Source organism: Pristiophorus japonicus, unplaced genomic scaffold (genome assembly GCF_044704955.1).
Source record: "Pristiophorus japonicus isolate sPriJap1 unplaced genomic scaffold, sPriJap1.hap1 HAP1_SCAFFOLD_195, whole genome shotgun sequence".
NCBI lineage: Eukaryota > Metazoa > Chordata > Chondrichthyes > Pristiophoridae > Pristiophorus > Pristiophorus japonicus.
In genome coordinates this window covers 907,088-979,176 of record NW_027251643.1, presented here as the reverse complement: position 1 = coordinate 979,176, position 72,089 = coordinate 907,088, and positions in this window count along the sequence as shown.

The following is a 72,089-nucleotide window of genomic DNA, read 5'->3' as shown; positions in this document are numbered from 1 at the left end:
CTGACCACAGTCTGATCTAGAAACCAGAAACTGACCAACTAACCACAATCTGACCGAGACAACCAGAAACTGAGCAACTGACTTGAGTCTGACCTCGCAACCAGAAACTGTCCAATTGACCACAGTCTGACCGAGAAACCAGAAACTGACCAACTGACAACAGTCTGACAGAGGCAAGCCGAAACTGACCAATTGACCACAGTATGACCGAGACAACCCGAAATTGACCAACTGACCACAGTCTGACCTAGAAACCAGAAACTGAGCAACTGACCACAGTCTGACCTATAACCCAGAAAATGACCAACTGACCACAGTCTGACCGAGACAACCAGAAACTGACCAACTGACCACAGTCCGACCGAGACAAGCAGAAACTGACCAACTGACCACAGTCTGATCTAGAAACCAGAAACTGACCAACTGACAATTGTCTGACCTAGAAACCAGAAACTGACCAACTGACCACAGTCCGACCAAAAAAAACAGAAACTGACAAACTGACCCCAGTCTGACCTAAAAACCAGAAACTGTCCAACTGACCACAGTCTTACCCAGAAACCAGAAACTGACCAACTGACCACAGTCTGACCGAGACAACTAGAAACTGACCAAGTGACCACACTCTGACTGAGAAACCAGAAGTTGACCAACTGACCACAGTCCGACCGAGAAAACCAGAAATTGACCAACTGACCACAGTCTGACCTAGAAACAAGAAACTGATCAACTGACCACAATCCGAGCGAGGCAACCAGAAACTGACCAACTGACCACAGTCTGACCTGGAAACCATAAACTGACCAACTGACCACAGTCCGAGTGACACAACCAGAAACTGACCAACTGACCACAGTCAGACCGAGTCAACGCAAAACCGAGTGACTGACCACAGCCTGAGTGAGCAACCGGAAACTGAGCAACTGACCACAGTCTGACCTAGGAACCAGAAACTGACCACAGTCTGACTAATACAACCCGAAACTGAGCAACTGACCACAGTCTGACCTAGAAACCCATAACTGAGCAACTGACCACAGTCTGACCGAGGAAGCAGCAACTGACCAACTGACCACAGCCTGACCTAGAAACTAGTAACTAAGCAACTGACCACAGTCTCAGCATGCAACCAGCAACTCACCAAATAACCACAGCCTGACTTAGGATCCAGCAACTGAACAAATCATCCGAGTCTACATGCCAACCCGAAACTGACCAACTGACCACAGTTTGACCAAGCAACCAGCAACTGGCCAACTGACCACAGTCTGGCCGAGGAAGCAGCAACTGACCAACTGACCGCAGTCTGACCTAGAAACCAGAAACTGACCAACTGACAACAATCCGAGCGAGGCAACCAGAAACTGACCAACTGACCACAGTCTGACCTGGAAACCAGAAACTGACCAACTGACCACAGTCCGTACGAGACAACCAGAAACTGACCAACTGACCAAATTCTGCCCGAGTCAACGCAAAACTGAGCAACTGACCACAGCCTGCCTGAGCAACCGGAAACTGTCCAACTGACCGCAGTGTGACCTAGGAACCAGAAACTGACCACAGTCTGACCGAGAAAACAGAAGCTGACCAACTGACCACAGTCTGACCTGGAAACCAGAAACTGACCAACTGACAACAGTCCGAGCGAGACAACCAGAAACTGACCAACTGACCACAGTCAGACCGAGTCAACCCAAAACTGAGCAACTGACCACAGCCTGACACAGCAACCGGAAACTGACCAACTGACCACAGGCTGATCTATAAACCAGAAACTGACCAACTGACAATAGTCTGACCTAGAAACCAGAAACTGGCAAACTGAGCACAGTCCGACCAAGAAAATCAGAAATTGACAAGCTGACCCCAGTCTGACCTAGAAACTAGAAACTGTCCAACTGACCACAGTCTTACCTAGAAACCAGAAACGGAGCTACTGACCACAGTCCGAGCGAGGCAAGCAGAAACTGATCAACTGACCACAGTCCTATCTAGAAACGAGAAACTGACCAACTGACCACAGTCTGACCGAGACAACCAGAAACTGACCAACTCACCGAAGTCTAACCAATAAATCAGAAATTGAGCAAATGACCACAGTCTCACCGAGACAACCCGAAACTGACCAACTGACCACAGTCTGTCCTAGAAACCAGAAACTGAGCTACTGACCACAGTCTGATCTAGAAACCAGAAACTGACCAACTAACCACAATCTGACCGAGACAACCAGAAACTGACCAATTGACCACAGTCTGACCGAGAAACCAGAAACTGACAACTGACAACAGTCTGACAGAGGCAAGCCGAAACTGACCAATTGAACACAGTATGACCGAGACAACCCGAAATTGACCAACTGACCACAGTCTGACCTAGAAACCAGAAACTGAGCAACTAACCTCAATCTGCCCGAGACAACCATAAACTGAGCATCTGACCACAGTCTCACCGAGACAACCCGAAACTGACCAACTGACCACAGTCTGTCCTAGAAACCAGAAACTGAGCAACTGACCACAGTCTGATCTAGAAACCAGAAACTGACCAACTAACCACAATCTGACCGAGATTACCAGAAACTGAGCAACTGACCACAGTCTGACCTCGCAACCAGAAACTGACCAATTGACCACAGTCTGACCGAGAAACCAGAAACTGACAACTGACAACAGTCTGACAGAGGCAAGCCGAAACTGACCAATTGACCACAGTATGACCGAGACAACCCGAAATTGACCAACTGACCACAGTCTGACCTAGAAACCAGAAACTGAGCAACTGACCACAGTCTGACCTATAAACCAGAAAATGACCAACTGACCACAGTCTGACCGAGACAACCAGAAACTGACCAACTGACCACAGTCCGACCGAGACAAGCAGAAACTGACCAACTGACCACAGTCTGATCTCGAAACCAGAAACTGACCAACTGACAATTGTCTGACCTAGAAACCAGAAACTGACCAACTGACCACAGTCCGAACAAGAAAACTAGAAACTGACCAAGTGACCACACTCTGACTGAGAAACCAGAAACTGACCAACTGACCACTGTCCGACCGAGAAAACCAGAAACTGACCAACTGACCACAGTCCGAGCGAGGCAATCAGAAACTGACCAACTTACCACAGTCTGACAAAGAAAACCAGAAACTGACAAACTGACCACAGTCTGATCTCGAAACCAGAAACTGACCAACTGACAATTGTCTGACCCAGAAACCAGAAACTGACCAATTGATCACATTCTGACCAAGACAACTAGAAACTTACCAAGTGACCACACTCTGACTGAGAAACCAGAAACTGACCAACTGACCACTGTCCGACCGAGAAAACCAGAAACTGACCAACTGACCACAGTCCGACCGAGGCAATCAGAAACTGACCAACTTACCACAGTCTGACAAAGAAACCAGAAACTGACCAACTCACCACAGTCTGACCTGGAAACGAGAAACTGACCAACTGACTACTGTCCGAGCGACACAACCATAAACTGACCAACTGACCACAGTCAGACCGAGTCAACACAAAACTGAGCAACTGACCACAGCCTGACTGAGCAACCGGAAACTGAGCAACTGACCACAGTCTGACCTAGGAACCAGAAACTGACCACAGTCTGACTGATACAACACGAAACTGAGCAACTGACCACAGTCTGACCTAGGAACCAGAAACTGACCACAGTCTGACTGATACAAAACGAAACTGAGCAACTGACCACAGTCTGACCTAGAAACCCATAACTGAGCAATTGACCACAATCTGACCGAGGAACCAGCAACTGACCAACTGACCACAGCCTGACGTAGAAACTAGTAACTGAGCAACTGACCACAGTCTCACCATGCAACCAGCAACTCACCAAATAACCACAGCCTGACTTAGGATCCAGCAACTGAACAAATCATCCGAGTCTTCATGCCAACCCGAAACTGACCAACTGACCACAGTCTGACCAAGCAACCAGCAACTGGCCATCTGACCACAGTCTGGCCGAGGAAGCAGCAACTGACCAACTGAACACAGTCTGACCTGGAAAACAGAAACTGACCAACAGACCACAGTCCGTACGAGACAACCAGAAACTGACCAAATGACCAAAGTCAGATAGAGTCAACGCAAAACTGAGCAACTGACCACAGCCTGCCTGAGCAACCGGAGCTGTCCAACTGACCACAGTCTGACCTCGCAACCAGAAACTGACCAATTGACCACAGTCTGACCGAGAAACCAGAAACTGACAACTGACAACAGTCTGACAGAGGCAAGCCGAAACTGACCAATTGACCACAGTATGACCGAGACAACCCGAAATTGACCAACTGACCACAGTCTGACCTAGAAACCAGAAACTGAGCAACTGACCACAGTCTGACCTATAAACCAGAAAATGACCAACTGACCACAGTCTGATAGAGACAACCAGAAACTGACCAACTGACCACAGTCCGACCGAGACAAGCAGAAACTGACCAACTGACCACAGTCTGATCTCGAAACCAGAAACTGACCAACTGACAATTGTCTGACCTAGAAACCAGAAACTGACCAACTGACCACAGTCCGACCAAGAAAACTAGAAACTGACCAAGTGACCACACTCTGACTGAGAAACCAGAAACTGACCAACTGACCACTGTCCGACCGAGAAAACCAGAAACTGACCAACTGACCACAGTCCGAGCGAGGCAATCAGAAACTGACCAACTTACCACAGTCTGACAAAGAAAACCAGAAACTGACAAACTGACCACAGTCTGATCTCGAAACCAGAAACTGACCAACTGACAATTGTCTGACCCAGAAACCAGAAACTGACCAATTGACCACAGTCTGACCAAGACAACTAGAAACTGACCAAGTGACCACACTCTGAATGAGAAACCAGAAACTGACCAACTGACCACTGTCCGACCGAGAAAACCAGAAACTGACCAACTGACCACAGTCCGAGCGAGGCAATCAGAAACTGACCAACTTACCACAGTCTGACAAAGAAACCAGAAACTGACCAACTCACCACAGTCTGACCTTGAAACCAGAAACTGACCAACTGACTACAGTCCGAGCGACACGACCACAGTCAGACCGAGTCAACACAAAACTGAGCAACTGACCACAGCCTGACTGAGCAACCGGAAACTGAGCAACTGACCACAGTCTGACCTAGGAACCAGAAACTGACCACAGTCTGACTGATACAACACGAAACTGAGCAACTGACCACAGTCTGACCTAGAAACCCATAACTGAGCAATTGACCACAGTCTGACCGAGGAACCAGCAACTGACCAACTGACCACAGCCTGACGTAGAAACTAGTAACTGAGCAACTGACCACAGTCTCACCATGCAACCAGCAACTCACCAAATAACCACAGCCTGACTTAGGATCCAGCAACTGAACAAATCAGCCGAGTCTTCATGCCAACCCGAAACTGACCAACTGACCACAGTCTGACCAAGCAACCAGCAACTAGCCATCTGACCACAGTCTGACCAAGCAACCAGCAACTAGCCATCTGACCACAGTCTGGCCGAGAAAGCAGCAACTGACCAACTGAACACAGTCTGACCTGGAAACCAGAAACTGACCAACTGACCACAGTCTGACTGATACAAAACGAAACTGAGCAACTGACCACAGTCTGACCTAGAAACCCATAACTGAGCAATTGACCACAATCTGACCGAGGAACCAGCAACTGACCAACTGACCACAGCCTGACGTAGAAACTAGTAACTGAGCAACTGACCACAGTCTCACCATGCAACCAGCAACTCACCAAATAACCACAGCCTGACTTAGGATCCAGCAACTGAACAAATCATCCGAGTCTTCATGCCAACCCGAAACTGACCAACTGACCACAGTCTGACCAAGCAACCAGCAACTGGCCATCTGACCACAGTCTGGCCGAGGAAGCAGCAACTGACCAACTGAACACAGTCTGACCTGGAAAACAGAAACTGACCAACTGACCACAGTCCGTACGAGACAACGAGAAACTGACCAAATGACCAAAGTCAGATAGAGTCAACGCAAAACTGAGCAACTGACCACAGCCTGCCTGAGCAACCGGAGCTGTCCAACTGACCACAGTCTGACCTCGCAACCAGAAACTGGCCAATTGACCACAGTCTGACCGAGAAACCAGAAACTGACAACTGACAACAGTCTGACAGAGGAAAGCCGAAACTGACCAATTGACCACAGTATGACCGAGACAACCCGAAATTGACCAACTGACCACAGTCTGACCTAGAAACCAGAAACTGAGCAACTGACCACAGTCTGACCTATAAACCAGAAAATGACCAACTGACCACAGTCTGATAGAGACAACCAGAAACTGACCAACTGACCACAGTCCGACCGAGACAAGCAGAAACTGACCAACTGACCACAGTCTGATCTCGAAACCAGAAACTGACCAACTGACAATTGTCTGACCTAGAAACCAGAAACTGACCAACTGACCACAGTCCGACCAAGAAAACTAGAAACTGACCAAGTGACCACACTCTGACTGAGAAACCAGAAACTGACCAACTGACCACTGTCCGACCGAGAAAACCAGAAACTGACCAACTGACCACAGTCCGAGCGAGGCAATCAGAAACTGACCAACTTACCACAGTCTGACAAAGAAAACCAGAAACTGACAAACTGACCACAGTCTGATCTCGAAACCAGAAACTGACCAACTGACAATTGTCTGACCCAGAAACCAGAAACTGACCAATTGACCACAGTCTGACCAAGACAACTAGAAACTGACCAAGTGACCACACTCTGAATGAGAAACCAGAAACTGACCAACTGACCACTGTCCGACCGAGAAAACCAGAAACTGACCAACTGACCACAGTCCGAGCGAGGCAATCAGAAACTGACCAACTTACCACAGTCTGACAAAGAAACCAGAAACTGACCAACTCACCACAGTCTGACCTTGAAACCAGAAACTGACCAACTGACTACAGTCCGAGCGACACAACCATAAACTGACCAACTGACCACAGTCAGACCGAGTCAACACAAAACTGAGCAACTGACCACAGCCTGACTGAGCAACCGGAAACTGAGCAACTGACCACAGTCTGACCTAGGAACCAGAAACTGACCACAGTCTGACTGATACAACACGAAACTGAGCAACTGACCACAGTCTGACCTAGAAACCCATAACTGAGCAATTGACCACAGTCTGACCGAGGAACCAGCAACTGACCAACTGACCACAGCCTGACGTAGAAACTAGTAACTGAGCAACTGACCACAGTCTCACCATGCAACCAGCAACTCACCAAATAACCACAGCCTGACTTAGGATCCAGCAACTGAACAAATCAGCCGAGTCTTCATGCCAACCCGAAACTGACCAATTGACCACAGTCTGACCAAGCAACCAGCAACTAGCCATCTGACCACAGTCTGACCAAGCAACCAGCAACTAGCCATCTGACCACAGTCTGGCCGAGAAAGCAGCAACTGACCAACTGAACACAGTCTGACCTGGAAACCAGAAACTGACCAACTGACCACAGTCCGTACGAGACAACCAGAAACTGACCAACTGACCAAAGTCAGATAGAGTCAACGCAAAACTGAGCAACTGACCACAGCCTGCCTGAGCAACCGGAAGCTGTCCAACTGACCGCAGTCTGAACTAGGAACCAGAAACTGACCACAGTCTGACCGAGACAACCCGAAACTGAGCAACTGACCACAGTCTGACCTAGAAATCAGTAATTGAGCAACTAACCTCAGTCTGACCGAGACAATGCAAAACAGACCAAATGACCACAATCTTACCGAGAAAACAGAAGCTGAGCAACTGAGCACAGTCTGACCTGGAAACCAGAAACTGACCAACTGACCACAGTCCGAGCGAGACAACCAGAAACTGACCAACTGACCACAGTCAGACCGAGTCAACCCAAAACTGAGCAACTGACCACAGCCTGACACAGCAACCGGAAACTGACCAACTGACCACAGGCTGATCTATAAACCAGAAACTGACCAACTGACAATAGTCTGACCTAGAAACCAGAAACTGGCAAACTGAGCACAGTCCGACCAAGAAAACCAGAAACTGACAAGCTGACCCCAGTCTGACCTAGAAACTAGAAACTGTCCAACTGATCACAGTCTTACCTAGAAACCAGAAACTGAGCTACTGACCACAGTCCGAGCGAGGCAAGCAGAAACTGATCAACTGACCACAGTCCTATCTAGAAACCAGAAACTGACCAACTGACCAAAGTCAGATAGAGTCAACGCAAAACTGAGCAACTGACCACAGCCTGCCTGAGCAACCGGAAGCTGTCCAACTGACCACAGTCTGACCTCGCAACCAGAAACTGACCAATTGACCACAGTCTGACCGAGAAACCAGAAACTGACAACTGACAACAGTCTGACAGAGGCAAGCCGAAACTGACCAATTGACCACAGTATGACCGAGACAACCCGAAATTGACCAACTGACCACAGTCTGACCTAAAAACCAGAAACTGAGCAACTGACCACAGTCTGACCTATAAACCAGAAAATGACCAACTGACCACAGTCTGACCGAGACAACCAGAAACTGACCAACTGACCACAGTCCGACCGAGACAAGCAGAAACTGACCAACTGACCACAGTCTGATCTCGAAACCAGAAACTGACCAACTGACAATTGTCTGACCTAGAAACCAGAAACTGACCAACTGACCACAGACCGACCAAGAAAACTAGAAACTGACCAAGTGACCACACTCTGACTGAGAAACCAGAAACTGACCAACTGACCACTGTCCGACCGAGAAAACCAGAAACTGACCAACTGACCACAGTCCGAGCGAGGCAATCAGAAACTGACCAACTTACCACAGTCTGACAAAGAAAGCCAGAAACTGACAAACTGACCACAGTCTGATCTCGAAACCAGAAACTGACCAACTGACAATTGTCTGACCCAGAAACCAGAAACTGACCAATTGACCACAGTCTGACCAAGGCAACTAGAAACTGACCAAGTGACCACACTCTGAATGAGAAACCAGAAACTGACCAACTGACCACTGTCCGACCGAGAAAACCAGAAACTGACCAACTGACCACAGTCCGAGCGAGGCAATCAGAAACTGACCAACTTACCACAGTCTGACAAAGAAACCAGAAACTGACCAACTCACCACAGTCTGACCTGGAAACCAGAAACTGACCAACTAGCTACAGTCCGAGCGACACAACCATAAACTGACCAACTGACCACAGTCAGACCGAGTCAACACAAAACTGAGCAACTGACCACAGCCTGACTGAGCAACCGGAAACTGAGCAACTGACCACAGTCTGACCTAGGAACCAGAAACTGACCACAGTCTGACTGATACAACACGAAACTGAGCAACTGACCACAGTCTGACCTAGAAATCCATAACTGAGCAATTGACCACAGTCTGACCGAGGAACCAGCAACTGACCAACTGACCACAGCCTGACGTAGAAACTAGTAACTGAGCAACTGACCACAGTCTCACCATGCAACCAGCAACTCACCAAATAACCACAGCCTGACTTAGGATCCAGCAACTGAACAAATCATCCGAGTCTTCATGCCAACCCGAAACTGACCAACTGACCACAGTCTGACCAAGCAACCAGCAACTGGCCATCTGACCACAGTCTGGCCGAGAAAGCAGCAACTGACCAACTGAACACAGTCTGACCTGGAAACCAGAAACTGACCAACTGACCACAGTCCGTACGGGACAACCAGAAACTGACCAACTGACAAAAGTCAGATAGAGTCAACGCAAAACTGAGCAACTGACCACAGCCTGCCTGAGCAACCGGAAGCTGTCCAACTGACCGCAGTCTGAACTAGGAACCAGAAACTGACCAAGTCTGACCGAGACAACCCGAAACTGAGCAACTGTCCACAGTCTGACCTAGAAATCAGTAACTGAGCAACTAACCTCAGTCTGACCGAGACAATGCAAAACAGACCAAATGACCACAATCTTACCGAGAAAACAGAAGCTGAGCAACTGAGCACTGTCTGACCTGGAAACCAGAAACTGACCAACTGACCATAGTCCGAGCGAGACAACCAGAAACTGACCAACTGACCACAGTCAGACCGAGTCAACCCAAAACTGAGCAACTGACCACAGCCTGACACAGCAACCGGAAACTGACCAACTGACCACAAGCTGATCTATAAACCAGAAACTGACCAACTGACAATAGTCTGACAGACGCAACCCGAAACTGACCAATTGACCACAGTATGACCTAGACAACCCGAAATTGACCAACTGACCACAGTCTGACCTAGAAATCAGAAACTGAGCAACTGACCACAGTCTGACCTATAAACCAGAAAATGACCAACTGACCACAGTCTGACCGAGACAACCAGAAACTGACCAACTGACCACAGTCCGACCGAGACAAGCAGAAACTGACCAACTGACCACAGTCTGATCTCGAAACCAGAAACTGACCAACTGACAATTGTCTGACCTAGAAACCAGAAACTGACCAACTGACCACAGTCCGACCAAGAAAACCAGAAACTGACAAACTGACCCCAGTCTGACCTAGAAACCAGAAACTGTCCAACTGACCATAGTCTGACCCAGAAACCAGAAACTGACAAACTGACCCCAGTCTGACCTAGAAACCAGAAACTGACCAACTGACCACTGTCCGACCGAGAAAACCAGAAACTGACCAACTGACCACAGTCCGAGCGAGGCAATCAGAAACTGACCAACTTACCACAGTCTGATCTCGAAACCAGAAACTGACCAACTGACAATTGTCTGACCTAGAAACCAGAAACTGACCAACTGACCACAGTCCGACCAAGAAAACCAGAAACTGACAAACTGACCCCAGTCTGACCTAGAAACCAGAAACTGTCCAACTGACCATAGTCTGACCCAGAAACCAGAAACTGACCAATTGACCACAGTCTGACCAAGACAACTTGAAACTGACCAAGTGACCACACTCTGACTGAGAAACCAGAAACTGACCAACTGACCAGTGTCCGACCGAGAAAACCAGAAACTGACCAACTGACCACAGTCCGAGCGAGGCAATCAGAAACTGACCAACTTACCATAGTCTGACAAAGAAACCAGAAACTGACCAACTCACCACAGTCTGACCTGGAAACCAGAAACTGACCAACTGACTACAGTCCGAGCGACACAACCATAAACTGACCAACTGACCACAGTCAGACCGAGTCAACACAAAACTGAGCAACTGACCACAGCCTGACTGAGCAACCGGAAACTGAGCAACTGACCACAGTCTGACCGAGGAACTAGAAACTGACCACAGTCTGACTGATACAACACGAAACTGAGCAACTAGCCACAGTCTGACCTAGAAACCCATAACTGAGCAATTGACCACAGTCTGACCGAGGAACCAGCAACTGACCAACTGACCACAGCCTGACTTAGAAACTAGTAACTGAGCAACTGACCACAGTCTCACCATGCAACCAGCAACTCACCAAATAACCACAGCCTGACTTAGGATCCAGCAACTGAACAAATCATCCGAGTCTACATGCCAACCCGAAACTGACCAACTGACCACAGTCTGACCAAGCAACCAGCAACTGGCCATCTGACCACAGTCCGGCCGAGGAAGCAGCAACTGACCAACTGAACACAGTCTGATCTGGAAACCAGAAACTGACCAACTGACCACAGTCCGTACGAGACAACCAGAAACTGACCAACTGACCAAAGTCAGATAGAGTCAACGCAAAACTGAGCAACTGACCACAGCCTGCCTGAGCAACCGGAAGCTGTCCAACTGACCGCAGTCTGACCTAGGAACCAGAAACTGACCACAGTCTGACCGAGACTATCCGAAACTGAGCAACTGACCACAGTCTGAACTAGAAATCAGTAACTGAGCAACTGACCACAGTCTGACCGAGACAATGCAAAACAGACCAAATGACCACAATCTTACCGAGAAAACAGAAGCTGACCAACTGACCACAGTCTGACCTGGAAACCAGAAACTGACCAACTGACCACAGTCCGAGCGAGACAACCAGAAACTGACCAACTGACCACAGTCAGACCGAGTCAACCCAAAACTGAGCAACTGACCACAGCCTGACACAGCAACCGGAAACTGACCAACTGACCACAGGCTGATCTATAAACCAGAAACTGACCAACTGACAATAGTCTGACCTAGAAACCAGAAACTGGCAAACTGAGCACAGTCCGACCTAGAAAACCAGAAACTGACAAGCTGACCGCAGTCTGACCTAGAAACTAGAAACTGTCCAACTGACCACAGTCTTACCTAGAAACCAGAAACTGAGCTACTGACCACAGTCCGAGCGAGGCAAGCAGAAACTGATCAACTGACGACAGTCCTATCTAGAAACCAGAAACTGACCAACTGACCACAGTCTGACCGAGACAACCAGAAACTGACCAACTCACCGAAGTCTGACCAATAAATCAGAAATTGAGCAAATGACCACAGTCTGATCTATAAACCAGAAACTGACCAACTGACCACAGTCTGATCTAGAATCCAGAAACTGACCAACTAACCACAATCTGCCCGAGACAACCAGAAACTGAGCAACTGACCACAGTCTCACCGACACAACCCGAAACTGACCAATTGACCTCAGTCTGTCCTAGAAACCAGAAACTGAGCAACTGACCACAGTCCGACCGGGACAAGCAGAAACTGACCAACTGACCACAATTTGACCGAGACAACCAGAAACTGAGCAACTGACCACAGTCTGACCTCGCAACCAGAAACTGACCAATTGACCACAGTCTGACCGAGAAACCAGAAACTGACAACTGACAACAGTCTGACAGAGGCAAGCCGAAACTGACCAATTGACCACAGTATGACCGAGACAACCCGAAATTGACCAACTGACCACAGTCTGACCTAGAAACCAGAAACTGAGCAACGGACCACAGTCTGACCTATAAACCAGAAAATGACCAACTGACCACAGTCTGACCGAGACAACCAGAAACTGACCAACTGACCACAGTCCGACCGAGACAAGCAGAAACTGACCAACTGACCACAGTCTGATCTCGAAACCAGAAACTGACCAACTGACAATTGTCTGACCTAGAAACCAGAAACTGACCAACTGACCACAGTCCGACCAAGAAAACCAGAAACTGACAAACTGACCCCAGTCTGACCTTGAAACCAGAAACTGTCCAACTGACCATAGTCTGACACAGAAACCAGAAACTGACCAATTGACCACAGTCTGACCAAGACAACTAGAAACTGACCAAGTGACCACTCTCTGACTGAGAAACCAGAAACTGACCAACTGACCACTGTCCGACCGAGAAAACCAGAAACTGACCAACTGACCATAGTCCGAGCGAGGCAATCAGAAACTGACCAACTTACCACAGTCTGACAAAGAAACCTAAAAACTGACCAACTCACCACAGTCTGACCTGGAAACCAGAAACTGACCAACTGACTACAGTCCGAGCGACACAACCATAAACTGACCAACTGACCACAGTCAGACCGAGTCAACACAAAACTGAGCAACTGACCACAGCCTGACTGAGCAACCGGAAACTGAGCAACTGACCACAGTCTGACCTAGGAACCAGAAACTGACCACAGTCTGACTGATACAACACGAAAATGAGCAACTGACCACAGTCTGACCTAGAAACCCATAACTGAGCAATTGACCACAGTCTGACCGAGGAACCAGCAACTGACCAACTGACCACAGCCTGACGTAGAAACTAGTAACTGAGCAACTGACCACAGTCTCACCATGCAACCAGCAACTCACCAAATAACCACAGCCTGACTTAGGATCCAGCAACTGAACAAATCATCCGAGTCTACATGCCAACCCGAAACTGACCAACTGACCACAGTCTGACCAAGCAACCAGCAACTGGCCATCTGACCACAGTCTGGCCGAGGAAGCAGCAACTGACCAACTGACCACAGTCTGACCTTGAAACTAGTAACTGACCAACTGACCACAATCCGAGCGAGGCAACCAGAAACTGACCAACTCACCACAGTCTCACCTGGAAACCAGAAACTGACCAACTGACCACAGTCCGTGCGAGACAACCAGAAACTGACCAACTGACCAAAGGCAGACCAAGTCAACGCAAAACTGAGCAACTGACCACAGCCTGACTGAGCAACCGGAAACTGTCGAACTGACCGCAGTCTGACCTAGGAACCAGAAACTGATCACAGTCTGACCGAGACAACCCGAAACTGAGCAACTGACCACAGTCTGACCTAGAAATCAGTAACTGAGCAACTGACCACAGTCTGACCGAGACAATGCGAAACAGACCAAATTACCACAATCTTACCGAGAAAACAGAAGCTGACCAACTGACCACAGTCTGACCTAGAAAACAGAAACTGACCAACTGAACACAGACTGACCTGTCACTCAGCAACTGAGCAACTGACCACAGTCTGACCGAGACAATGCGAAACAGACCAAATGACCACAATCTTACCGAGAAAACAGAAGCTGACCAACTGACCACAGTCTGACCTAGAAAACAGATACTGACCAACTGACCATAGTCTGACCTAGCAATCAGCAACTGAGCAACTGACCACAATCTGACCTGGAAACCAGAAATTGACCAACTGACCACAGTCTGACCTAGCAATCAGCAACTGAGCAACTGGCCACAGTCTGACCGAGGCAATGCGAAACAGACCAACTGACCACAATCTGACCGAGAAAACAGAAGCTGAGCAACTGACCACAGTCTGACCGAGAAAACAGAAACTGACCAATTGACCACAGTCTGGCCTAGAAATCAGAAACTGAGCAACTGACCTCAGTCTGACCTCGAAACCAGAAACTGACCAACTGACCACAGTCTGACCGAGCAATGAGCAACTGACCACATTCTGAGCTAGAAACCAGAAATTGACCAACTGACAACAGTCTGACATGGCCACCAGAAACTGAGCAACTGACCACAGTCTGACCTAGCAATCAGAAACTGAGCAATTGACCTCAGTCTGAGCTAGAAACCAGCAACTGACCAACTGACCACAGTCTGTCACAGTGAACCCAAAACTGACCAACTGAACACAAGCTGACCGAGCAACTAGAAAATGACCAACTGACAACAGTCTGACCAAGGCAAACAGAATATGATCAACTTACCACAGACTGACCGAGCAATCAGCAACTGACCACAGTCCGACCTAGCAACCAAAAAGTAACCAACTGAACACAGACTGATCTAGCAACCAGCAACTGACCAACTGACCACAGGTAACCTAGCAACTAAAAAGTAACCAACGGTCCACAGGTGAGCCAGCAACTAAAAACTAACCAACTGACCACAGCCTGATCTAGCAATCAGTCATTGACCAGCTGAACATATCATGACGTTTAACCAGAAACTGAACAATTGACCATTGCCTGACCGAGGATCCCCAACACTGAACCACTGGTCACAGCCCGACCGAGCAACAAGCACATAACCAACATTCCAAATCCTGATCGAGACAACCAGCAACTGACCAACAAATCACAGACTGACCGAGACAACCAGCAACTGCCCAACAAACCACAGACTGACCGAGCAACTAGTATCTGAGCAAATGCCCACAGTCTGACCTAGCAACCAGCAACTGAACAATTTGCCACAGTCTGACCGAGAAAACAAAAACTGACCAACTGACCACAGTGTGACCGAGACAACCCGAAACTGACCACAGTGTGACCGAGCAATCAGCAACTGACCAACTGACCACAGACTGACCGAGCAACCAGCAACTGACCAACTCACCACAGACTAACCGAGCAACCAGCAACTGAGCAACTGACCACAGTGTGACCTCGCAACCAGCAACTGACCAACTGATCACAGACTGACCGAGCAACCAGCAACTGATCAACTGACCACAGTCTGACCTCGCAACCAGCAACGACCAACTGACCACAGACTGACCGAGCAACTAGCAGCTGACCAACTGACCACAGACTGACCGAGCAACCAGCAACTGATCAACTGACCACAGTCTGACCAAGCAACCAGCAACTGATCAACTGACCACAGTCTGACCTCGCAACCAGCAACTGACCAACTGACCACAGACTGACCGAGCAACTAGCAGCTGACCAACTGACCACAGACTGACCGAGCAACCAGCAACTGAGCAACTGACCACAGTGTGACCTCGCAACCAGCAACTGACCAACTGACCACAGTGTGACATCGCAACCAGCAACTGACCAACTGACCACAGACTGACCGAGCAACCAGCATCTGACCAACTGACCACTGACTGACCGAGCAACCAGCAACTGATCAACTGACCACAGTCTGACCTCGCAACCAGCAACTGACCAACTGACCACAGACTGACCGAGCAACTAGCAGCTGACCAACTGACCACAGACTGACCGAGCAACCAGCAACTGATCAACTGACCACAGTCTGACCAAGCAACCAGCAACTGATCAACTGACCACAGTCTGACCGAGCAACCAGCAACTGACCAACTGACCACTGTCTGACCTCGCAACCAGCAACTGACCAACTGACCACAGACTGACCGAGCAACCAGCAACTGACCAACTGACCACAGTCTGACCTCGCAACCAGCAACTGACCAACTGACCACAGTCTGACCGAGCAAGCAGCAACTGACCAACTGACCACAGTCTGACCAAGCAACCAGCAACTGACAACAGTCTGACCTCGCAACCAGCAACTGATCAACTGACCACAGACTGACCGAGCAACCAGCAACTGACCAACTGACCACAGACTGATCGAGCAAACAGCAACTGACCAACTGACCACAGTCTGACCTCGCAACCAGCAACTGACCAACTGACCACAGTCTGACCGAGCAACCAGCAACTGACCAACTGACCACAGTCTGAACAAGCAACCAGCAACTGACCACAGTCTGACCTCGCAACCAGCAACTGATCAACTGACCACAGACTGACCGAGCAACCAGCAACTGACCAACTGACCACAGACTGATCGAGCAAACAGCAACTGACCAACTGACCACAGACTGACCGAGCAACCAGCAACTGACCACAGACTGACCGAGCAACCAGCAACTGACCAACTGACCACAGACTGATCGAGCAAACAGCAACTGATCAACTGACCACAGACTGACCGAGCAACCAGCAACTGACCACAGACTGACCGAGCAACCAGCAACTGACCAACTGACCACAGTCTGACCAAGCAACCAGCAACTGACCACAGTCTGACCTCGCAACCAGCAACTGATCAACTGACCACAGTCTGACCTCGCAACCAGCAACTGATCAACTGACCACAGTCTGACCTCGCAACCAGCAACTGACCAACTGACCACAGTCTGACCAAGCAACCAGCAACTGATCAACTGACCACAGTCTGACCTCGCAACCAGCAACTGACCAACTGACCACAGTCTGACCAAGCAACCAGCAACTGATCAACTGACCACAGTCTGACCTCGCAACCAGCAACTGACCAACTGACCACAGTCTGACCAAGCAACCAGCAACTGATCAACTGACCACAGTCTGACCTCGCAACCAGCAACTGACCAACTGACCATAGTCTGACCAAGCAACCAGCAACTGACCAACTGACCACTGTCTGACCTCGCAACCAGCAACTGACCAATTAACCACAGTCTGACCTAGCAACCCGAATCTGACCATCTGACTACAGTCTGACCGAGCAACCAGAATCTGAGCAACTGACCACAGCCTGAACAAACATCCAGAAACTGACCAACTGCCCAGGACCTGATCGAGCGGCCAGAAACTGACCTAAAACCTAAGGGAACATGCAGCAATTGATTAATGACCGCTGCGTAACCGTGCACTAAGAAACTGACAGATGACCAGAAACAGGAAAACTAAAAACACCCTGACCATGCAAAAGAAAGTGATAAGTTTGCACAATATGACGTGACATCCAGAAACTTACCAACTGACCTGAAATGGAAAGACCCTCAGAAACTGACTCACTGAGCACTGGCGAAACGAGCACCCAGACACTGACCAATTCATCACTACCTGATGGAACATCGAGAAAATAAAATACTGACCAAAACCTGAATGACCATCATGAACCTGACCTACTGACCACTGTAGGATCGAACACCAACAAACGGTCAAATTGACTACAATATGAAGGAACATCTGAAAACTGACGAACTGATAACATCTTGATGGAGAACACAGAATCGACCAATTGAGCACATCGAGACCGAGCAGCCAAAGCATTTACCAATTGTCCACAACTTGAATGAATACCCAGAAACGGACCAAACAAACACAACCACAGCTTCTCTCCACCCCACCATATATCCTCAATTTCTCCCCAAGAAACCCAATAACCTCAGCTCCAACCCACCCCACGTAATATCCTCAGCTCCTCCCCAGCATAATATCCTAATCTCCATCCCCTCCCCAATCTGTGATCCTCAGCTCCTCCAGAAATTAACTCATATTATCAGCTGCAGCCCGTGTCCACCGAACATTCTCAACATCTCTTCACTTAATTGTGCAGTCTGCTGCTGTCAATCACATAATCTCCTTTGGAGAACTGTCAAGGAATTTACCGCACGAGTTAGTACATAAAGTCTTCAGCTCTCAATCTAGCGTGTGGGATGTCCAATCATATTTTATCAACCAGATATAACAACAGCATCCTCCTGACAATACTTTGGTGAAAGAGCAGGAATGTACTAACTGTTCTGATGAGGAGCGTGTGCGAGTGCCTGCTGCATACCGTGTGGAGAGAGATAAGTGCATGACGCTCCCGACCAAAAGTCCTGCGGACAGTTTTGGTCTCCTTCTTTAAGGAAGGATATACTTGCATTGGAGGCAGTTCAGAGGAGGTTCACTGTGCAGCTTCTAGAGATGAGGGGCTTGACTTATGAAGAAAGGTTGATCAGGTTGGGCCGATACTCAGTGGTTTTAGAAGAATTATAGTTGATTTTATGGAAATCTATAAGATACTACCGGGGCTAGACGATGTCGGTGCGGAGAGGATGCTTCGTTTCTTAGTGGAAGCAAGAAATAGGGGTATAGTTTCAGAATAAGTGTCGCCCATTTAGACCTGAGATAAGGAGGAAGTTCTTCTCTCAAAGAGTCGGAAATCTGTGGAATTCGCTGCCCTAGAGAGCGGTGAAGGAGCGGTCATTAAATATATTTAACGCGGAGATAGACATATTTTTGAGTGATAATACAATAAATGGCAATGCGGAGCGGGCAGGGAAGTGGAACTGAGCCCAGGATCAGATCAGCCATGAACATACTGAATGACAGCATGCTCGAGTGGATCAATCACCAATTTCTTTTCTTCTTATGATCTGTCTGACAGTTTCTGGGGCAGAGTTTCAGATTCACAGCTGTAGACTATTGGCATAAATAAGGGGAGGAAGGTCATTCTTCAACGTGAACTGACAGGGATTTTCCTACATACACTGATTCCTGCACCCAGTCTGCCGCTGTCAGTCACACACTCTCCTCCTGATAATGGTCAGGGAACTTCTTGCACTGATACCTGCAGCCGGTCTGCAACTGTCAGTCACACACACTCCTCCTGATAATGGTCAGGGAACTTCCTGCACTGACAATTGCACCCAGTGCACAGCTGCCAGTAGCACAGTCTACTCCTGATAATAGTCCTGGAATTTCCTGCAATAATACCAGCACCCAGTGTACAGCTGTCAGTCACATACTCTCCTCCTGATAATGGTCAGTGAACTTCCTGTTCTGACAAATGCACCCAGTGTACAGCTGCCAGTAGCACAGTCTACTCCTGATAATAATCATGAAACTTCCTGCAATGATACCGGCACACGGTGTACAGCTGCCAGTCACACACTCACCTCCTGATAATGGACACGGAACTTCCTTCACAAATACTTGCACCCAGTGAAGAGCTGTCAGACACACTCTCCTCCTGATAATGGACAGGGAACTTCCTGCACTGATACCAGCACCCAGTGTATAGCTGTCAATCACACACTCTCCTTCTGATAATGGTCAGGGAACTTCCTGCACTGATACCAGCACCCAGTGTACAGCTGTCAATCACACACTCTCCTCCTGATAATGGTCAGGGAACTTCCTGCACTGATACCTGCACGCAGTGTATAGCTGTCAGTTACACACTCTCCTCCTGATAATGGTCAGGGAACTTCCTGCACTGATACCTGCACGCAGTGTACAGCTGTCAGTTACACACTCTCCTCCTGATAATGCGCAGGGAACTTCCTGCACTGATACCTGCACGCAGTGGACGGCGGTCAGTCAAACACTCTCCACCTGATAATGGTCCGGGGATTTCCTGCACTGATACCTGCACCCAGTGCACAGCTCTCAGTCGCACAGACCTCCTGATAATGGACAGGGAACTTCCTGCACGGATAACTGCACCCAGTGTACAGATTGCAGATCCAATCTCGCCTCCTGATAATGGTCGCAAAACTTCCATCGTTGACACCCAGCAGCCGGACTGCAGCTGTCGGTCACAGACTCTCCTCCTGATAATGGTCAGGGAACTTCCTGCACTGATACCAGCACCCAGTGTACAGCTGTCAGTCACACAATCTCCTGCTGATCATGTTCAGGGAAATTCCTGCACTGATACCTGCACCCAGTGTACAGCTGTCAGTCACACACACCCCTCCTGATAATGGTCAGGGACCTTCCTGCACTGATACCTGCACCCAGTGTACAGCTGTCATTCACACAATCTCCTGCTGATCATGTTCAGGGAAATTCCTGCACTGATACCTGCACCCAGTGTACAGCTGTCAGTCACACACACCCCTCCTGATAATGGTCAGGGAACTTCCTGCACAGATACCAGCACACAGTGTACAGCTGTCAGTCACACACACTCCACCTGATAATGGTCAGGGAACTTCCTGCACTGATACCAGCACCCAGTGTACAGCTGTCAGTCAAACAATCTCCTCCAGATCATGTTCAGGGAACTTCCTGCACAGATACCTGCACCCAATGTACAGCTATCAGTCACACACTGTCCTCCTGATAATGGTCAGGGAACTTCCTGCACTGATTCCTGCACTCGGTGTACAGCTGTCAATCACACAAACCTCCTGATAATAATCAGGGAACTTCCTGCACTGATTTCTGCAACCTGTATGCAGCTCTGTGTCACACACTCTCATCCTGATAATGGTTCGGGAATGTTCTGCACTGATACCTGCACCCACTGTGTATCTGTCAGTCACTCACACCCCATCTGATAATGGTCAGGGAACTTCCTTCACAGATGCCTGCACCCAGTGTATAGCTGTCAGACACACACTCTCCTCCTGAGAATGGTCAGGGAACTTCGTGCACAAATAACCGCACCCAGTGTACAGCTGTCAGTTACACACTCTCCTCCTGATAATGGTCAGGGAACTTCCTGCATTGATACCTGCACCCCGTGTACAGCTTTAAGTCATACACTCTCCTTCTGACAATGGTCTGGAAACTTTGCACTGATACCTGCAACCAGTGTACAGCTGTCAGTCACACACTCTCCTCCTGATAATGGACAGGGAACATCCTGCACTGATACCTGCACCCTCTGTACATCTGTCAGTCACTCACACGCCTCCTGATAATGGTCAGGGAACTTCCTTCACAGATACCTGAACACGTTTTACAGCTGTCAGACACACACTCTCCTCCTGAGAATGGTCAGGGAACTTCCTGCATTGATACCTGCACCCCGTGTACAGCTTTAATTCACACACTCTCCTTCTGATAATGGTCAGGGAATGTTCTGCACTGACAACTGCACCCACTGTACAGCTGTCAGTCACAAGCTCTCCTCCTGATAATGATCATGGAATTCCCTGCACTGATACCTGCACCCACCGTACAGCTGTCGTCACACACACTCCTCCTGATAATGGTCAGGGAACCTCCTGCACTGATACCTGCACCCACTCTACAGCTGTCAGTCGGACAATCTAATCCTGATAAAGTTCAGGGAACTTCCTGCAATGATACCTGCAACCTGTATTCAGCTGTGGGTCACACACACTCATCCTGATAATGGTTAGGGTATTCTCTGCACTGATACCTGCACCCACTATATATCTGTCAGTCACTCACACCCCCCCTGATAATGGGCAGAAAATTTCCTTCACTGAAACCTGCACCCAGTGTATAGCTTTCAGACACACACTCTCCTCCTAAGAATGGTCAGGGAACTTCCTGCACAAATACCAACACCCAGCGTACAGCTGTCATTTCCAAACTCTCCTCCTGATAATGGTCAGGGAACTTCCAACATTGATACCTGAACCCCGTGTACAGCTGTCAGTCACACACTCTCCTTCTGTCAATGGTCAGGAAACTTCCTGCACAGATACCTGCACCCACTGTACTTCTGTCAGACACACACACTCCTCCTGATAATGGTCAGGGAACCTCCTGCACTGATACCTGCTCCCAATGTACAGGTGCCAGTCAGACACTCTCCTCCTGATAATGGTCAGGGAACTTCCTGCACTGATACCTGCACCCACCGTACAGCTGTCGTCACACACACTCCTCCTGATAATGGTCAGGGAACTTACTTCACTGATACCTTCACCCACTGTACAGCTGAGATTCACACACACTCCTCCTGATAATCGTCAGGGAACTTCCTACACTGATACCTGCAGCCGGCCTGTAGTTGTCAGTCACACAATCAACTCCTGATCAAGTTCAGGGAACTAGCTGCACTGATACCAGCACCCAGTGTACAGCTTTGTGTCACACACTCTCCTCCTGATAATGGTCGGGGAAATTTCTGCAATGATACCTGCAACCTGTATGCAGCTGTGGGTCACACACACTCATCATGATAATGGTTAGGGTATTGTCTGCACTGGTACCTGCACCCACTATATATCTGTCAGTCACTCACACCCCCCCTGATAATGGGCAGATAATTTCCTTCACTGAAACCTGCACCCAGTGTTTAGCTGTCAGACACACACTCTCCTCCTAAGAATGGTCAGGGAACTTCCTGCACAAATACCCGCACCCAGCTTCCAGCTGTCAGTTCCACACTCTCCTCCTGATAATGTTCAGGGAACTTCCTGCATTGATACCTGCACCCCGTGTACAGCTTTCAGACACACACTCTCCTTCTGTCAATGGTCAGGAAACTTCATGCACAGATACCTGCTCCCATTATACTTCTGTCAGACACACACACTCCTCCTGATAATGGTCAGGGAACTTCCTGTACTGACACATGCACCCAGTGTACAGCTACCAGTCGCACAGTCTACTCCTGATAATGATCATGGAACTTCCTGCAATGATACCAGCACCCAGTGTCCAGCTGGCAATCACACACTCTCCTCCTGATAATGGTCAGTGCACTTCCTGCAATGATACCAGCACCCAGTTTACAGCTGTCAGTCACATACTCTCCTCGTGATAATGGTCAGTGACTTCCTGTTCTGACAAATGCACCCAGTGTACAGCGGCCAGTAGCACAGTCTACTCCTGATAATAATCATGAAACTTCCTGCAATGACACCGGCACCCGGTGTACAGCTGCCAGTCACACACTCTCCTCCTGATAATGGTAAGGGACCTTCCTGCACAGATACCTTCACCCAGTATACAGCTGGCAGACACACACCCTCCTCCTGATAATGGTCACAACTTCCTGCACTGATACAAGCAACTAGTGTACAATTGTCAGTCACACATTCTCCTCCGGATAATGGTCAGGGAATTTCCTGCACTGATACCTGCAAACAGCCTGCAGCTGTGGGTCACACACACACCTCCTGATAATGGTCAGGGAACTACCTGCACAGATACCTGCACCCAGTGCACAGCTGTCAGTCTCACAGACCTCCTGATAATGGACAGGGAACTTCCTTCACAAATACCTGCACCCAGTGTATAGCTGTCAGACACACACTCTCCTCCTGATAATGGTCAGGGAAGTTCCTGCACTGATACCAGCACCCAGTGTACAGCTGTCAATCACACAGTCTCCTCCTGATAATGGTCAGGGAACTTCCTGCACTGATACCAGCACCCAGTGTACAGCTGTCAATCACACACTCTCCTCCTGATAATGGTCAGGTCACTTCCTGCACTGATACCTGCACGCAGTGTACAGCTGTCAGTTACACACTCTCCTCCTGATAATCGTCAGGTAACTTCCTGCACTGATACCTGCACCCAGTGTTCAGCTGTCAGTCACACACTCTCTTCATGATTATGGTCAGGGAATGATCTGCACTGATACCTGCACCAAGTGTACTGCTGTCAGTCACACACACGCCTCATGATAATGATCAGCGAACTTCCTGCACTGATACCTGCACCCAGTGTTCAGCTGTCATTCATAGACACTTCCTGATAATAGTCAGGGAACTTCCTGCACTGATAGCTGCACCCAGTGCACTGTTGTCAATCACATACTCTCCTCCTGATAATGGTCAGGGAACTTCCTGCACTGATACCTGCACCGAGTCTTCAGCTGTCAGTCATACACAACCCCTGATAATAGCCAGGGAATTTCCTGCACTGATACCTGCAGCCGGTTTGCAACTGTCAGTCACACAATCTCCTCCTGATAATGGTCAGGGAAATTCCTGCACTGATACCAGCACCCAGTGTACAGCTGTCAGTCAAACAATCTCCTCCTGATCATGTTCAGGGAACTTCCTGCACTGATACCTGCACCCAGTGTACAGCTGTCAGTCATACACTGTCCTCCTGATAATCGTCAGGGAACTTCCTGCACAGATACCTGTACCCAATGTACAGCTATCAGTCACACACTGTCCTCCTGATAATGGTCAGGGAACTTCCTGCACTGATTCGTGCACTCGGTGTACAGCTGTCAATCACACACACCTCCTGATAATAATCAGGGAACTTCCTGCACTGATTTCTGCAACCTGTATGCAGCTTTGTGTCACACACTCTCATCCTGATAATGGATCGGGAATGTTCTGCACTGATACCTGCACCCACTGTGTATCTGTCAGTCACTCACACCCCATCTGATAATGGTCAGGGAACTTCCTTCACAGATGCCTGCAGCCAGTGTATAGCTGTCAGACACACACTCTCCTCCTGAGAATGGTCAGGGAACTTCGTGCACAAATAACCGCACCCAGTGTACAACTGTCAGTTACACACTCTCCTCCTGATAATGGTCAGGGAACTTCCTGCATTGATACCTGCACCCCGTGTACAGCTTTAAGTCACACACTCTCCTATTGACAATGGTCTGGAAACTTCCTGCACTGAAACCTGCAACCAGTGTACAGCTGTCAGTCACACACTCTCCTCCTGATAAATGGACAGGGAACATCCTGCACTGATACCTGCACCCTCTGTACATCTGTCAGTCACTCACACGCCTCCTGATAATGGTCAGGGAACTTCCTTCACAGATACCTGAACACATTTTACAGCTGTCAGACACACACTCTCCTCCTGAGAATGGTCAGGGAACTTCCTGCATTGATACCTGCACCCCGTGTACAGCTTTAATTCACACACTCTCCTTCTGATAATGGTCAGGGAATGTTCTGCACTGACACCTGCACCCACTGTACAGCTGTCAGTCACACGCTCTCCTCCTGATAATGGTCATGGAATTCCCTGCACTGATACCTGCACCCACTGTACAGCTGTCGTCACACACACTCCTCCTGATAATGGTCAGGGAACCTCCTGCACTGTTACCTGCACCCAGTGTATAGCTGTCAGTCGCACAATCTCCTCCTGATAAAGTTCAGGGAACTTCCTGCAATGATACCTGCAACCTGTATTCAGCTGTGGGTCACACATACTCATTCTGATAATGGTTAGGGTATATTCTGCACTGATACCTGCACCCACTATATATCTGTCAGTCACTCACACCCCCCCCTGATAATGGGCAGAAAATTTCCTTCACTGAAACCTGCACCCAGTGTATAGCTGTCAGACAAACACTCTCCTCCTAAGAATGGTCAGGGAACTTCCTGCACAAATACCCACACCCAGCGTACAGCTGTCAGTTCCACACTCTCCTCCTGATAATGGTCAGGGAACTTCCAACATTGATACCTGAACCCCGTGTACAGCTTTCAGTCACACACTCTCCTTCTGTCAATGGTCAGGAAACTTCCTGCACAGATACCTGCACCCACTGTACTTCTCTCAGACACACACACTCCTCCTGATAATGGTCAGGGAACCTCCTGCACTGATACCTGCACCCAGTGTACAGCTGTCAGTCTCATACTCTCCTCCTGATAATGGTCACAGAACTTCCTGCACTGATAGCTGCACCCAGTGTACTGTTGTCAATCACATACTTTCCTCCTGATAATGGTCAGGGAACTTCCTGCACTGATACCTGCACCGAGTCTTCAGCTGTCAGTCATACACAACCTCTGATAATAGCCAGGGAATTTCCTGCACTGATACCTGCAGCCGGTTTGCAAATGTCAGTCACACAATCTCCTCCTGATAATGGTCAGGGAAATTCCTGCACTGATACCAGCACCCAGTGTACAGCTGTCAGTCAAACAATCTCCTCCTGATCATGTTCAGGGAACTTCCTGCACTGATACCTGCACCCAGTGTACAGCTGTCAGTCATACACTGTCCTCCTGATAATCGTCAGGGAACTTCCTGCACAGATACCTGCACCCAATGTACAGCTATCAGTCACACACTGTCCTCCTGATAATGGTCAGGGAACTTCCTGCACTGATTCCTGCACTCGGTGTACAGCTGTCAATCACACACACCTCCTGATAATAATCAGGGAACTTCCTGCACTGATACCTGCACCCAGTGCACAGCTCTGAGTCGCACAGACCTCCTGATAATGGTCAGTGAACTTCCTGCACTGACAAATGCACCCAGTGCACAGCTGCCAATAGCAAAGTCTACTCCTGATAATAGTCATGGAACTTCCTGCAATGATACCAGCACCCAGTGTACAGCTGTCAGTCACATACTCTCCTCCTGATAATGGTCTGTGACCTCCTGTTCTGACAAATGCACCCAGTGTACAGCTGCCAGTAGCACAGTCTACTTCTGATAATAATCATGAAACTTCCTGCAATGATACCGGCACCCGGTATACAGCTGCCAGTCACACACTCTCCTCCTGATAATGGTAAGGGACCTTCCAGCACAGATACCTTCACCCAGTATACAGCTGGCAGACACACACCCTCCTCCTGATAATGGTCACAACTTCCTGCACTGATACAAGCATCTAGTGTACAATTGTCAGTCACACATTCTCCTCCGGATAATGGTCAGGGAATTTCCTGCACTGATACCTGCAAACAGCGTGCAGCTGTGGGTCACACACACACCTCCTGATAATGGTCAGGGAACTACCTGCACAGATACCAGCACCCAGTGTACAGCTGTCAATCACACAGTCTCCTCCTGATAATGGACATGGAACTTCCTTCACAAATACCTGCACCCAGTGTATAGCGGTCAGACACACACTCTCCTCCTGATAATGGTCAGGGAAGTTCCTGCACTGATACCAGCACCCAGTGTACAGCTGTCAATCACACACTCTCCTCCTGATAATGGTCAGGTAACTTCCTGCACTGATACCTGCACGCAGTGTACAGCTGTCAGTTACACACTCTCCTCCTGATAATCGTCAGGTAACTTCCTGCACTGATACCTGCACGCAGTGAACGGCGGTCAGTCAATCACTCTCCTCCTGAATATGGACAGGGAACTTCCTGCACTGATAACTGCACCCAGTGTACAGATTGCAGATCCAATCTCGCCTTCTGATAATGGTCGCAAAACTTCCATCGTTGACACCCTGCAGCCGGACTGCAGCTGTCGGTCACAGACTCTCCTCCTGATAATGGTCAGGGAACTTCCTGCACTGATACCAGCACCCAGTGTACAGCTGTCAGTCACACAATCTCCTGCTGATCATGTTCTGGGAAATTCCTGCACTGATACCAACACCCAGTGTTCAGCTGTCAGTCACACACTCTCTTCATGATTATGGTCAGGGAATGTTCTGCACTGATACCTGCACCAAGTGTACTGCTGTCAATCACATACACGCCTCATGATAATGATCAGCGAACTTCCTGCACTGATACCTGCACCCAGTGTTCAGCTGTCATTCATAGACACTTCCTGATAATAGTCAGGGAACTTCCTGCACTGATAGCTGCACCCAGTGCACTGTTGTCAATCACATACTCTCCTCCTGATAATGGTCAGGGAACTTCCTGCACTGATACCTGCACCGAGTCTTCAGCTGTCAGTCATACAGAATCCCTGATAATAGCCAGGGAATGTCCTGCACTGATACCTGCAGCCGGTTTGCAACTGTCAGTCACACAATCTCCTCCTGATAATGGTCAGGGAAATTCCTGCACTGATACCTGCACCCAGTGTACAGCTGTCAGTCATACACTGTCCTCCTGATAATCGTCAGGGAACTTCCTGCACAGATACCTGTACCCAATGTACAGCTATCAGTCACACACTGTCCTCCTGATAATGGTCAGGGAACTTCCTGCACTGATTCCTGCACTCGGTGTACAGCTGTCAATCACACAAACCTCCTGATAATAATCAGGGAACTTCCTGCACTGATTTCTGCAACCTGTATGCAGCTCTGTGTCACACACTCCATTCCTGATAATGGTTCAGGAATGTTCTGCACTGATACCTGCACCCACTGTGTATCTGTCAGTCACTCACACCCCATCTGATAATGGTCAGGGAACTTCCTTCACAGATGCCTGCACCCAGTGTATAGCTGTCAGACACACACTCTCCTCCTGAGAATGGTCAGGGAACTTCGTGCACAAATAACCGCACCCAGTGTACAGCTGTCAGTTACACACTCTCCTCCTGATAATGGTCAGGGAACTTCCTGCATTGATACCTGCACCCCGTGTACAGCTTTAAGTCACACACTCTCCTACTGACAATGGTCTGGAAACTTCCTGCACTGATACCTGCAACCAGTGTACAGCTGTCAGTCACACACTCTCTTCCTGATAATGGACAGGGAACATCCTGCACTGATACCTGCACCCTCTGTACATCTGTCCGTCACTCACACGCCTCCTGATAATGGTCAGGGAACTTCCTTCACAGATACCTGAACACATTTTACAGCTGTCAGACACACACTCTCCTCCTGAGAATGGTCAGGGAACTTCCTGCATTGATACCTGCACCCCGTGTACAGCTTTAATTCACACACTCTCCTCCAGATAATGGTCAGGGAACTTCCTGCACTGATACCTGCACCCACTGTACTTCTGTCAGACACACACACTCCTCCTGAAAATGGTCAGGGAACTTCCTGTACTGACACATGCACCCAGTGTACAGCTACCAGTCGCACAGTCTACTCCTGATAATGATCATGGAAAATCCTGCAATGATACCAGCACCCAGTGTCCAGCTGGCAATCACACACTCTCCTCCTGATAATGGTCAGTGAACTTCCTGCACTGACAAATGCACCCAGTGCACAGCTGCCAATAGCAAAGTCTACTCCTGATAATAGTCATGGAACTTCCTGCAATGATACCAGCACCCAGTGTACAGCTGTCAGTCACATACTCTCCTCCTGATAATGGTCAGTGACTTCCTGTTCTGACAAATGCACCCAGTGTACAGCTGCCAGTAGCACAGTCTACTTCTGATAATAATCATGAAACTTCCTGCAATGATACCGGCACCCGGTGTACAGCTGCCAGTCACACACTCTCCTCCTGATAATGGTAAGGGACCTTCCTGCACAGATACCTTCACCCAGTATACAGCTGGCAGACACACACCCTCCTCCTGATAATGGTCACAACTTCCTGCACTGATACAAGCATCTAGTGTACAATTGTCAGTCACACATTCTCCTCGGATAATGGTCAGGGAACTTCCTGCACTGATACCTGCAAACAGCGTGCAGCTGTGGGTCACACACACACCTCCTGATAATGGTCAGGGAACTACCTGCACAGATACCTGCACCCAGTGTTCAGCTGTCAGTCACTCAGTCTCTTCATGATTATGGTCAGGGAATGTTCTGCACTGATACCTGCACCAAGTGTACTGCTGTCAGTCACACACACGCCTCATGATAATGATCAGCGAACTTCCTGCACTGATACCTGCACCCAGTGTTCAGCTGTCATTCATAGACACTTCCTGATAATAGTCAGGGAACTTCCTGCACTGATACCTGCACCGAGTCTTCAGCTGTCAGTCATACACAACCCCTGATAATAGCCAGGGAATTTCCTGCACTGATACCTGCAGCCGGTTTGCAACTGTCAGTCACACAATCTCCTCCTGATAATGGTCAGGGAAATTCCTGCACTGAAACCAGCACCCAGTGTACAGCTGTCAGTCAAACAATCTCCTCCTGATCATGTTCAGGGAACTTCCTGCACTGATACCTGCACCCAGTGTACAGGTGCCAGTCAGACACTCTCCTCCTGATAATGGTCAGGGAACTTCTTGCACTCATATCTGCACCCAGTGTAGAGCTGTCAGTCACACACTCTCCTCCAGATAATGGTCAGGGAAGTTCCTGCACTGATACCTGCACCCACTGTACTTCTGTCAGACACACACACTCCTCCTGATTATGGTCAGGGAACTTCCTGTACTGACACATGCACCCAGTGTACAGCTACCAGTCGCACAGTCTACTCCTGATAATGATCATGGAACTTCCTGCAATGAAACCAGCACCCAGTGTCCAGCTGGCAATCACACACTCTCCTCCTGATAATGGTCAGTGAACTTCCTGCACTGACAAATGCACCCAGTGCACAGCTGCCAATAGCACAGTCTACTCCTGATAATACTCATGGAACTTCCTGCAATGATACCAGCACCCAGTGTACAGCTGTCAGTCACATACTCTCCTCCTGATAATGGTCAGTGACTTCCTGTTCTGACAAATGCACCCAGTGTACAGCTGCCAGTAGCGCTGTCTACTCCTGATAATAATCATGAAACTTCCTGCAATGATAACGGCACCCGGTGTACAGCTGCCAGTCACACACTCTCCTCCTGATAATGGTAAGGGAACTTCCTGCACAGATACCTTCACCCAGTATACAGCTGGCAGACACACACCCTCCTCCTGATAATGGTCACAACTTCCTGCACTGATACAAGCATCTAGTATACAATTGTCAGTCACACACTCTCCTCCGGATAATGGTCAGGGAATTTGCTGCACTGATACCTGCAAACAGCGTGCAGCTGTGGGTCACACACACATATCCTGATAATGGTCAGGTAACTTCCTGCACTGATACCTGCACGCAGTTTACAGCTGTCAGTTACACACTCTCCTCCTGATAATCGTCAGGTAACTTCCTGCACTGAAACGTGCACCCGGTGCACAGCTGTCAGTCTCACAGACCTCCTGATAATGGACAGGGAACTTCCTTCACAAATACCTGCACCCAGTGTATAGCTGTCAGACACACACTCTCCTCCTGATAATCGTCAGGGAAGTTCCTGCACTGATACCAGCACCCAGTGTACAGCTGTCAATCACACAGTCTCCTCCTGATAATGGTCAGGGAACTTCCTGCACTGATACCAGCACCCAGTGTACAGCTGTCAATCACACACTCTCCTCCTGATAATGGTCAGGTAACTTCCTGCACTGATACCTGCAAGCAGTGTACAGCTGTCAATTACACACTCTCCTCCTGATAATTGTCAGGTAAATTCCTGCACTGAAACCTGCACGCAGTGAACGGCGGTCAGTCAATCACTCTCCTCCTGATAATGGACAGGGAACATCCTGCACTGATAACTGCACCCAGTGTACTGATTGCAGATCCAATCTCGCCTTCTGATAATGGTCGCAAAACTTCCATCGTTGACACCCTGCAGCCGGACTGCAGCTGTCGGTCACAGACTCTCCTCCTGATAATGGTCAGAGAACTTCCTGCACTGATACCAGCACCCAGTGTACAGCTGTCAGTCACACAATCTCCTGCTGATCATGTTCAGGGAAATTCCTGCACTGATACCTGCACCCAGTGTACCGCTGTCAGTCACACACACCCCTCCTGATAATGGTCAGGGAACTTTCTGCACTGATACCTGCACCCAGTGTTCAGCTGTCAGTCACACACTCTCCTCATGATTATAGTCAGGGAATGTTCTGCACTGATACCTGCACCCAGTGTACAGCTGTCAGTCATACACTGTCCTCCTGATAATCAACAGGGAACTTCCTGCACAGATACCTGCACCCGGTGTACAGCTGTCAATCACACACACCTCCTGATAATAATCAGGGAACTTCCTGCACTAATTTCTGCAACCTGTATGCAGCTCTCTGTCACACACTCTCATCCTGATAATGGTTAGGGAATGTTCTGCACTGATACCTGCACCCACTGTGTATCTGTCAGTCACACACACCCCATCTGATAATGGTCAGGGAACTTCCTTCACAGATGCCTGCACCCAGTGTATAGCTGTCAGACACACACTCTCCTCCTGAGAATGGTCAGGGAACTTCGTGCACAAATAACCGCACCCAGCGTACAGCTGTCAGTTACACACTCTCCTCCTGATAATGGTCAGGGAACTTCCTGCATTGATACCTGCACCCCGTGTACAGCTTTAAGTAACACACTCTCTTTCTGACAATGGTCTGGAAACTTCCTGCACTGATACCTGCAACCAGTGTACAGCTGTCAGTCACACACTCTCCTCCTGATAATGGACAGGGAACATCCTGCACTGATACCTGCACCCTCTGTACATCTGTCAGTCACTCACACGCCTCCTGATAATGGTCAGGGAACTTCCTTCACAGATACCTGAACACATGTTACAGCTGTCAGACACACACTCTCCTCCTGAGAATGGTCAGGGAACTTCCTGCATTGATAACTGCACCCCGTGCACAGCTTTAATTCACACACACTCCTTCTGATAATCGTCAGGGAATGTTCTGCACTGACACCTGCACCCACTGTACAGCTGTCGTCACACACACTCCTCCTGATACTGATCAGGCAACCTCCTGCACTGATACCTGCACCCAGTGTATAGCTGTCAGTCGCACAATCTCCTCCTGATAAAGTTCAGGGAACTTCCTGCAATGATACCTGCAACCTGTATTCAGCTGTGGGTCACACACACTCATCCTGATAATGGTTAGGGTATTCTCTGCACTGATACCTGCACCCACTATATATCTGTCAGTCACTCACACCCCCCCTGATAATGGGCAGAAAATTTCCTTCACTGAAACCTGCACCCAGTGTATAGCTGTCAGACACACACTCTCCTCCTAAGAATGGTCAGGGAACTTCCTGCACAAAAACCCACACCCAGCGTACAGCTGTCAGTTCCACACTCTCCTCCTGATAATGGTCAGGGAACTTCAAACATTGATACCTGCACCCCGTGTATAGCTTTCAGTCACACACTCTCCTTCTGTCAGTGGTCAGGAAACTTCCTGCACAGACACCTGCACCCACTGTACTTCTGTCAGACACATACACTCCTCCTGATAATGGTCAGGGAACCTCCTGCACTGATACCTGCACCCAGTGTACAGCTGTCAGTCACATACTCTCCTCCTGATAATGGTCACGGAACTTCCTGCACTGATACCTGCTCCCAGTGTACAGGTGCCAGTCAAACACTCTCCTCCTGATAATGGTCAGGGAACTTCTTGCACTCATACCTGCACCCAGTGTAGAGCTGTCAGTCACACACTCTCCTCCTGATAATGGTCAGGGAACTTCCTTCAGTGATACCTTCACCCACTGTACAGCTGAGAGTCACACACACTTCTCCTGATAATCGTCAGGGAACTTCCTACACTGATACCTGCAGCCGGCCTGCAGTTGTCAGTCACACAATCAACTCCTGACCAAGTTCAGGGAACTAGCTGCACTGATGCCAGCACCCAGTGTACAGCTTTGTGTCACACACTCTCCTCCTGATAATGGTCGGGGAACTTCCTGCAATGATACCTGCAACCTGTATGCAGCTGTGGGTCACACACACTCATCCTGATAACTGTTCCCAGTGTACTGCTGTCAGTCATACACAACCCCTGATAATAGCCAGGGAATTTCCTGCACTGATACCTGCAGCCGGTCTGCAACTGTCAGTCACACAATCTCCTCCTGATTATGGTCAGGGAAATTCCTGCACTGATACCAGCACCCAGTGTCCAGCTGTCAGTCAAACAATCTCCTCCTGATCATGTTCAGGGAACTTCCTGCACTGATACCTGCACCCAGTGTACAGCTGTCAGTCGCACACTGTCCTCCTGATAATGGTCACGGAAATTCCTGCACAGATACCTGCACCCAGTGTACAGCTGTCAGTCACACACTGTCCTCCTGATAATGGTCACGGAAATTCCTGCACAGATACCTGCACCCAGTGTACAGCTATCAGTCACACACTGTCCTCCTGATAATGGTCAGGGAACTTCCTGCACTGATTCCTGCACCCGGTGCACAGCTATCAATCACACACACCTCCTGATAATAATCAGGGAACTTCCTGCACTGATTTCTGCAACCTGTATGCAGCTCTGGATCACACACTCTCATCCTGATAATGGTTAGGGAATGTACTGCACTGATACCTGCACCCACTATATATCTGTCAGTCACTCACACCCCCCCTGATAATGGGCAGATAATTTCCTTCACTGAAACCTGCACCCAGTGTATAGATGTCAGATACACAATCTCCTCCTGATAATGGTCAGGGAACTTCCTGCATTGATACCTGCACCCCGTGTACAGCTTTCAGACACACACTCTCCTTCTGTCAATGGTCAGGAAACTTCATGCACAGATACCTGCACCCACTGTACTTCTGTCAGACACACACACTCCTCCTGATTATGGTCAGGGAATCTCCTGCACTGATACCTGCACCCAGTGTACAGGTGTCAGTCAGACACTCTCCTCCTGATAATGGTCAGGGAAATTCTTGCACTCATACCTGCACCCAGTATAGAGCTGTCAGTCACACACTCTCCTCCAGATAATGGTCATGGAACTTCCTGCACTGATACCTGCACCCACTGTACTTCTGTCAGACACACACACTCCTCCTGATAATGGTCAGGGAACTTCCTGCACTGGCACATGCACCCAGTGTACAGCTACCAGTCGCACAGTCTACTCCTGATAATGGTCATGGAACTTCCTGCAATGATACCAGCACCCAGTGTCCAGCTGTCAATCACACACTCTCCTCCTGATAATGGTAAGTGAACTTCCTGCACTGACAAATGCACCCAGTGCACAGCTGCCAGTAGCACAGTCTACTCCTGATAATAGTCATGGAACTTCCTGCAATGATAGCAGCACCCAATGTACAGCTGTCAGTCACAAACTCTCCTCCTGATAATGGTCACTGACTTCCTGTTCTGACAAATGCACCCAGTGTACAGCTGCCAGTAGCACAGTCTACTCCTGATAATAATCATGAAACTTCCTGCAATGATACCGGCACCCGGTGTACAGCTGCCAGTCACACACTCTCCTCCTGATAATGGTAAGGGAACTTCCTGCACAGATACCTTCACCCAATGTACAGCTGGCAGACACACACCCTCCTCCTGATAATGGTCACAACTTCCTGCACTGATACAAGCATCTAGTGTACAATTGTCAGTCACACACTCTCCTCCGGATAATGGTCAGGGAATTTCCTGCACTGATACCTGCAAATAGCGTGCAGCTGTGGGTCACACACACATATCCTGATAATGGTCAGGGAATTACCTGCTCAGATACCTGCACCCAGTGCACAGCTGTCAGTCTCACAGACCTCCTGATAATGGACAGGGAACTTCCTTCACAAATACCTGCACCCAGTGTATAGCTGTCAGACACACTCTCCTCCTGATAATGGTCAGGGAAGTTCCTGCACTGATACCAGCACCCAGTTTACAGCTGTCAATCACACACTCTCCTCCTGATAATGGTCAGGGAACTTCCTGCACTGATACCAGCACCCAGTGTACAGCTGTCAATCACACACTCTCCTCCTGATAATGGTCAGGTAACTTCCTGCACTGATACCTGCACGCTGTGTGCAGCTGTCAGTTACACACTCTCCTCCTGATAATGTGCAGGGAACTTCCTGCACTGATACCTGCACGCAGTGGACGGCGGTCAGTCAATCACTCTCCTCCTGATAATGGTCAGGGGATTTCCTGCACTGATACCTGCACCCAGTGTACAGATTGCAGATCCTATCTCGCCTTCTGATAATGGTCGCAAAACTTCCATCGTTGACACCCTGCAGCCGGACTGCAGCTGTCGGTCACAGACTCTCCTCCTGATAATGGTCAAGGAACTTCCTGCACTGATACCAGCACCCAGTGTACAGCTGTCAGTCACACAATCTCCTGCTGATCATGTTCAGGGAAATTAGTGCACTGATACCTGCACCCAGTGTACAGCTGTCAGTCACACACACCCCTCCTGATAATGGTCAGGGAACTTCCTGCACTGATACCTGCACCCAGTGTTCAGCTGTCAGTCACATACTCTCCTCATGATTATGGTCAGGGAATGTTCTTCACTGATACCTGCACCCAGTGTACTGCTGTCAGTCACACACACGCCTCATGATAATGATCAGCGAACTTCCTGCACTGATACCTGCACCCAATGTTCAGCTGTCATTCATAGACACTTCCTGATAATGGTCAGGGAACTTCCTGCACTGATACCTGCACCCACTGTACAGCTGAGATTCACACACACTCCTCCTGATAATGGTCAGGGAACTTCCTTCACTGGTACCTTCACCCACTGTACAGCTGAGAGTCACACACACTCCTCCTCATAATCGTCAGGGAACTTCCTACAATGATACCTGCAGCCGTCCTGCAGTTGTCAGTCACACAATCAACTCCTGATCAAGTTCAGGGAACTAGCTGCACTGATACCAGCACCCAGTGTACAGCTTTGTGTCACACACTCTCCTCCTGAGAATGGTCGGGCAACTTCCTGAACGGATCCCTGCAACCAGGGTGCAGCTGTGAGACACACGATCTCCTCCTGATAATGGTCAGGGAACCTCCTGCACTGATACCTGCACCCACTCTGCAGCTGTCAGTCGCACAATCTGCTCCTGATACAGTTCAAGGAACTTCCTGCAATGATACCTGCAACCTGTATGCAGCTGTGGGTCACACACACTCATCCTGATAATGGTTAGGGTATTCTCTGCACTGATACCTGCACCCACTATATATCTGTCAGTCACTCACACGCCCCCTGATAATGGTCAGGGAACTTCCTGCATTGATGCCTGCACCCCGTGTGCAGCTTTCAGACACACACTCTCCTTCTGTCAATGGTCAGGAAACTTCATGCACAGATACCTGCAACCACTGTACTTCTGTCAGACACACACACTCCTCCTGATAATGGTCAGGGAACCTCCTGCACTGATACCTGCACCCAGTGTACAGGTGCCAGTCAGACACTCTCCTCCTGATAATGGTCAGGGAACTTCTTGCACTCATACCTGCATCCAATGTAGAGCTGTCAGTCACACACTCTCCTCCCGATAATGGTCAGGGAACTTCCTGCACTGATAGCTGCACCCACTGTACTTCTGTCAGACACATACACTCCTCCTGATAATGGTCAGGGAACTTCCTGCACTGACACATGCACCCAGTGTACAGCTGCCAGTCGCACAGTCTACTCCTGATAATGGTCATGGAACTTCCTGCACTGATACCTGCACCCAGTGTCCAGCTGTCAATCACACACTCTACTCCTGATAATGGTCAGTGAACTTCCTGCACTGAAAAATGTACACAGTGCACAGCTGCCATTAGCACAGTCTACTCCTGATAATGGTCATGGAACTTCCTGCAATGATACCAGCACCCAGTGTACAGCTGTCAGTCACACACTCTCCTCCTGATAATGGTCAGTGAACTTCCTGCACTGACAAATGCACCCAGTGCACAGCTGCCAGTAGCACAGTCTACTCCTGATAATAATCATGAAACTTCCTGCAATGATACCGGCACCTGGTGTACAGCTGCCAGTCACACACACTCCTCCTGATAATGGTCAGGGAACTTCCTGCACAGATACCTTCACCCAGTGTACAGCTAGCAGACACACACCCTCCTCCTAATAATGGTCACAACTTCCTGCACTGATACAAGCATCTAGTGTACAATTGTCAGTCACACACTCTCCTCCGGATAATGGTCAGGGAATTTCCTGCACTGATACCTGCAAATATCGTGCAGCTGTGGGTCAACACACACCTCCTGATAGTGGTCAGGGAACTACCTGCACTGATACCTGCACCCAGTACACAGCTGTCAGTCACACAGACCTCCTGATAATGGACAGGGAACTTCCTTCACAAATACCTGCACCCAGTGTATAGCTGTCAGACACACACTCTCATCCTGATAATGGTCAGGGAAGTTCCTGCACTGATACCTGCCCCCAGTGCACAGCTGTCAATCACACACTCTCCTCCTGATAATGGAGAGGGAACTTTCTGCACTGATACCAGCACCCAGTGTACAAGCTGTCAATCACACACTCTCCTCCTGATAATGGTCAGGTAACTTCCTGCACTGAAACATGCACCCAGTGTACAGCTCCCAGTTGCACAGTCCATTCCCCATAATGGACACACAACTTCCTGCAATGATACCAGCACCCACTGTACAGCTGTCAGTCACACACTCTCCTCCTAAAAATAGGCAGGGAACTTCCTGCACTGATACCTGCACGCAGTGGACGGCGGTCAGTCAAACACTCTCCTCCTGATAATGGTCAGGGGATTTCCTGCACTGATACCTGCACCCAGTGCACAGCTGTCAGTCGCACAGACCTCCTGATAATGGACAGGGAACTTCCTGCACTGATAACTGCACCCAGTATAGAGCTGTCAGTCACACACTCTCCTCCAGATAATGGTCATGGAACTTCCTGCACTGATACCTGCACCCACTGTACTTCTGTCAGACACACACACTCCTCCTGATAATGGTCAGGGAACTTCCTGCACTGACACATGCACCCAGTGTACAGCTGCCAGTCGCACAGTCTACTCCTGATAATGGTCATGGAACTTCCTGCAATGATACCAGCACCCAGTGTCCAGCTGTCAATCACATACTCTCCTCCTGATAATGGTAAGTGAACTTCCTGCACTGACAAATGCACCCAGTGCACAGCTGCCAGTAGCACAGTCTACTCCTGATAATAGTCATGGAACTTCCTGCAATGATAGCAGCACCCAATGTACAGCTGTCAGTCACATACTCTCCTCCTGATAATGGTCAGTGACTTCCTGTTCTGACAAATGCACCCAGTGTACAGCTGCCAGTAGCACAGTCTGCTCCTGATAATAATCATGAAACTTCCTGCAATGATACCGGCACCCGGTGTACAGCTGCCAGTCACACACTCTCCTCCTGATAATGGTAAGGGAACTTCCTGCACAGATACCTTCACCCAATGTACAGCTGGCAGACACACACCCTCCTCCTGATAATGGTCACAACTTCCTGCACTGATACAAGCATCTAGTGTACAATTGTCAGTCACACACTCTCCTCCGGATAATGGTCAGGGAATTTCCTGCACTGATACCTGCAAATAGCGTGCAGCTGTGGGTCACACACACATATCCTGATAATGGTCAGGGAATTACCTGCTCAGATACCTGCACCCAGTGCACAGCTGTCAGTCTCACAGACCTCCTGATAATGGACAGGGAACTTCCTTCACAAATACCTGCACCCAGTGTATAGCTGTCAGACACACTCTCCTCCTGATAATGGTCAGCGAAGTTCCTGCACTGATACCAGCACCCAGTTTACAGCTGTCAATCACACACTCTCCTCCTGATAATGGTCAGGGAACTTCCTGCACTGATACCAGCACCCAGTGTACAGCTGTCAATCACACACTCTCCCCCTGATAATTGTCAGGTAACTTCCTGCACTGATACCTGCACGCAGTGGACGGTGGTCAGTCAATCACTCTCCTCCTGATAATGGTCAGGGGATTTCCTGCACTGATACCTGCACCCAGTGTACAGATTGCAGATCCAATCTCGCCTTCTGATAATGTTCGCAAAACTTCCATCGTTGACACCCTGCAGCCGGACTGCAACTGTCGGTCACAGACTCTCCTCCTGATAATGGTCAAGGAACTTCCTGCACTGATACCAGCACCCAGTGTACAGCTGTCAGTCACACAATCTCCTGCTGATCATGTTCAGGGAAATTAGTGCACTGATACCTGCACCCAGTGTACAGCTGTCAGTCACACACACCCCTCCTGATAATGGTCAGGGAACTTCCTGCACTGATACCTGCACCCAGTGTTCAGCTGTCAGTCACATACTCTCCTCATGATTATGGTAAGGGAATGTTCTTCACTGATACCTGCACCCAGTGTACTGCTGTCAGTCACACACACGCCTCATGATAATGATCAGCGAACTTCCTGCACTGATACCTGCACCCAATGTTCAGCTGTCATTCATAGACACTTCCTGATAATGGTCAGGGAACTTCCTGCACTGATACCTGCACCCACTGTACAGTTGAGATTCACACACACTCCTCCTGATAATGGTCAGGGAACTTCCTTCACTGGTACCTTCACCCACTGTACAGCTGAGAGTCACACACACTCCTCCTCATAATCGTCAGGGAACTTCCTACACTGATACCTGCAGCCGTCCTGCAGTTGTCAGTCACACAATCAACTCCTGATCAAGTTCAGGGAACTAGCTGCACTGATACCAGCACCCAGTGTACAGCTTTGTGTCACACACTCTCCTCCTGAGAATGGTCGGGCAACTTCCTGAACGGATCCCTGCAACCAGGGTGCAGCTGTGAGACACACAATCTCCTCCTGATAATGGTCAGGGAACCTCCTGCACTGATACCTGCACCCACTCTGCAGCTGTCAGTCGCACAATCTGCTCCTGATACAGTTCAAGGAACTTCCTGCAATGATACCTGCAACCTGTATGCAGCTGTGTGTCACACACACTCATCCTGATAATGGTTAGGGTATTCTCTGCACTGATACCTGCACCCACTATATATCTGTCAGTCACTCACACGCCCCCTGATAATGGGCAGATAATTTCCTTCACTGAAACCTGCACCCAGTGTATAGCTGTCAGACACACACTCTCCTCCGAAGAATGGGCAGGGAACTTCCTGCACAAATATCCGCACCCAACGTCCAGCTGTCAGTTCCACACTCTCCTCCTGATAATGGTCAGGGAACTTCCTGCATTGATGCCTGCACCCCGTGTGCAGCTTTCAGACACACACTCTCCTTCTGTCAATGGTCAGGAAACTTCATGCACAGATACCTGCAACCACTGTACTTCTGTCAGACACACACACTCCTCCTGATAATGGTCAGGGAACCTCCTGCACTGATACCTGCACCCAGTGTACAGGTGCCAGTCAGACACTCTCCTCCTGATAATGGTCAGGGAACTTTTTGCACTCATACCTGCACCCAATGTAGAGCTGTCAGTCACACACTCTCCTCCCGATAATGGTCAGGGAACTTCCTGCACTGATAGCTGCACCCACTGTACTTCTGTCAGACTCATACACTCCTCCTGATAATGGTCAGGGAACTTCCTGCACTGACACATGCACCCAGTGTACAGCTGCCAGTCGCACAGTCTACTCCTGATAATGGTCATGGAACTTCCTGCAATGATACCAGCACCCAGTGTCCAGCTGTCAATCACACACTCTCCTCCTGATAATGGTCAGTGAACTTCCTGCACTGAAAAATGTACACAGTGCACAGCTGCCATTAGCACAGTCTACTCCTGATAATGGTCATGGAACTTCCTGCAATGATACCAGCACCCAGTGTACAGCTGTCAGTCACACACTCTCCTCCTGATAATGGTCAGTGAACTTCCTGCACTGACAAATGCACCCAGTGCACAGCTGCCAGTAGCACAGTCTACTCCTGATAATAATCATGAAACTTCCTGCAATGATACCGGCACCTGGTGTACAGCTGCCAGTCACACACACTCCTCCTGATAATGGTCAGGGAACTTCCTGCACAGATACCTTCACCCAGTGTACAGCTAGCAGACACACACCCTCCTCCTGATAATGGTCACAACTTCCTGCACTGATACAAGCATCTAGTGTACAATTGTCAGTCACACACTCTCCTCCGGATAATGGTCAGGGAATTTCCTGCACTGATACCTGCAAATATCGTGCAGCTGTGGGTCAACACACACCTCCTGATAATGGTCAGGGAACTACCTGCACTGATACCTGCACCCAGTACACAGCTGTCAGTCTCACAGACCTCCTGATAATGGACAGGGAACTTCCTTCACAAATACCTGCACCCAGTGTATAGCTGTCAGACACACACTCTCATCCTGATAATGGTCAGGGAAGTTCCTGCACTGATACCTGCACCCAGTGCACAGCTGTCAATCACACACTCTCCTCCTGATAATGGAGCGGGAACTTTCTGCACTGATACCAGCACCCAGTGTACAAGCTGTCAATCACACACTCTCCTCCTGATAATGGTCAGGTAACTTCCTGCACTGAAACATGCACCCAGTGTACAGCTCCCAGTTGCACAGTCCATTCCCCATAATGGACACACAACTTCCTGCAATGATACCAGCACCCACTGTACAGCTGTCAGTCACACACTCTCCTCCTAAAAATAGGCAGGGAACTTCCTGCACTGATACCTGCACGCAGTGGACGGCGGTCAGTCAAACACTCTCCTCCTGATAATGGTCAGGGGATTTCCTGCACTGATACCTGCACCCAGTGCACAGCTGTCAGTCGCACAGACCTCCTGATAATGGACAGGGAACTTCCTGCACTGATAACTGCACCCAGTGTACAGATTGCAGATCCAATCTCGCCTCCTGATAATGGTCGCAAAACTACCATCGTTGACACCCTGCAGCCGGACTGCAGCTGTCGGTCACAGACTCTCCTCCTGATAATGGTCAGGGAACTTCCTGCACTGATACCAGCACCCACTGTACAGCTGTCGTCACACACACTCCTCCTGATAATGGTCAGGGAACCTCCTGCACTGATACCTGCACCCACTCTACAGCTGTCAGTCGCACAATCTCCTCCTGATAAAGTTCAGGGAACTTCCTGCAATGATACCTGCAACCTGTATGCAGCTGTGGGTCACACATACTCATCCTGATAATGGTTAGGGTATTGTCTGCACTGATACCTGCACCCACTATATATCTGTCAGTCACTCACACCCCCCCTGATAATGGGCAGATAATTTCCTTCACTGAAACCTGCACCCAGTGTATAGCTGTCAGACAAACACTCTCCTCCTAAGAATGGTCAGGGAACTTCCTGCACAAATACCCGCACCCAGCGTCCAGCTGTCAGTTCCACACTCTCCTCCTGATAATGGTCAGGGAACTTCCTGCATTGATACCTGCACCCCGTGTACAGCTTTCAGACACACACTCTCCTTCTGTCAATGGTCAGGAAACTTCCTGCACAGATACATGCACCCACTGTACTTCTGTCAGACACACACACTCCTCCTGCTAATGGTCAAGTAACCTCCTGCACTGATACCTGAACCCAGCGGACAGCTGTCAGTCACATACTCTCCTCCTGATAATGGTCAGGGAACTTCCTGCACTAATACCTGCACCCAGTGTAGAGCTGTCAGTCACACACTCTCCTCCTGATAATGGTCAGGGAACTCCCTGCACTGATACCTGCACCCAATGTACAGCTGAAAGTCACACACACTCCTCCTGATAATGGTCAAGTAACCTCCTGCACTAATACCTGCACCCAGTGTAGAGCTGTCAGTCACACACTCTCCTCCTGATAATGGTCAGGGAACTCCCTGCACTGATACCTGCACCCAGTGTACAACTGTCAGTCACACACTCTCATCCTGATAATGGTCAGGGAACTTCCTGCACTGATATCTGCACCTACTTTACAGCTGAGAGTCACACACACTCCTCCTGATAATGGTCAGGGAACTTCCTGCAATGATACCTTCACCCACTGTACAGCTCAGAGTCAAACACACACTCCTCCTGATAATCGTCAGGGAACTTCCTACACTGATACCTGCAGCCGACCTGCAGTTGTCAGTCACACAATCAACTCCTGATCAAGTTCAGGGAACTTACTGCACTGATACCAGCACCCAGTGTACAGCTTTGTGTCACACACTCTCCTCCTGATAATGGTCAGGGAACTTCCTGCACTGATACCTGCACCGAGGCAACAGCTGTCAGTCACAAGCTATCCTCCTGATAATGGTCAGGGAACTTCCTGCTCTGATACAAGCAACTACCGTACTGCTGCCAGTCACACACTCACCTCCTGATAATGGTCAGGGAACCTCCTGCACTGATACCTGCAACCTGTATGCAGCTGTGGTTCACACATTCTCATCCTGATAATGGTCAGGGAACTTCCTGCACTGATACCTGCACCGAGGCAACAGCTGTCAGTCACAAGCTATCCTCCTGATAATGGTCAGGGAACTTTCTGCTCTGATACAAGCACCTAGCGGACTGCTGCCAGTCACACACTCACCTCCTGATAATGGTCAGAGAACCTCCTGCATTGATACCGGCAACCTGTATGCAGCTGTGGGACACACACTCACCTCCTGATAATGGTCAGGGAACTTCCTTCATTCATATCTGCACCCAATGTACAGCTTTCAGTCACACACTCTCCTCCTGATAATGGTCAGGAAAATTCCTGCCCTGATACCTGCTCCCAGTGTACAGCTGTCAGTCGCATACTCTCCTCCTCATATTGGTCAGGGAAATTCCTACACTTATACCTTCACCCAGTGTACAGCTGTCAGCCTCACACTCTCCTCCTGATAATGGTCAGAGAACTTCCTGCACTGATAGCTGCTCCCAGTGTACAGCTGTCAGTCACACACTGTCCTCCTGAAAATGGACATGGAACTTCCTGCACTGATACCTGCACCCAGTGTACAGCTGTCAGTCACACACTCTCCTCCTGATAATGGTCAGGGAACTTCCTGCACAGATACCTGCACCCAGTGTACAGCTGTGACTCACACAAACTCCTCCTGAGAATGGTCAGGGAACTTCCTGCACTGATACCTGCTCCCAGTGTTCAGCTGTCATTCATAGACACTTCCTGATAATAGTCAGGGAACTTCCTGCACTGATACCAGCTCCCAGTGTACTGCTGTCAGTCACACACTCTCCTCCTGATAATGGTCAGGCAACTTCCTGCACTGATACCTGCACCCAGTGTTCAGCTGTCATTCATAGACACTTCCTGATAATAGTCAGGGAATTTCCTGCACTGACACGTGCAGCCGGTTTGCAACTGTCAGTCAAACAATCTCCTCCTGATAAAGTTAAGGCAAATTCGTCCACTGATACCAGCACCCAATGTACAGGTTTGCGTCACACACTCCACTCCTGATAATGGTCAGGAACTTCCTGCATTGATACAAGCACCTAGCGTACTGCTGTCAGTCACACACTCTCCGCCTGTTAATGGTCAGGAACTTCCTGCACTGATTCCTGCACCCGGTTTACAGCTGTCAATCACACACACCTCCTGATAATAATCAGGGAACTTCCTGCACTGATTTCTGCAACCTGTATGCAGTTCTGGGTCACACACTCTCATCCTGATAATGGTTAGGGAATTTTCTGCACTGATACCTGCACCCACTGATTATCTGTCAGTCACTCGCACCCGATCTGATAATGGTCAGCGAACTTCCTTCACAGATGCCTGCACCCAGTGTATAGCTGTCAGACACACACTCTCCTCCTGAGAATGGTCAGGGAACTTCGTGCACAAATAACCGCACCCAGTGTACAGCTGTCAGTTACACACTCTCCTCCTGATAATGGTCAGGGAACATCCTGCACTGATACCTGCACCCACTGTACATTTGTCAGTCACTCACACCCCTCCTGATAATGGTCAGGGAACTTCATTCACAGATACCTGAACACATTTTACAGCTGTCAGACACACACTCTCCTCCTGAGAATGGTCAGGGAACTTCCTGCACAAATACCCGTACCCAGCGTACAGCTTTAAGTTACACAATCTCATCCTGATAATGGTCAGGGAACTTCCTGCATTGATACCTGCACCCCGTGTACAGCTTTAATTCACACACTCTCCTTCTGATAATGGTCAGGGAACATCCTACACTGATACCTGCATCCAGTGTCCATCTGTCAGTCACACAAGCTCCACCTGGTAATGGTCAGTGAACCTCCTGCACTGATACCTGCACCCAGTGTTCAGCTGTCAGTCATACACACCTCCTGATAATGGTCAGGGAAATTCCTGCACTGATACCTGCACCCAGTGTTCAGCTGTCAGTCACACACACTCCTCCTGATAATGGTCAGGGAACCTCCTGCACTGATACCTGCACCCAGTCTACAGCTGTCAGTCGCACAATCCCCTCCTGATAAAGTTCATGGAACTTCTTGTAATGATACCTGCAACCTGTATGCAGCTGTAGGTCACACACACTCATCCTGATAATGGTTAGGGTATTGTCTGCACTGATACCTGCACCCACTATATATCTGTCAGTCACTCACACCGGCCCTGATAATGGGCAGATAATTTCCTTCACTGGAACCTGCACCCAGTGTATAGCTGTCAGACACACACTCTCTTCCTAAGAATGGTCAGGGAACTTCTTGCTCAAATACCCGCACCCAGCGTACAGCTGTCAGTTCCATTCTCTCCTCCTGATAACGGTCAGGGAACTTCCTGCATTGAGACCTGCACCCCGTGTACAGCTTTCAGTCACACACTCTCCTTCTGTCAATGGTCAGGAAACTTCCTGCACAGATACCTGCACCCACTGTACTTCTGTCAGACACACACACTCCTCCTGATAATGGTCAGGGAACCTCCTGCACTGATAGCTGCACCCAGTGAACAGCTGTCAGTCACATACTCTCCTCCTGATAATGGTCACGGAACTTCCTGCACTGATACCTGTTCCCAGTGTACAGGTGCCAGTCAGACACTCTCCTCTTGATAATGGTCAGGGAACTTCTTGCACTCATATCTGCACCCAGTGTAGAGCTGTCAGTCACACACTCTCCTCCTGAGAATGGTCAGGGAACTTCCTGCACTGATACGTTCACCCACTGTACAGCTGAGAGTCAAACACACTCCTCCTGATAATCGTCAGGGAACTTCCTACACTGATACCTGCAGCCGGCCTGCAGTTGTCATTCACACAATCAACTCCTGATCAAGTTCAGGGAACTTACTGCACTGATACCAGCACCCAGTGTACAGCTTTGTGTCACACACTCTCCTCCTCATAATGGTCGGGTAACTTCCTGAACGGATCCCTGCAATCAGGGTGCAGCTATGAGACACACACTCTCCTCCTGATAATGGTCAGGGAACTTCCTGCACTGATACCTGCACCGAGGCAACAGCTGTCAGTCACAAGCTATCCTCCTGATATTGGTCAGGGAACTTCCTGCTCTGATACAAGCACCTAGCGTACTGCTGCCAGACACACACTCACCTCCTGATAATTGTCAGGGAACCTCCTGCAGTGATACCTGCAACCTGTATGCAGCTGTGGGTCACACATTCTCATCCTGATAATGGTCAGGGAAATTTCTGCACTGTTACCTGCACACACTGTATAGCTGTCAGACACACACTCACCTCCTGATAATGGTCAGGGAACTTCCTTCACTGATATCTGCACCCAGTGTACAGCTTTCAGTCACACACACTCCTCCTGATAATGGTCAGGAAAATTCCTGCACTGATACCTGCTACCAGTGTACAGCTGTCAGTCGCATACTCTACTCCTCATATTGGTCAGGGAAATTCCTACACTTATACCTACACCCAGTGTACAGCTGTCAGCCTCACACTCTCCTCCTGATAATGGTCAGAGAGCTTCCTGCACTGATATCTGCTCCCAGTGTACAGCTGTCAGTCACACAGACACACATCTTGATTATGGTCAGAGAACTTCCTGCACTGATACCTGCACCCAGTGCACAGCTGTCAGTCACACACTGGACTCCTGAAAATGGAAATGGAATTTCCTGCACTGATACCTGCACCCAGTGTTCAGCTGTCAGTCACACACTCTCCTCCTGATAATGGTCAGGGAACTTCCTGCACTTATACCTGCACCCAGTGTACAGCTTTCAGTCACACTCTCTCCTCCTGATCATGATCAGGGAACTTCCTTCACTGATACCTGCACCCAGTGTACAGGTGTCAGTCACTCATTCTCCTCCTGTGAACTTCCATGGGCATTCCTGTTCTTGCATCGATTTGCAAATCATTCAGTAGAATTGTTCCAGCTAAAAGCAATGCGTGATAATAAATTGCTCCTTACCTAACAGAACAACCTTCAGTTGTGTTCTTATATTCTTATGTTCTTATGTTCTTATATTGGACTACATTCCACATGCGGATAACAATGTTAAGCTTCTGATCTCCCTCTGTGTTCCATGGGTCTATTGCGGATAAGCAGTGTCTGGCCCCGGCCCTTCATTTTTCTGTGTGTAACCTGGAATTATAATTTTTTTTGCCCACGTTATTTGTGCAACACAAGTAGTTTTGCAAACTGCGTTTTTCATTTGTTTCTGATAATTTTGACTGGAACAATAATGATGACATGAATATGGGTCCATTACTTCAGGAATTATCATTGTTTGAGAGAGTCAATTTGTAATACTGAAATAATTTTAATAATGTACATTTATTTCGTGCTATTCTCTAGCTCAGGATGTCCTAAAGTGGCTTTTCAAACCAGGGAGGTCATTAGTGTTTCACCAATAGATATCCATGTGTGCGTCACCTACAGATGTCCTTATGTGTGTCACCTATAGATGGCCATGTTTGTGTAACGTTCAGATGGCCATGTGTCACCTACAGATTGCCAAATGTGTGTTTGACCTACAGATGGTCAGGTATGTTTCCCCAACAAGCCATAACGTTTTTTTTATTCGACATTATCAATTAATTTAACATAATTTTCAGTGTAATTTATTTTACGTAAAGGTTTTATTGAAATGGCTGAACAAATATATTAATGACAATTCTTTAATCTTTTACATTTGTGAATTTCTTTCCCAGCATTTGTGCGAGAAGGAAAGAATTTACGAGAAGGACGAACTATCCCTGGCTAGCTGAGGAAGTAAAGCATGAGACCCCATTTAAAACAAAGGCATACGGTGTTGCGAAGAACAGTGGAAGGCCAAAGGATTGGGAAATGTTTAGAAATGAGGAAAGGAAGATTAAAAATAACAGCGAGAGGGAAGAAAAATTATGAGGATAAACTCGGAAGAAATATAAAAATAGACAGTAAGAATCCCTACAGGTATATAAAAATGAAGAGAGTAGCTCATGTAAAGGTGTATCCCTTAGACAATGAGAATGTGGAAATAATAATGGGAAACAAGTAAGTGGCAGATTATCCGACCAAACAGTTTACAACAGTTTTCATGGTAGAAGGCATCCTAATAATTTAAAAACAAGGGGCTAATGAGAGAGGGAGAGGGCCTTAAAACAATCACCATCATTAGACACAAAGTACTAGGCAAACTAATGGGACAAAAGGGGCAACACACCTCTGCACTTGATAGCCTGTATCCATGGGTGTGAAATGAATTGGATACAGCGAGAGTGAATGATTTGGTAGTAATTTATTAAAATTCCCTGGATTCTGGAGAGGTCCCAACTGATTCGAAAACCGCAAAAGTAGCTACACTATTTAAGAAAGGGGTCAGATAGTAAACAGGAAACTGTCGACCAGTTACCATAACTTCTGCCGTTGGGAAAGTGCTAGAGTTCGGTATTAAGTTGTTGTAGAAGGACAATAAGGAAATTATCATCGAATCAAGAAAAATCAGCATGGTTTTATATAAGAGAAATCACGTGTGACAAATCTTTCGCAGATCGTTGAGGATGCACCGAGCAGGGTGGATAAAGTGGAACCAGTCGATGTCGTGGAGATGGCTTTGCAAAGGACACTCGATAAGTTGTCACATTATAAAAGTTTACTGCACACGTTAAAGGTCAGGGGTTCGGAGGTAATATATGAACATGGAAAGAGGAATGGCTAACTAACAGAAAACAGATTCGGGATAAATAATTCATTTTCAGGTTAGCAAACTGTAACTAGCGGGGTGCCCCAAGGATCATTGCTGGGGCCTACTAATTACACTCTATTTTAATGACTTGGATGAAAGGACCTCGTGTAATTTAACCAAATTTGTTGAGGATACAAAGCTTTGCGGGAAAACAAGTTGTGAGGAAGATGTAAATAATCTGCAAAGGAATATCGATAGACTAATTGAGTGGGCAATAATTAGGTGGATGGATTATAATGTGGGAAAATGTGAAGTTATCCCCTTTCGTAGAAAAATTAAAAAAGCAACTATTATTTGAATAGGGCGAGAATACAATATTTTGCGGTACAGGGGAATCTGGGTATTGTGCATGAAACAGAGATAGTTAGCATGCAGGTGCAGCAAGTAATTAGAAAGGCCAATGGGATGGTGGCCTTTATTGCAAGGGGGATGAAGTATGAATGTAGGGATGTCCTTCTACAACTGCACAGGGCGTTGGTGACACTAAATTCGGAGCACTGCCTACAGTTTTTTTAAACAGTTAGCAAACTAGACAGGGTTTCGCGGAGAGCGAGTTCTAGATATAAATGTAGTGATCCATATGCTGGAGAGACAGAGAGAGAAAGACACAGACTCGGGAAACAGACGGAACCGAAACAGTTGAATGGGGGAGCGCGGCGGACAGGAAAGAACAGAGCTAGAAATAGACCTGGCGTAAGAGAGACAATGGAAACAGAGAGAGAGGCAGTTAGACAGACGGACAGGGAGTTTAATACAGGGAGACTGATGCAGCATAAACAAACCGAGTGGCCTGACGGGGAGGCAGAATGGGGAGAAAGAGGGAGAGATAGAGTCAAGGGTTAAGCGGAGCGGGCAGGGAAGTGGAGCTGAGGCCAAGATCTGATCAGCCATGATCTGATTGAATGGCGGAGCAGGCTCGAGGGGATATATGTGAACATGAGAAATAGATCCAGGAGGATGCCACTGCGACATTTGACCTATTCCCGCTCTTATTTCTTATGTTTTTATGTGCATACATTAGTACATGGGAGAGAGGGAGGTTTCAGAAAAAGAGACAGGAAGAGGGACGGACGGAGTCACTGAGGCAAGACAGATGGTGGGGGACAAATAGAGAGAGAGGCGGCAGACAGGTGAGACACATTGAAGGCAGACAGAGAGAGAGAGAGAGAGAGAGAGAGAGAGAGTCAGAAGGGGCGTGGCAGAAAGAGAATAGACGGGGTTCAGACAGATAGAAGGGAAGTGAGAGACAGAGATATGTCACAGAGAGAGAGAGAGAGAGGGAGACACGGAGAGAGATCCGGGAGGGAGACAGAGAGACAGAGAGAGGGAAAGAGGGAGAGAGGGAGGGACAGACGGGGACAGAGGTACCGGAAGGAGATGGGGTGACAGGGGGAGAAAGAGAGAGAGAGCGATAGAGAGGGAGAGAGAGAGAGCGAGAGAGGGAGGGAGAGAGGGTGGGACAGACGGGGGGAGAGAAACAGCAGGGAGACAGCGGACACAGAGAGATGGAGTGAGACTGACGCGGCAGAGATACAGGAGGGAGAGAGGGGAAACAGAGAGAGAGAGTGAGAGAGAGAGAGAGAGAGACGGGGATAGAGATAGAGGAGGGAGAGAGGGGAGACAGAGAGAAGGAGAGAGACAGACGGGGACAGATATACAGGAGGGAGAGAGGGGAGACAGAGAGAGAGAGAGAGAGAGAGAGAGAGAGAGAGAGGAGGGAGAGAGGGGAGACAGAGAGAGGGAGAGAGATCGACGGGGACAGAGATACGGGAGGGAGAGAGGGGAGACAGAGAGAGAGAGAGAGAGAGAGAGAGAGAGAGAGAGAGAGATTTCGACAGAGATAGAGGAGGGAGAGAGGGGAGACAGAGAGAGGGAGAGAGATAGACGGGGACAGAGATACGGGAGGGAGAGAGGGGAGACAGAGAGAGAGAGAGAGACAGACGGGGGCAGAGATAGAGGAGGGAGAGAGGGGAGACAGAGAGAGGGAGAGAGATAGACGGGGACAGAGATAGAGGAGGGAGAGAGGGGAGACAGAGAGAGGGAGAGAGAGAGAGACAGACGAGGGCAGAGATAGAGGAGAGAGAGAGGGGAGACACAGAGAGGGAGAGAGAGAGACGGGGACAGAGATAGAGGAGGGAGAGAGGGGAGACAGAGAGAGACAGAGAGACAGACGGGGACAGAGATAGAGGAGGGAGAGAGGGGAGACACAGAGAGGGTGAGAGACAGACGGGGGCAGAGATACAGGAGGGAGACAGGGGAGACACAGAGAGAGAGATACGGAGCAGACAGAATGGGGAGATAGCGAGGCAGTGGACTTGGGAGAAAGATTTGCATGACAGGCAGAGAAAAATCGATGAGACTGACGGGAAGACAGCAAGAGATCCAGACTTCACGTGCAGAAACCCAGACAATCCCTACAGTGTTAGAGGGAACTCCCAGTCAAACAGGCACAACTCCTACCCAGACCTAGGCTGCACCGACAAACAGCCAGACAGCTCATTTTGGAGACGCAGACAGCTCCAACACAAACACTGGAAGTTCCTACACAGATCTAGCTGATCCTATACAGAGCCAGACAGCACCACCCTTGAACGAGCAAGCTGAAACTCACACACATGACCACCCACACAGACCCAGAACCACCCACACAGATCCAGGACCATTCACACAGACCAGGGAGCACCAATACTGACGCACGGAACACCCACACAGACACAGGACCATTCACACAGAAACATGGACCACGCACACAGACTCAGCACCATCGACACAGGCCCAGGACCACCCATACAGGCACATGGACCACCCACACTGATTCAGGGCCATCGACACAGACACAGGACCATCCACAACGACACGTGGACCATCCACACTGATTCAGGGCCATCGACACAGACACAGGACCACCCATACAGACACATGGACCACCCACACTGAATCAGGACCATCGACACAGACACAGGACCACCCACAACGACACATGGACAATCCACACAGACCGAGGGAGCTCCTATAATGAACCAGGAATTATCCACAGATCCGGGACAAGCCATACAGACTCACAAGCATTCACACAGATCCAGGACCATTCACACAGACCAGGAAGAACATATACAGACCGAGGGAATATCCACACAGACCCAGGACCAGACATACAGGGAACACCAAAACTGACATAGTGCCAACCTATACTGACCGAATGTGCACGCACATGTACTGACCCAGGACAAGATAGACATGCCCAAGGACCACACGTACAGGTCCAGTGAACACATAGACAGGCCCGGGACAAGACAAACAGACCCAGGGAGTAACCAGACACACCCAGCGAACATCCACAGAAACCCAAGACCAAACACACAGACGAAGGCAACACCTAGACTGACACAGGACCATCCACATAGACCCAGTGAGCCCCTATACTGAACCAGGACAACACAGTCTGACTCAGGGAACATCCAGATAGACACAGGGAACAACTATACTGAACCAGGGACCACCTGCACAGATCCATGTAGCCCCTAAACTGACCCAGGACCACGTACACAGAACATGGACCACCCACACAGAACCAGGGTACACTTATACTGACAAAGGACCATTCAGCCAGACCCAGGGAACAACAATGGTGACACAGGGACCAACCACACTGACCCAGGGAGCCTCGATACTGAACCAGGACCATCCAAAAAGAACAAGGACTACAAACACAGAGCAACGGAACAACTATACTGACACAGGAACAGCTATACTTAAACAGGTCCACCCACACAGATGCAGGGACCATCTTTTCTGACCCAGGGACCACCCACGCAGAATTAGGTCCATGAATGCAGACCCAGGACCAGCCACACAGACCCAGGGACCATTTTACTGACCCAGGGACCACCCACACAGACCTAGGTCCATGCACACAGACCCAGGACCATCCAAATAGACCCATGTACCATCTTTACTGACCCAGGGAGCACCCACGCAGACTTAGGTCCATGAATGCAGACCCAGGACCAGCCACACAGACCCAGGGACCATTTTACTGACCCAGGGACCAGCCACACAGACCTAGGTCCATGCACACAGAACCAGGACCATCCATACAGACGCAGGGACCACCATTACTGACACAGGGACCACCCACACAGACGCAGGACCATCCCTGCAGACCTACGAATGACCTCTGCTGACAGGGGACTTCCTACACAGAACTAACGAGCAACTAAACTCAACCAGGACCACCTACACAGGCTCTTATTTTTGAGTGATAAGAGAATAAATCTAAATCATTTTGCAGGATTTCTGTGTCCTCCTCACAATTTGCTTTTCCACCCATCTTCATATCATCAGCAAACTTGACTACATTACAATCGGTCCCTCATCTAATTAATTAATATGCATCATTGACTATAGATGTATCGCTAACTGGTCTACAATTTCTTGCTTTCTCTCTACCTCCATTTTTTAAGTAAAGGCGTTCATTTTGCGGTTTTCCAATCCGCTGGAACCTCATCAGAATTAAAGAAATGTTGGTAGATTACAACCAATGCATCCACGATGACTGCAGACACTTCTTTTAAGACCTTAGGATGCAACCGATCAGGTACAGGAGAATTGCTCATCCATTATTTTACCGAAAAAGTTTCTTCAGTGATAGTGATAACTTTATTCCCCTTCCTCCCAATCGCACCTTGCTTATCCATTATTCGGATGTATTTAAATTATTCTACAGTGAAGAACGATACAAAATATTTCTTCAAAGTCACTACCATTTCCCTGTTTCCAATTATTAATTCCCTAGTCTGATCCCCTAAGGGACCTACATTTACCTAAGCCACTCTTTTCCATTTTATATACCTGTAGAATCGGTTACTCTCCTGCTATTTTCCTGGTCCAGAGAGGTCCTGATCTTGCCCAGACAGGTCCAACTCCGGCTCATTCCCCTACTATATAGGCCCAGACAGGTCCTATGTGGGCCAAAACACAACACATAAAGCTACTAGACAGACCGAGACAGCTACTGCACAGAGACTGACTGAACCTACTCGTGTCCAGACACTACTGCACAATGCCAACAGCTACTATGCTGACACAGAGAACTCTACATAACATAGAAAACCCTTACAAAGACCCAGACAATACTACACAACCCAAACAGTTCCATCACAGACAGAGCTATCTTCTACACAACCGCGACAGCTACTACACAGACCCAGATAACGATTACACAGACCCAGACCGCTCGTGTACCGCAAAAGAATAGCTCTTCTCGGGCTTCAACAGCTGCTACATAGAATCATACAACTAATACACAGAGCCAAACAGCTACTACACAGAACAAGACATATACTACACGGGCTCAGATAGCTACTACACAGACACGGGCAGTAACTACACTGACCCAGTCAGGTCTTACTGGGGCCCAGACAGATACTACATAACATTGACAAGTATCACACAGTACCAAGCAGGACATACTCGGCCCTGAGAGCTATTGCACGAACCAGACCGCTACGACTGGGACCCCGACAGCTGCTACATATACAGGCAGCTATTAATCAAACCAAGACAAACTGCTGCACAGACACAGTCTGCTGCGATACGAACGTAGACAGGTCATGCTGGGAGGCAGACAGCTACGACACATACCTAGACAGGTCCATATCCGGAACAGACAGTTGTTACACAAGGCAGCGAGCTACTACACAGAAACAGATCGCTCCTACAGAGACCCAGACAGGTCCTACTCTGGCGCAGACATCAACTGCACCATCCAGACACCAACTACACAGAAACAGGCAGCTCCTACACAACACAGACAGCTGCTAAACAGAACAAACAGCTACTTCACAGAACCACACATGTCCTAATCGGGCCCCGACATCGACTACACGGGATAGAGTTCCTACATAAAACAGTCAGTTACTAAACAGATCGAGAAAGCTACTTAACAATCCCAGACAGGTACTACTCGGACACAGGCAGCTGCTACACAACCAATACAACTAGGACACAGGCCCAGTGAACTACTGCCCAGATGCAGATAACAATTACACAGACCAGACTGCTCCTGCTCGGGTCCAGATAGCTGCTAGACAAACAAAACACGTTCTAAATCAACACAGAAAATTACTACACAACAAACAGACCTATTACATTGACAGAGACAATAACTGAATAGACTTAGGCAGATACACAAGAGGCGCAGACACCTACTGCATAGTACCAGAAACGAATGCACATACACAGACAGGTCCTGCACTGTCTCAGACAGAAAATACACAAAACCGACCGCCACTATTGGGTTCCAGAGAACTGACACACAAACAGGAAACCCCTAAACAAACCCAGACAAACAGCACACAGATCCGGACAGCTACACAGACCCAGGCAACTAATAAACAACCCATATTGCTACTATACAGAATTAAACAAAAACTACTTAATCCAGATTGCTCCTACTCGAGACCAGACAGCTACTGCACAGCAGACAAAGCTACTTCACAGATCCATACAACAACGACATCGATCCAGCCAACTAACACCTAGACACAGACAGGTCTTACACAAAATAGACAGCAAGTAACTGAACCAGACACCTACTTCACCGATCCTCCTGGTCTTACTTGTGCCCAGGACGCAACCACACTGACCAAGACGCAGACAGGTGCAAATCGGGGCAGATATCAACGACACAAACCAGAAAGCTACTAAACAGAAACATAGGGCTAGTACACAGACCCAGACAGGTCCTATTTGGCCACAGACAGCTACTACGTAAAGCAGACAGCTACTCTGCAGACACAAACAGTAGCAAACTGGCCCAGTGTGCTACTACACAATCCAGACAGCTTCTGCACAGATGCAGAAAGGTTTGACTTGGGCACAGATAGCTACTAGCTTCTACACAACCCTGGGGGATGAGAAGCTGACAATAGAATCAGTGGGTTGAGAAGCAAATATTGAATTGGCCTGAAGAAAAGTAGAAAGTGAATTTAGAAGAGAGAGGAAACAAGGGCTGGAAAATAGACATAACTAACTGGTATATACGTCAATGGATATACTAAATGGAATAAGGCAGATGAGCTGTGAGCACAGGTAGACAATTTGGAGTATGGTATTATAGCGTTCAATTAGACATGGTTGAAACAAAGGCAGGTAAACCAAGAAAGGCAAGATAGACTATGAAGGTAAGCTATCAGGAAATACTAAAAAACAGATCGCAAGAGTCTCTACTTGTATATAAAAAGGAAAAGAGTGGCTAAAGTAAACATTGGTCGATTAGTTGACAAAATCGGGGAATTACTGATGAATAACATGGCAATGTCAGAAAATTTTAACAAATACTTTGTATCAGTCTTTACGGTAGAGGACACTAAAAATATCCCAACAGTGGATAGTCAAGGGGTTATAGGGTGGGGGGGGATAACTTAACACAAGCACAATCACTAAGGAGGTGGTACTGGGTAAGATAATGGAACTAAATGCGAAAAAATAAACTGGATTTGATGGCTTGCATCCTCGGGTCTTAAGAGAATTAGGGGCAGGAATAGTGGATGCCTTGGTTGTAATGTAACAACATTTCTTGGATTCTGGGGAAATCCCAGCAGATTGGAAAACTCGAAACCCTAACGTCTCTATTTAAAAAAGGTGGCAGAAAAAGAAGCAGGGAGGTCTAGACCAGTTAGCATAACATCTGTGGTTGGGAAAATGTTGGAACCCATTTTTAAAGAAGCAATAGCAGGAAATGTGGAAAAGCATAATTCAGTCAGCCACGGCCAGCATGGATTTCGGAAGGGGAATTCATGTTTGACTAATTTGCTAGAATTATTTTAGGAAGAAATGAATAGGGTGGATAAAGGGGAATCAGTGGAAGTGATGCATTTGGACTTCCAGAAGGCATTTAAAAAGGTGCCTGCACAAGATAAAAGTTCATAGCGCTGGGGTCAATATATTAGCATGCATAGATGATTGGCTAACTTACAGAAAAAAGATATTCGGGATAAAAAGTTCATTCACTGGAGTAAAAATAAAACGTGGAAGGTGGTTCCACCGTGGCTAACAAGGGAAATTAAGCACAGTGTTAATTCACGGGAAGGGGCATATAAATTGGCCAGAAAAAGCAGCAAACCTGAGGACTGGGAGAATTTTATAATTCAGCAGAGGAGGACAAAGGATTTAATTAGAAGGGGGGAAATTATAGTATGAGAGGAATATTGCTGGGATCATAAAAACTGACTGCAAAAGCGCCTATAGATATGTGAAGTGAAAAGGATTAGTGAAGGACCCTTGCAGTCAGATTCAGGGGCATTCATAATGGGGAGTAAAGAAATGGCAGACCAGTTGAATAAATACTGTAGTTCTGTCTTCACGAAGGAAGACACAAATAAACTTCTGGAAATACTAGGGGACCGAGGGTCGAGTGAGAAGGAGGAAATGAAGGAAATCCTAATTAGGTGGGAAATGGTGTTAGGGAAATTGATGGGATTGAAGGCCGATAAATCCCAGGGGCCTGATAGTCTGCATCCAAGAGTACATAAAGAAGCAGCGATAGAAATAGTGGATGCATAGGTGATCATTTTCCAACGGTCTAGTGAATCTGGATCAGTTCCAATGGACTTGAGGATAGCTATAGTAACACCACTTTTTAAGAAAGGAGGGAGAGTGAAAAGGGATAATTATAGACCTATTAGCCTGACATCAGCAGTGGGGAAAATGTTGGAATCAATTATTAAAAATGAAATAACAGCGCATTTGGAAAACAGTGACAGGATCGGTCCAAGTAAGCATGGATTTATGAAAGGGAAATCATGCTTGAAAAATCTTCCAAAGTTTTTTGAGAATGTAACTGGTAGAGTGGACAAGGCGAACCAGTGGATGTGGTGTATTTGGACTTTCAAAAGGCGTTTGACAAGGTCCCACACAAGAGATTGATGAGCAAGATCAAAGCACATGGTATTGGTGTTAATATACTGAGGTGGATAGAGAATTGGTTGGCAGAGAGGAAGCAGATAGTGGGGATAAACGGGTCCTTTTCAGAATGGCAGGCAGTGAGGGGTGGAGTGCGCAGGACTCAATACTGGGACCCCAGCTCTGTACAATATACATCAATGATTTAGATGAAGGAATTGTGTGTAATATCTCCAAGTTTGCAGACGACACTAAACTGGGTGACGGTGTGAGCTGTGAGGGGGACGCTAAGAGAATGCAGGGTAACTCGGATAGGTTAGGTGAGTGGGAAAATGCATGGCAGATGCAGTAAAATGTGGATAAACGTGAGGTTACCACTTTGGTGCCAAAAACACGAAGACAGAATATTATCTGAATGGCAGCAGGTTAGTAAAATGCGAGGTGCAACGAGACCTGGCTGTCATTGTACATCAGTCATTGAAAGTTGGCATGCAGGTACAGCAGGAGGTGAAGAAGGCAAATGGCATGTTTGCTTTCATAGCTAGGGGATTTGTGTATGGGAGCAGGGAGATCTTTCTGCACGTGTACAAGGCATTGGTGAGGCCTCACCTGGAATATTGTGTTCAGTTTTGTTCTCCTAATCTGAGTGAGGACGTTCTTGGAATTCAGTGGGGGTTCAGCGAAGGTTCACTAGACTGATTCCCGGGATGGTTGGACTGACGTATGAGGAGAGAGTGGATCAACTGGGCCTTTATATCTTGGAGTTCAGAAGGATGAGAATAGATCGCATAGAAACATACAAGATTCTTACGGGATGGGACAGGTTAGATGTGGATAGATTGTTCCCGATATTCGAGAAGTCCAGAACCAGGGAACACAGTCTTAGGATAGTGGGTAGGCCGTTCGGACTGAGATGAGGAGTAGCGTCTTGACTCAGAGAGTTGTTAACCTGTGGAATTCCATGCCGCAGAGAGTTGTTAATGCCAGTTGATTGGATATATTCAAGCGGGTGTTAGATACGGCCCTTACGACTAAGGGGATCAAGGGGTATGGAGAGAAAGCTGGAAAGTGGTACTGAGGGAATGATCAGCCATGATCTTATTGAATGGTGGTGCAGGCTCGAAGGGCAGAATGGCCTATTCCTTCAACTATTTTCCATGTTTCTATGTTTCTAAATGTATCACAGGCTTTTCAGAGAAGCATGAGAGGAAATTACAGATGCTCTGACCATCATTTTGCCGTACTCTCTTGCTACCGCTGTGGTGCCAAGGATGGGGACCACTGGTAATATTGTACCCCTGTTGAAAAAGGGCAAAAGCGATAGACCGAGTAATTATAGCCAAGTCTCACTGGTGGGATAATTATTGGAAAAAACATGTGGTAGAGGATAAATATTAGTTTGGAAAGACATGGATTAATCATGGAAAGTCGGCTTGGATTTCTTAAATGCAACGACCTGACTAAGAAAGGTTATTGCATATTTCGAGGAGTTTACCTGGGGGGTGGGGGGGTTGGTGGGGCGATGAGGGCAGAGCTTATGATGTGGTGGATATGGATTTTAGCAAAGCTCTTGATAATGTCCCATATACCAGACTGGTCACGAAAGTAGCTGCCCAAGGGATTCATGGCAAAGTGACAAGTTGGTTTCAAAATTGGCTCAGAGACAGGAAGCAAAGGGCAATGGTTGATTGGTGTTCTGTAAAACCTTTATCCAGTGGGTTGCGCATGGCTCAGTTTTGGGTCCCCTGCTTTTTGTGATGTAATTCAATGACATGGACTTGAATGTTGGTGTAATGATTACGAAGTTTGGAGATGACACTAAAATATGCTGCATGGTTGAAAATTAAGAAGTAAGTTGCGGACGGCAGGTAGATATCAATGTAGCTCTCTGATTGGCAGAAGAGTAGCAAATGATATTAACTCCAGAGAAATGTGAGGTAATGCATTTGGGGAGGTCTAACAATGCAAGGGTATCCACATTAAATTTAGAACACTGAGAAGTTTAGTGGAAAAAAGAGACAAAGGGAACAAATCTGTGGCGTTCTCGGCACCAGAAAGCAGTGGAGGTGGGTCATTGAATATATTTAAGGCGGAGATAGACAGATTTTTGAGCAATAGGGCCATAAAGATTGATGGAGAGTGGGCATGGAACTGGAGCTGAGTGCATTGTCAAATCAGCCATTTTTTCTCTTCCATAACAATGAGTGAACTTTAGCATTGTTGTTGCTAATTTCAGTGTATGTAAGGGAAAATTCATGGCAGGAGAGCTCGGTACCGTGATATGCTCCTCCTGTACCATATGGTACTCAGGGACACTTCCGGTGTCACTGATGACTACGTGTGCGGAAAGTGTATCCGCCTCCAGCTCCTGACAGACCTGTTTTGCGGAATTGGAGCTGAGGATGGATTCACTCTGGAGCATCCTCGATGCTGAGAATGACGTCAGTAGCACGTGTAGCGAGTTGGTCTTCCCGAAGGTGAATGGTCTACAGCCAGCTAGGGAGTGGAAGACCAGCAGGAAGAGCAGTGCAAGGAAGGTAGTGCAGGGGTCCCCTACGGTCAACACCCTGCACAACAGATACACCGTTTTGATTACTGTTGAGGGGGATGACTCATCAGGGAAGGGCAGCAGCTGCCAAGTTCATGGCACCGTGTCTGGCTCTGCGGCAGTGAAGGGCAGGAAAAAGAGTGGGAGAGCGATAGTGATAGAGGATTCGATTGTAAGGGGAATACATAGGCGTTTCTGCGGCCGCAACCGAGACTCCAGGATGGTATGTTGCCTCCCTGGTGCAAAGGTCAAGGATGTGTCGGAGCAGGAGCAGTATAATTCTGAAAATGGAGGGTGAACAGCCAGTTGTCGTGGTGCACATTGGTACCAAAGTTATAGGTAAAAAAAAGGCATGAGGTCCTCCGAGACGAATTTAAGGAGCTAGGAGCTAAACTAAAACGTAGGACCTCAAAAGTAGTAATCTCGGGATTGCTACAAGTGCCACGTGCTAGTCAGAGTAGGAATCGCAGGATAGCTCAGATGAATACGTGGCTTGAGCAGTGGTGCAGCAGGGAGGGATTCAATTTCCTGGGGTATTGGAAACGGTTCTGGGATGCTGGGACCAGTACAAACCGGATGGTCTGCACCTGGACAGGACCGGAACCATTGTCCAAGAGGAAGTATTTGCTGGTGCTGTTGGGCAGGAGTTAAACTAATATGGCAGGGGGATGGGAACCAATGTAGGGAGACAGAGGGAAACAAAAAGGAGACAAAAGCAAAAGACAGAAAGGAGATGAGTAAAAGTGGAGGGCAGTGAAACGCATGGCAGAAAAACAAAAAGGGCCACTGAATATAAAGGGGCTGCAGGAGGGGTCAAAACTAAAAATCATGGTTTAAAAACTAGTATTAAAACACTCTACATAAACGCACGCAGCATTCGAAATAAAATAAATGAGTTGACGGCACAAATCATTACAAATGGGTATGAATAGCTGTCAATTACAGAAACGTGGTTGCAGGGTAGCCAAGACTGGGAATTAAACATTCAAGGGTATCAGACGATTCGGAAAGATGGACAAGAAGGTAAAGGAGGTGGGATAGCTCTCTTAATAAAGGATGATTTCAGGGCAGTTGTGAGAGACGATATTGACACTAATGAACAAAATGTTGAATCATTGTTGGTGGAGATTAGAGATAGTATGGGGAAAAAGGTTGGTTTAGTGTATAGGCCCACAAATAATAACTTCACGTTGGGGCTGGCAATAATCAAGGGACTAATGGAGGCATGTGAAAAAGGAACGTCAGTAATCATGGGGGATTTTAACCTACATATCGATTGGTCAAATCAAATCGCACGGGTTAGCCTGGGGGTGGAATTCATAGAATGCATATGGGATTGTTACTTAGAACGGTAATTTACAGTCCCTACAAGGGAGCAAGCTATCTTAGAGCTGGTCCTGTGTAATGAGACAGGAATAATAAACGATCTCCTCATAAAAGATCCTCTCGGAATGAGTGATCACACAATGGTTGAATTTGTAATACAGATTGAGGGTAAGGAAGTCTTGTCTCAAACGAGCGTACTATGCGTAAACAAAGGAGACTATAGTGGGATGAGGGCAGAGTTGGCTAAAGTAGACTGGAAACACAGACTAAACGGTGGCACAATTGAGGAACAGTGGAGGACTTTTAAGGAGCTCTTTCACATTGCTCAACAAAAATATATTCCAGTGAAAAAGAAGGGCGATAAGAGAAAGGATAACCAGCCGTGGATAACCAAGGAAATAAAGGAAAGTGGCAAAGGTTAGTGGGAAAATAGAAGATTGGAAAAATTTTAACCAAGAGCAAAGAATGACTAAGAAAGCAATAGAGGAAGGAACGATAGATTACGAAGGTAAACTTGCGCAAAACATAAAAACGGATAGTAAAAGCTTTTACAGATATATAAAACGGAAACGAGTGACTAAAGTAAATGTTGGTCCCTCAGAAGATGAGAAGGAAGATTTAATAATTGGAAATGTGGAAATGGCTGAGACTTTAACCAATTATTTTGCTTCGGTCTTCACAGTGGAAGACACAAAAACCATGCCAAAAATTGCTGGTCACAGGAATGTGGGAAGGGAGGACCTTGAGACAATCACTATCACGAGGCGGCTAGTGCTGGACAGGCTAATGGGATTCACGGTAGACAAGTCCCCTGGTCCTGATGAAATGCATCCCAGGGTATTAAAAGAGATGGCAGAAGTTATAGCAGATGCATTCGTTATAATCTACCAAAAATCTCTGGACTCTGAGGAGGTACCAGCGGATTGGAAAGCAGCTAATTTAACGCCCTTGTTTAAAAAAAGGGGCAGACAAATTGCAGATAACTATAGGCCGGTTAGTTTATCATCTAGAGTGGGGAAAATGCTTGAAACTATCATTAAGGAAGAAATAGCGGGACATCTAGTGAGGAATAGTGCAATCAAGCAGACATAGCATGGATTCATGAAGGGGAAATCATGTTTAACTAAATTACTGGAATTATTTGAGGATATAACGAGCATGGTAGATAGAGGTGTACCGATGGATGTGTTGTATTTAGATTTTCAGAAGGCATTCGATGAGGTGCCACATAAAACGTTACTGCAGAAGATAAATGTACGCGGAATCAGAGGAAATGTATTAGCTTGGATAGAGAATTGGCTGGCGAACAGAAAGCAGAGAGTCGGGATAAATGGGTCCTTTTTGGATTGGAAATCGGTGGTTAGTGGTGTGCCACAGGGATCAGTGATGGGACCACAACTGTTTACAATATACATAGATGACCTGGAAGAGCGGACTCAGTGTAGTGTAACAAAATTTGCAGATGCTACAAAGATTCGTGGGAAGGCGGGTTGTGTAGAAGACACTGAATGGCTGCAAAGAGAGTTAGATAGGTTAAGCGAATGGATTAAGGTTTGGCAGATGGAATACAATGTCGGAAAATTCGAGGCTATCCACCTTGGGGAAAAACACAGTGAAAGGGAATATTATTTTAATGGGGAGAAATTACAACATGCTACGGTGTAGCGGTCCTTTTGCATGAAACTCTTTTTGGATCCTTTTGCATGAATCCTAAAAAGTTAGTTTGCAGGTGCAGCAGGTGATCAGGAAGGCGACTGGAATATTGGCCTTCATTGCAAGAGTGATGGAGTACAAAAGCAGGGAGGTCCTTCTGCAACTGTATAGGGTAATGGTGAGGCCGTATCTGGAGTACTGAGTGCAGTTTTGGTCACCTTACTTAAGGAAGGATTTACTAACTTTGGAGAGGGTACAGAGACGATTCACTAGGCTGATTCCGGAGAAGAGGGGATTAATTTATGATGATAAATTGAGTAGACTGGGACTTTACTCGTTGGAGTTCAAAAGGATGAGGGTGATCTGATATGAACATTTAAAATAATGAAAGTGGTAGACAAGATAGAGGCAGAGAGGTTGCTTTCATTGGTTGTGGCGACTAGAACTAGGGGGCACAGCCTCAAAATACGGGGGAGCCAATTTTAAACCGAGTTGAGAAGGAATTTCTTCTCCCAGAGGGTTGTGAATCTGGGGAATTCTCTGCCCAAGGAAGCAATTGAGGCTAGCTCATTGAATGTTTTCAAGTCACAGATAGATAGACTTTTAATCAATAAGCAATTAAGGATTACGGGGAGCGGGCGGGTCAGTGGAGCTGAGTCCACGGCCAGATCAGCCATGATCTTGTTGAATGGCGGAGCAGGCTCAAGGGGCTAGATGGCCTACTCCTGTTCCTAATACGTATGTTCTTATATACTTATGTTGTTATATTATTCAATGGCGGTTCAAGCTCGACGTGCCAATCGGCCTATTCCTGCTCCTATTTCTATATTTTTCTGTTCTTCTTATGAACTTAAAGTTCAGTTCCACTTAACCCTTAAGGTAGCAGCCCAGGTCGATCAGGTGTTGAAGAAGGCATATGTGAACCTCGCCTTTATTAGTCGAGGCATTGAATACAAGAGCACGCTAGTTAAGACTGAACTGTATAAAACTCTGATCGCTACCTCACAGGACAGATGTGATTGCATTAGTAAAGAGTAGAGGAGATTTCCAAGACTGTTAGCCATGACATAATATTGTTGATGCTGAGACCTTTTTCCTTGGAACAGATGAGGCTGAGGGGAGAACTGATTGAGGTGTATACAATTATGAAGGTCCTGGATAGAGTGGATAGAAAGGACCTGTTTCCATTGTCAGAGGGATCAACTTCCAGACAGCATAGATTAAAGTAATTAGGTGCAGGATTAGAGGAGATATGAGGGGAAATGTCTTCACTCAGAGGGTGACGGAGATCTGGAACTCACGGCCTGAAAGGATGGGAGAGACAGAAAACATCAGCTCATTGAAAAAATAATTGGATGTGCAATCATGCCGTAACAAGGCTACGGACAAAGAGCTGGAAAATGGGATTAGGCTGGAGTGCTCCTGTTCGGCCGGCGCGGACAAGGTGGCCCGAAATGGGATCTTTCTGTGCAGTTAATTTCTATCATTCTATGAAATACAGTATCAAATCCATTGGCACAGACAAACTACACTTTCCAAACCAGTCCATAAAAACAAAGAAAATTGGTGCAGGAGTAGGCCATTCGGCCCTTCAAGCCTGCACCAGCATTCAATAAGATCATGGCTGATCATTCACCGGAGGTCACCTTTCCTGAATTAACTCTATAACCCTTGATACCTTTAGCCGTACGGGCCTTATCTAACTCCCTCTTGAATATATCCAATGAACTGGCATCAACAACTTTCTGCAATAGAGAATTCCACAGGTTAACAACTCTCTGATTGAAGCACATCTCGTCATATCAGTCCCAAATGGCTTACCCCTTATCCTAAGACTGTGTCCCCTGGTTCTGGAATACTCAACATCGGAAACATTCAACCCGCATCTAACCTGTCCAGTCCCGTCAGAATTTTTTATGTTTCGACGTGATCCCCTTTAATCTTTCTAAAGTCCAGTGAATACAGGCAATGTCGATCCAGTCGCTCATGAAATGTCAGTCCAGCCATCCCGGGAATCAGTCTGGTGAACCTTCGCTGCACTCCCTCAATAGCAAGAACATCCTTCCTCAGATTAGGAGACATAGTATTCTAGATGAGACCTCAACAAGGTCCTGTACAAATGCAGTCAGACAACCATGCTCCTATACTCAAATCCCCTAGCTATGAAGGCCAACATACCATTTGCCTTCTTCACCGCCTGCTGTACCTACATTCCAACTTTCAATGATTGATGTACGATGACACCCAGGTGTCGTTGCACCTCCCCTTTTCCTAATCTGCCCCCCATTCAGATATAATTCTGTCTTCGCGTTTTTGCCACCAAAATAGATAACCCCACATTTATCCACATTCTACTGCATCTCCATGTATGTGCCCTCTCACCTAACCTGCCCACTCACCCGGCAGCCTCTTCAGCATTCTCCTCACAGCTCACACCGCCACCCAGCTTATTGTCATATTCAAACTTGGAGATATTGCACTCAATTCCTTCACTGAATCATTGGTGTGTATTGCAAAGAGTGTGGTCCCAGCACTGAGCCCTTTGGCACCCAACTCCTCACTGTCTGCCATTCTGAAAATGACCCGTTTATCCCGACATTCTGCTTCCTGTCTGCCAACCAGTTCTCTATCCCCGACAATACATTACACCCAATACCATGTGCTTTCGTTTTGCACACGAATCTCTTGTTTGGGACCTTGTCAAAATCAATTTGAAGTCCAAATGCACCACATCCACTGTTTCCTCCATGCCCACTTTACCAGTTACATCCTCAAAATATTCTAGATGATTTGTCAAGCATGGTTTCCCTTTGATAAATCCATGCTGACTTGGACCGATCCTGTCACTGTTTTCCAAATGCGCTGCTATTTCATTTTATAACAAATGATTCCAACATTTTCCCCACCACTGATGTCAGGCTAACCGATCTATAATTACACGTTTTCTATCTCCCTCATTGATTCAAAAATGGTTTTACATTACATATCCAGTCTATAGGAACTGATCCAGTGTCGATAGTCTGTTGAAACATGATGTCCAATGCATCCACTATTTCTAGGGCCACTTCCTTAAGTACTCTGGGATGCAAATTATCAGGCCCAGGGGATTTATCGGTCATCGACACCATCAATTTCCCAAACACAATTTCCTGCCTAATACGGATTTCCTTCAGTTCCTCCTTCTCTCTCGACCCGCAGACCCTTAGCATTTCTAGAAGAGTGTTTGTTTCTTCCTTCGTGAAGACAGAACCAAACTAGTTTGTTCCCATTAGTCTAGGATGGCCAGCCTTCTAGTTGGTTCCTCGACATATTGGTCTAGAAAACCATCCTGGATACACTACAGGAAGTCCTCCTCCACCGTATTGCTACCAGTTTGGTTTTCCCAATCTATTTCTAATTTAAGGTCACGCATGATAACTGCTGTTCCTTATTGCTTGCATCCCTAATTACTTGATGGATGCCATCCCCAGCTCACTACCACTGTTTGGTGGTCTGTACACAACTCCCACTATCGTTTTCTGCCCTTTGGTATGCCACAGCTCCACCCATACCGATTCCACATCATCCAAGCTAATGTCCTTCCTTACTGTTGCTGTAATTTCTCCTTTAACGCAGAACGCTACCCCACCTCATTTTCCTGTCAGTATATCCTTCCTGTATGTTGAATTACCCCTGAAATTACAGACAGTGTCAGACTGAGATACCATATCAATTGAATTAGTTCACACTGAACTCCACATTATACACCAGTGGAAACATATCAGACAATGTCAGACTGAGTTCCAGTATACATTCCATTCGCACATATAAAATTATATATTATATATCAGTCCAAAAAACTCAGACAGTGTCAGACTGAGACACGCTATCAATTGCATTATCACAGTTAGAACTTCACATTATCTGCAGTCCAATAATATCATGCAATGTCAGAACGAGATACAGTATATATTCCATTTGTTCAAGCTGAACTACAATTTACATGCTAGTTCAGTAATCTCAGACAGTGTCGGACTGAGGCACAGTATTTATTCCATGAGCTCAGATAAAATTACACATTATAGACCAGTCCAATAATCTCAGACTGTCTCCTACTGAGATACAGTATACATTCCATTAGCACAGGCAGAACTACACATTAAATACTACACAAAGACTCATAAAATACCAGACTGAGATACAGCATCGTCCATCTGTTTACTGTGAACTACATATTATATACCAGTTCCAAAATCTCTGATTTCGGTCTCCATAAAATGGCCCATTTTCGCCTTGCTCTCAGCTCATCCGCTGCTGAATCTCTCATCTATGATTTCGTTACTTCTAGACTTGAATATTCCAACGCACTTGTGGCTGGCCTCCCACAGTGTATCCTACTTAAACTAGAGGTGATCCATAACGCGGCTGCCTGTGACCTAACTCTCACCAATCCCTCTCACCCATCAACTCTGTGCTGGCTGACCTCCTTTGGCTCCCGTTTCAGCAATGACTCGAGTTCAAAATTCTCATCTTTGTTTTTCAAATCCCTCCATGGCCTGACACCTTCACTACTTTTGTAATCACCTTCATCCTCACAACAACCCGAGATGTCGGTGCTCCTCTAAATCTGCCCTCTTTAGGAACCCTCGGTCATTTGTGGACATCTGTTGTCTAGGCGCTAATCTCTGGAATCCCCACTGTGAAGCTTTCCGACTCTCTATTTCTCTTTCATCCTTCAATACTCTTTTAAAACGAAACTCTTATTGACCACGCGTTTGGTCACTTGCTCTAATTTCTCCTTATGTGGCGGGGTGTCATTTTTAAAAGTCCTGTGAAGCGCTGTGGTTTGTTTCGTTACTTTGAAGGTGCTATATAAGTTGTTATTGAGGTTGTCCTGAGCATCGAGTTACACCAATTATTAAATGTGAAAAGTTGTCTGATTCGCCATCTGTCTGCCATGTCCCAGCAGCCTGTACACTCGCCTCTAAGTTAGAAGCTTAAGCGCACGATGAATATTTAATGAATTTATTAAATCACCCGCTCATTCTTATAAAATCCACAGTATCAGCACATTCTACACAATCTATCCTCATTGGAAAATCCTCAAATCCCAGGAATCCATCTGGTGACCATTGATTGCACCCCCTCGAAAGGTATTAATGTCCTTCCTCATGTAAGAGAACCAAAAATGTACACAGTACAGATTCCTTATAATCTTCCAAAATTCTCTGGACTCTGGGGAGTTACCAGCGGATAGGAAAGCAGCTAATGTAACGCCTCTGTTTAAAAAAGTGGGCAGACAAAAGGCAGGTAACTATAGGCCGGTTAGTTTAACATCTGTAGTGGGTGAAATGCTTGAAACTATCATTAAGGAAGAAATAGCGGGACATCTGGATAGGAATAGTGCAATTAAGCAGACGCAGCATGGATTTTTGAAGGGGAAATCATGTTTAACTAATTTACTGGAATTCTTTGTGGATATAACGAGCATGGTGGATAGAGGTGTACCGATGGATGTGGTGTATTTAGATTTCCAAAAGGCATTCGATAAGGTGCCACTCCAAAATTTACTGCAGAAGATAGACGTGCACGGAGTCAAAGGAAATATATTAGCATGGATCGAGAATTGGCTGGCGAACAGAAAGCAGAGATTCGGGATAAATGGGTCCTTTTTGGGTTGGAAATCGATGGTTAGTGGTGTGCCACAGGGATCGGTGCTGGGACCATAACTGTTTACAATATAGATATATGACCTGGAAGAGGGGACAGAGTTTTAGTGTAACAAAATTTGCAGATGTCACTAAGATTAGTGGGAAAGCGGGTTGTGTAGAGGACACAGAGAGGCTGCAATGAGATTTAGATAGATTAAGCGAATGGGCTCAGGTTTGACAGATGGAATACAATGTCGGAAAGTGTGAGGTCATCCACCTTGGGAAAAAAAACAGTAAAAGAGAATATTATTTGAATGGGGAGAAATTACAAGATGCTGAGGTGCAGAGGGACCTGGGGGTCCTTGTGCATGAATCCCAAAAAGTTAGTTTGCAGGTGCAGCAGGTAATCAGGAAGGCGAATGGAATGTCGGCCTTCATTGCGAGAGGGATGGAGTACAATAGCAGGGAGGACCTGCTGCAATTGTATAGGGTATTGGTAAGACCGCACCTGGAGTACTGCGTGCAGTTTTGGTCACCTTACTTAAGGAAGGATATACTGGCTTTGGACGGGGTACAGAGACGATTCAGGAGGCTGATTCCGGAGATGAGGGGGTTATTTTATGATGATAGATTGAGTAGACTGGGTCTTTACTCATTGGACTTCAGAAGGATGAGGTGTAATCTTACAGAAACATTTAAAATAATGAAATGGATAGACAAGATAGAAGCGGAGAGGTTGTTTCCACTGGTCGTGGAGACAAGAACTAGGGGGCACAGCCTCAAAGTAAGGGGGAGCCAATTTATAACCGAGTTGAGAATGAATTTCTTCTCCCAGAGGGTTGTGAATCTGCGGAATTCTCTGCCCAAGGAAGCAATTGAGGCTAGCTCATTGAATGTATTCAAGTCACAGATAGATAGATTTTTAACCAATAAGGAAATTAAGGGTTACGGGGAGCTGGCGGGTAAGTGGAGCTGAGTCCGCGGCCAGATCAGCCTTGCTCTTATTGAATGGCGGAGCAGGCTCGAGGAGCTAGATGGCCTACTCCTGTTCCTAATTCTTATGTTCATATGTGCTTATGTTCTTCAACTGACCAAGTGATCCCCACATAATCCAACACATGTAAGCTGGTCCATCAACCAGAAAATAAGCAAGTGACCGTCACATAACCCATCACATGTAAACTGACCCATCACCCAGAAAATAAACAAGTGACCCTCACATAACCCAACACATATAAACAGACGCATCACCCAGACACTAACCAAACGACCCTCAAATAACCCAACACATGTACACTGGACCATCACCCAGAAACTAATCAAGAGACCGTCACATAGCCCAACAAATGTGCACTGACCCATCATCCAGAAACTGATCAAGTGACCCTCACATAATTCAACACATTTAAACTGACCCATCATCCAGAAACTGACAAATGACCCTCACACAAGGCAACACATGTAAACTGCCCCATCACCCAGAAAATGACCAAGTGACCCTCACTTAAACCAACACATGTAAACTGACCCATCATACAGAATCTTATCAAGTGACCCTCACATAACACAACACATGTAAATTGACCCATCACCCAGAAACTGACCAAGTGATCCTCACATAAGCCAACACCTGTAAACTGCCCCATCACCCAGAAAATGACCAAATGATCCTCACATAACCCAACACATGTAAACTGCCCCATCACCC